The sequence below is a fragment of the Hyaena hyaena genome, unplaced genomic scaffold (genome assembly GCF_003009895.1).
Source record: "Hyaena hyaena isolate Hyena2069 unplaced genomic scaffold, ASM300989v1 scaffold_498, whole genome shotgun sequence".
Classification (NCBI taxonomy): Eukaryota; Metazoa; Chordata; class Mammalia; order Carnivora; family Hyaenidae; genus Hyaena; species Hyaena hyaena.
The window spans coordinates 92,811-164,129 of NW_024081131.1; the positions used below are offsets into that span (position 1 = coordinate 92,811).

General features: G+C 37.6%; 1 protein-coding gene across 1 annotated transcript; it reads left to right on the forward strand.

Moving 5' to 3' along the window:
- The first annotated feature begins 26,129 nt into the window (after positions 1–26,129).
- On the forward strand, positions 26,130–60,707 carry RAB18 (RAB18, member RAS oncogene family). The gene is made up of 7 exons (XM_039254763.1): positions 26,130–26,370; positions 30,976–31,031; positions 48,326–48,387; positions 54,188–54,260; positions 54,667–54,785; positions 54,861–54,927; positions 58,727–60,707. Exons 1-7 carry the CDS (start codon positions 26,303–26,305, stop codon positions 58,900–58,902), a joined length of 621 nt encoding a protein of 206 aa, XP_039110694.1. The 5' UTR covers positions 26,130–26,302; the 3' UTR covers positions 58,903–60,707.
- The last annotated feature ends 10,612 nt before the right edge of the window (positions 60,708–71,319 follow it).

The following is a 71,319-nucleotide window of genomic DNA, read 5'->3' on the forward strand; positions in this document are numbered from 1 at the left end:
TTCTCTCGGTCCCAAAAGGTAGCTTTCAATGGTGATGGGAACCAGAAGGGATGTTGGGGGCAACAATTCCAGGGACCCCTATTCTCCCTTTGCCTCAGGTATCAGCTCACTGCTTCTATTTTGTGATCTTTTCACAGTCACGAAAAAATTTTAAGAACATGATATATCTGACAGAAGCTGACAGTGAAATCTTACTGGCACAAATAAAGGTTGGTCTTCATGCAGTTCCTTGAGTCACACACACACACACACACACACACACAGAGACCTCTGATAGTAATGCCAACATACGTTTAACATTTACTCTGTGCTCTCCATGCATCATTAATTCTGAAAACAGTGCTATGATGTAGGCATTACCATTAGCCCCATTTTACAGATGAGGAAATGGGCCTTAGAGATTAAGTAACTTGTCTTCATCTATCCAGCCACCAAAGGGAGCGGCTGGAAACACAATCATGGTTCTCCTAACAGTCATATGGAGAAAATCTCCAAGAGCAACCAGCACAGTCTTCCAGGCTTCTGGGCTCTTGACTAACCCCACATAAGGCATATACCACCTCCTCCTCACCAAGTTGTCAGGAGACCCACCACTTCGCTAGGCCCTTGGGTAGAGAGTAATTAATACCTGTCCTAAATAAGCAATATCCTGGAGGCTTAAGAGTGCTAAAGATATTTAAAGCTAGAAAGACTCAGCCAACGGACACTGTTTACTCACCTGGCAAAATCCGGTCGATGGGAAAAAGGAAAGAACAATAATTATCTAATAAAACTCCCCTTCCTTTTCCTGAAAGTTATTTTGAAAAATGATTCTACTTTTGGTATATAAAAACCTAGAGTCGAAGGGGATCTCTAAAGGCAAAACACAGATCAAGTCTAGCTTCTTTTAATTTTAATATAATTCTTGAACAGGAGTCTTTGTTTTAAAATTTTATGTATTGTGAGGTTTCATAATAACCAAAGATGGCTGGGTTTCAGGTCTCAAGCTTCTCCAGAAGGAAAAGTCTTGTCTTGAAAGCATTGCTAGCTGAAAAGCTTCAGCAAGCTCTGGCAAGTGTTTGGAATCACGAACAACCTTGCTCTTTCTCAAACTGTGCGACTCAAAAGTCATTTCTACTTACTCCTTGCCAAATGGTTGGGCTACCCTGAGCCCTGCTGCCTCCCAGAATTCATCTACAGTCAAATTTGCCTTGTCGCCTCTCCCAGTTAATCTGTTTCTGTGCACCTGAGCGGGAGACCGATCCAGAAGTTGTAATGCACTTAGGCAGTATTTTCCCTTTGGACTGCCAGCCCGAGTCAGGCCCAGGTGGGTGGTGATTCAAGTTGAAAGGATCGTTGGCTCTGTCCAAGCTTTTGGTTTTGGTCTGTAGGAAAACTTCTTTGTAATGTGTGCCAGGGGAATGTAATTTAAAAAAATAATAATACTATGTGGGGAATTGTTATATAAGAGTAAGAGTGCTTTATGGTCCCTTGGCTGGGATGTTTAAAATGCCGTATTGCGGGGTGGTTGGGGGGGGTGGGGAACGTGAAGTGGAAGAATATTGCAACCAAGGTTTTGGTATAAAACATACTCTTGTAAAAAAAAAAAAATTAGAGTTTAAGTGCTCTTTTTAAAGGACTTTAAAAGTCACCCCATTGGCTGCTGCTTGTGTTTTCTCCAGATCTTGAAAGTGTTGGAAGGTGATGAATCACAAAAGCCAGGAAGAAGCTTCTCCTTCCTGTCCTATCACCTGGCATGAGACCATATGACTATATAATAACCTTTAAAAATCATCTACAAAAGGAGATCTCTTGAATTCTAAGACTGATTTGTATTTTAGGTAAATTTTTACTTGGAACAGCATAGGCCCAGGTTGACATCAAAGTCACTTATTTCTTCTTTCCCCTCGTTTGACTAATTTTTATCTATGGAATGAGGTGGATAGTTACAAAAAATTATGTAAGTAACTTTCATAAAAAAAAAAGTTTTAAAACATTGGTAGTTGAAATGATTGCTTTATTTCTCCATTTATTAATGTAATCCAGACATATTATTTATAGGCCCATGATTTATTCTCCAGTTTTTGTTTCTCTGGTGGTTTTTTATTATTAATATTTTAAAGCATATCTAATGCTCATAGGCACTGAGAATATGCATAACAACAATCTGCTTAAACTAAAATCTATTGTAATATATGTCTAAAAATTAGAATTTATCAATAATAAGGCAAAGCAATACTTGAGGTAGAATATTCCCTGTAAAATTATTTCAGCTTTCCTGTAAATACAAAAACTCAAATACTAAAAGTAAAAACAAAAACAAAAACAGACTATACTTACCTGATGGGACCGCTGTAACTTTCCCACTAAAATACCTAAGAAGATTCCCAAAAGGACAAAAACTGGGAATAGCAGGAGAAAGGAAGGGGGAAGGAAAGACTGTTTGCAAAGTTGAAAGACAATTGTGCTATTATATCACTGGGGGTGGGCTAAGCGACACATTCTGGGGCTCTGTGTGCTGTGAATTCTAAACTAAAGCAGCAGGGATAACATCAATAAAGAAAGAAAAAGGCTTTGATTTACCTCCAGTGCCTGCCCAGAACAAGGAGGTCTCTTGGACTAAAACACCAAAGAGGCATTCAGCCATCTCTCTGCTATACACCAGCTCTGCTGTAAGCTGGTCAGTTACAGTCCCCTCTCGACTTACCCCCTCTCCAGCCCCACCACTGCTTTTTTTTTCCCCCTATATCTACTCAGACTCTAACACTCCTGCCACACGGCTGGCAGATAGTGATGTGTTTCAGTATAAAATGATTTTTACAAAAGAACAAATGATTTTTACAAAAGAGGAAAGAACAGAAGAACCCCAAGAACAGTGTCTGTAGAGGAAGAGTTCAGAAATGTCACAAGGGGCTAGAGATGGGGGCCAACTTTTGACCACCGCTGGAGAGCTCATACTGTAGGGGACAGGTGCCCACTACCTGTATCATTTCCATTAGGGCAAAGTATTGGTGACCACAGCTTGGGTATCAAAGCCATGCTTTTATGCTGGGTTGCTCTAAACCCATATATTTACCTTTTTGAGTGCTCTTCATTTTGTCTGCATATTTTCTTCCATCCGGTATAATTTCCCTTCAGCCTAAAAATGTTCTGTTAGCATTTCTTGCAGGGACAGTCTGTTGACAGTGAATTCTCCCAGTTTTAGTGTTTGAAAATGTCTTTACCTTGCCTTCATTTTTGAAGGAAAATTTTGCTGGATATAGAATTTTAGTTTGTTAGTTTCCCCCCTTTTTAGTACTTGAAAGATGTGGTTCTGGTGTTTTCTGGTTTTCATTGTTTCTGGGAGAATTCAGCCATCATTTTCGAATTCAGCCATCATTTTCATCATTATTTCTCTGAAAGTAATTTTTCCCCCTTTGTGAACACTCGTTAAATCTGTTCCTTGTCTTTGTTTTTTTAACAATATGACTCTGATGTGTCCAGGAGCAATTTTCTTTGTGTTTATCCTGCTTGGAGTCCCCTGAGATTTTTGGATCGGTGGATTGGTATCATTAATCCAAGAAATTTCTCAACCATTATTTCTTCAGATTTTCCCCATGTTCTACTCTCTCTTTTCTCCCTGTGGGACTGAGTTACAGGCACAACATTAGGTTATTATTGTTATTGTCCCATAGAACTCGGATTCTCTCTCGTTTTTAACCTCTTTCCACACCTCCTCATCTCTGTTTAGTTTAATTTTAATAATTTCAACGGACTTGCCTACAAGCTCACTGATTTCTTTTCCTTTACTGTGTCTAGTCTGCTGAGTCTCATTTCTATTATGTTTTTATTTCTAACTTTTCTACTTGTTTCTTTTTTATAATTTCCTGCTCTCTGTGGATATTGCCCATCTATTTGTGCATTGCCCATTTTTAATCACCAGATCGTTTTACATATTTATTATAGTTATTTTATTTTAATTTTGAGAGAGAGAGTGTGTGTGAGCAGGGGTAGGGGCAGAGAAATTGGGAGAGAGACAGAATCCCAAGCAGACTGTGTGCTGTCAGTGCAGAGACCAATGTGGGACTCGAACCCATGAAGCATGAGATCATGCTGAAATAAGAGCTGGAAGCTTAACTGACTGAGCTACCCAGGTGCCCCTATTATAGTTATTTTAAAGGCTCTGTCTGATAAAGCCATCTGGGCAGTCTCTACGTTCATTTTTATTGATTGCTTCTTTTTTCAACCATAGCTCACATTTTCTTGCTTCTTTGAATCTGTCATTATTTTAATATTAGATGAGGCAAGTATGTGTAAAAGAACAATAAAAAGGAAAATAATATTTACTCCCAGAAAGTAAATGTAGGGGCCTGAGTTGATCTAATCTTAAAAAAATTTTTAATGTTATTTATTTTTTTTTTTAGAGAGAGAGCGAGATTAAGAGAGCACGAGCAGAGGAGAGGCAGAGAGAGAGGGAGACACAGAATCTGGAGCGGGCTCCAGGCTCTGAGCTGTCAGAACAGAGCCCTAAGCGGGGCTCAAACTCTTGAATGGTGAGATCATGACCTGAGCCAAAGTCAGATGCTCAACCAACTGAGCCACCCAGTTGCCCCGATCTAATCTTTAGTTGAGCTGAGTGTGGACTTTGTTGCAGAATTCAGGTCATCACTAGCTTCAGATGTTTTGAGGGCAGGACCAGCACCTCCCCCTTCAGCAGGGCTTCGGACCCTATAGATGTCTTTATGCTTTATAGTTAAGTCACCGGCTCTCTAAACCATGGAAGATCCCTTTCTACTTTACAGGCCAGCTGCCAACTTTTTGGTTCAGTGGGAAGTTCTTTTTTGATTGTTAATTATGATCCCTACTCTGAGGGCCTCAGGAGATCTCTCTCTGTGTTTTACCCCAGCCTATGCAGCACACTCAGAGAATATCCATGGGGCCCCAGGGTCTTTGTCCCAGCACTCTGACCTTCCCTTAGCTGTAGGAGGCTGCCAGCCAGTGCCTTGTAATGAGTGAAATATTCAGAGAGCTTTTTCTCAGTCCTCCTTACCTGCTACCCGGCTTTGGCTTACCACTTCTCTCAATTCAGTGGAAGCCCATGGGATAGAGTTGACAGGTAGGTGCAGAACTGATCTGTGGATAAGACTCCTTGGGATTCTAAACTGTCGAAACAACTCACATGGGGCTTTAGGGTTATGGAACTCAACTAAAGTCATCTTATAAGGAAATACAGAGCCTTAAAGAATATTAATAGAGAAGAAGAAATGTTGAAAATCAATGAGATAAAAAGAGAGAGGGAGGCATGGGGCGCCTGGGTGGCTTAGTCGGTTAAGCGTCCGACTTTCGCTTGGGTCATGATCTCGCGGTTCGTGGGTTCGGGCCCCGCGTCCGGCTCTGTGCTGACTGCTGGCTCAGAGCCTGGAGCCTGTTTCAGAGTCTGTGTCTCCCTCTCTCTCTGACCCTCCCCTGCTCATGCTGTCTCTCTCTCTCTGCTAGAAATAAATAAAAAAATATTTAAAAAAAAAAAAAAAAGAGAGAGGGAGGCAAACCATAAGAGACTCCTAAATACAGAGAACAAACTGAGGGTTGATGGGGGAGAGCTGGGGAGTGGGTAAAATGGTTGACAGTCATTGAGGAGGGCACTTTTCAGGATGTGCACTGGGTGTCCTATGTAAGGGATGACTCACTGGGTTCTACTCCTGAAGACAAGGCTCCACTGTATGTTAACTAACTTGAAAATAAATTAAAAAGAAAGAAAGAAAAAGAAGAAAATCAATGAGATAAGTTCCCATCTAAAGAAGATAGAAAAAGAACATAAAAATAAACCCAAACAAGAAATAAGGAAATAAAAAAAAATAATGACATGCATAATTAGCAGATCATAAAAAGGACTGAAAAAGACCAAAGTTGAGTCTTTAAAAAGAGTGATAAATTTAATAAATTTGGAGGAACATAATTGACGAAAAAGAAAGGCCTCAATAATCCAGAATGGAAATGAGACACACCTCTGATGTTACAGAAATGAAGTAGATAAAAGAATATTATAAAACAAAACAAAATACTTCACGCCAAAAAAACGGGAAAACTTAAAGGGGATGAATTCATTTTTTTTCTTTTTTTGAGAGAGAGAGAGAGAGAGAGAGCACGCAAGCAAGGGAGAGAGGTATAGGGAGAGAGAACTTGAAGCAGGCTCCACGCTCAGTACAGAGCGTGATGTGGGACTCATTCCCACGATCACAAGATCCTGAGCCGAAATCAAGAGTCAGACTCTCAACTGACTGAACCACCCAGGTGCCCCACGGCGATGAATTCTTTAAAAAGACAAAAACAAACAAAACCTTCAACTAAAAATAAGAAAAAAAGCTTTAATAATTATTAAATAAATAATAAACAAAATTAAAGAAATGTTATCAGTTCAAATAGCTATAAAAACCAAAACTTTAGGCCCATGTGGCTTCACTGGCAAGGTCCCTCAAGCATTAAAGGAAAGAACACTGCTCTTGCATAAAATCTTTTAGAAAATAGGAATAAGAAAGGGGAAGACTTATTTTGGAGACTAGCATAACTAGCAGAGACCCCAGTATAGAGAGGGTGGAGCAAAGGCCCACATATACAACAAAGTTATATGAAATAAACAAGATTAGGGATTCAGGGCAAAAGCACCCCCCAGTTTAGTACTATAGCAGAAAGCTGCTTTCACAGGACTAAATTAGGTAAATAGGTAAGTAGGCTATAGATCACTACAGGGTGAAGTTGCCTGGAGCAGAGATAATTAACAAAAGAAAGGTGCCTTGTTGACCCTGAGGTTATTTGCTCTGTCATTGGTGTCCCCTAGACCTTGTTAGGTAAACAGAGGTGATGCCTCTTGTCTGTTGTAAACGACCGTCCACCTGGCCCCTGGATGCCAGGATTTTGCTTTGCATCAACCTAAAACCCTAGCCCCAAATATCTTCAAAACCCCCTTTTCCCTCACATCCATGAGTTAATGTGCACAATTTCATTGTCTCTTTGTGCACGTCCATCACCATGCTTATAAGCCTTCTGATCCTATTAAAAATGGAGCAAGGACCCTTCATCAGGGCCCTTGCCTTCTCCTAGATATTAGCCGTCTCTCGCAATTTAATCCTGCATCCGCTTTCTTGCTAGACAAGAAAAGACTCTAGACTCAGAGTCTATGACATACCCATAGACACGAAACGGTGCTCAATCTCATTAGTGATCAGGGAACTGTAAATTAAAATTACAAGATACTACTTCAGTGTTGTCAAACTGATGACTTTTCGATTTTACTGTTTATTAGCTTGACTCTTAAATATCTAGACATGTAGTATGTAGAGCTCCACTTGTTGGAAATGTTATCTGTGATTAAGTGATGAGGACTCTTTGATAAATCATCTTATATTTACAGAACAGTTGCAAGAACGGTACCCTCCAAAACGTTGTTTTTCCCTTGAACCATTTGGTTGAAACACGTAAGTTGCTACATGATTGAAAAAATTTTACAGTCTCACAATACCAAGAGTAGGCAAAGATGTGGAACTACAAGAACACACACGTAGAATAAATGACTGTCTAACTTGGTAGAACTACATTGGCAGATGGTTTGACACCATAGGATGATGTTCACGACTCAAGAGATTTCACCCCGAGTTATACCCGGGGCGTATATATAAGATTGTTCACAGCAGTGTTGTTGATGATATTACCCCAAACTGGAAACAGCCCGAAGAGTCATCATTGGAAGAAAGGATAAATAAATTGTGGTATTTTTATAAAGTAGAATCTTATATAACAATGGAATTGGATGAATTATAGCTTCATAGAATATAGATGCAGATTACAAACAAATTAAGAAAATAACCAGGGCAAAACAGAGTATTCCACTTAAGAAATGAAAAAACAGGCAACACTAAACATATTATTGATGGATGTATGCATATATGGTAAAAGTACAAAGGAGAACAGGAAATGATTAGCATAAAAGTCTAATAGGAAGTGACAGTTCGGGTAACAGTTGGGATAAACGGTGCTGGGGTGGGGAGAGCAGGGTTTTTTTAGGAGTAGGAAGGACTTGGGTTCCTTGGGCTGCTGCCTGTGCTAGGAAATTTCTATTATGTGACCTACATGATGGCTGCATGGGCATAAGGTTTTTTAACTACTTGTTAAACTATACATGTACTTTTACATGTCGGTAATATTTCATAATGAAGTGTGTGTGTGTCTGTGTGTGTGTGAGTGTGTGTGTGGGGTGGGGAGAAAGAGAGGGAGAGGGAGGGAGATACTGATTGATTCTTGGTTTGATTTATGTGGTCTCACTAAACTTACTGTTCACTGAAGCAGGCATTTGCCAACAACAATATCATTTTTGCTATCTTAAAGAAATGGATTGAGAATGAGAAAATATCCATTCAGTTACAAGAAGAGAAGTCATCATTATATAGTTCAAAGATAGGGAGGATTGAAATGTTACAGAGCTGGTGAGCTAAAGCAAATTGGCTTCATCCAGTGACATTTTTGCCCCTCTTGATCTGCACTAAGGTTTTGTAAGTTCACAGTGACTCCTAGAATAGCCATCCCTCTGTTTTCTCTTAGCAGTAAATGATATCAGAACAGAGTGGTTTTATTTTGTCTAGCTGAAGCCTCCCGCATTTGGAGGAAGTGATGAATCACATCTACTCATTTGGAGTTTTGCTATATCTTTGAAGTTATGAATTTTCAAATATAGTAGCAAAAAACAATAACAGTATATAACTGAATTGTGTTTGCAGAGGTTAAAAGATATATTTCTTTTTTGAAAAAATTTTAGAGAGAGAGAGGGAGTGTGAGCAAGCAGGTTAAAGGGGCAGAGGGAGAGAAAGAGAGACTCCTGATCAGGTTCCGTGCTCAGTGTGGAGCCCAATGAGGGGCTGGATCCCAAGACCCTGGGATCATGACCTGAGCTGAAGTTAAGAGTCAGATGCTTAACTGACTGAGCCACCCAGGTGCCCCCAAAAGATATATATTCTTAGTTCAGGACCTACATACTGCTGCAGGAACTCTGCATTCTTGGTTTTGTCCTTCATAGTTATAAAGACTAGCCATAATTTTGTAGCTCTATATAAAAAAATTTCTAACTTTAAATAGTACTAAGAATTAGTTGTGAAAATTCCAGCTTCTCTGAAATTTAATAAAATAAAATTGAAACTAGATTTACCTCTAGTTTCAAATAAAATAAAACTAAAATTCAAATAAAAATGAAACTAGAATTACCTCTGTACACACACACACATACACACACTTCCCATTGAAATTACTTCCTATAACTGGAATAAGTGGGACTCCATATTCTCAGAAAGAAAAATGAGATCTGTATGTTCTGTATGTGAACAGTTACATCAAGCATTCAAGTAACAGAAAGTTAAGGGAACTGAAAGATCCTTTCGAGGGAGAATGAATAGTTACAAGAATTAACGCAGGGAATTAGCATATGCATTTAGGTCATGACAGCGCTCATTCTCATTCGGAACAAGCTGTTTTAAAATAATCATCCTGAAGAAAAGCACATTAAATGGTGGTAATATGGTTTAAATTAGAGTGTGGGAGTAAAATTCGGCAAGAACAAAAATTGTTTATTATTTTACTTAAAGACTTGCTTTGAAAAATCCTCCCAGAATGATTGATTGTGGTATGGAAATGACTTTTTAGGGAACAAATGATTTCCCCAAACATGTTTTGTAGGGCTGCTCCTATTTGGGATGGGGAATACCAGCAAGCTCAGATCTCATTCTGCTGAAAGATTTCTGACCCTTTTTTGCAGTCTCCAGGCCCTGCTACGCCAGGTTGTATCCCCAGTTCTCCTTTTCACTCCTGCAACTAGGAAAAGAGAACCAAATCAAGGTTACTGGAAGGCAAGGACTGTAAGGTAGGGTTTCTGTTTTTGTGTACTACGGTATGGTACACAGAACGCTGGGTTAAGAGCTGGAAGATCCTGGATCCCAGGTACTCAATAGTTGAAAGCAAGGCACTCAAACTTTATTGGTCTGGGATTTTTTTGGTCAGGGATACAATTTCTTACCTTGCCTACATTATTGGGTCGTTAAAAAGATCAAATAACGTGGCGTGAAAAATACAAGTGAATTATAGAATCATTATTACAGCGCTCTAGAAAAATTCTGTGCTGCTTGCTTCACCCCTCTGTCCTGGCTCTGACCTTGCTGTTGGACCTCCAGACCCCATCATGGGTGCAGGGGTGGTAACGCAGGGGAGATGAAGCTGAACAGAGGAGTGGTGACAGCTCAGTGGCTCAAGGTTTTTAGCGGCACTTTTTTAACTTATTTATTTTTGTTTTTTAAAATTTTAATGTTTATTTTTGAGAGAGAGAGAGACAGAGCGTGAGTGGGGCGGGGCAGAGACAGAGGGAGACACAAAATCTGAAGCAGGCTTCAGGCTCTGAGGTGTCAGCACAGAGCCCAACACAGGACTCCAACTCCTAACCCTCTAGATCATGACTTGAGCCAAAGCGGGACTTCCAACCGACTGAGCCACCCAGGCGCCCTGGGGTTATCAGCTACGTTCTTTGTGAGAGTCATAGGTGGGAAGAACACTCCTAAAAAGCCTAACGCAATCTCAGAAAAATGTCTGAACCATTGCTTTTTCTAGCTCGGAGTTCTTTCAATCTGATCTCTAAAATTAAGATTTAGGATTGATATGGAGGATTCTTACTCTGAGGCAATCACCTCCAGCAGAAAGCGCTCCATCCACGTTTTTGAATCATGAGGTGAGTTGAGTATGGTGGAATTTGGCTTACTAAGTATTGCTTGTGACAGGCAGGACCGTACGGGTTTCAAAACAGTAACACTTTACAAAATATAGTATACAGGGGTGCCTGGGTGGCTCAGTCAGTTAAGCCTCCGACTCTTGATTTTGGCTCAGGTCGTGATTTCACAGTTTGTAAGTTCAAGGCCTGCATTGGGCTCTGTGCTGACAGCACGGAGCCTGCTTGGGATTCTCTCTCCCTCCCTCTCTTCCCCTCCCTGGCTCATACATGTACTTTCTGTCTCTCTCAAAAAACAAACAAACAAAACATAATACATCTTTTAATGGAGTATGAGGAAAAATATGTAATCACACTGTTTTCTAGACTTTTCTGGGGCAGATCATAAGCTTTGCATTAATATCACAAATAAGTGGGTCATATGCCTGAAAATATAATCATAGGGGTCACTTTAGAAGGGAATTTTCTCATTCTTTATATGTATTCATAGGCTAAGGAAGGAACACTCTAAGGTTAAAGAATGTTAATATGTGCGTAGGCATCAGCAAAGTTGAAACCAAGACTAACCAGAATAACTTGCCTTACCATCAAAATGGGGTTTCTCAACAATGGTGCTATTGACATTTTAAGCTGGATAGTTCTTTGTTATAGGAAGCTGTCTTGTGATTGTGGGATATTTTGCAGTATCCTTGGCCTCTACTCACTAGTTGATAGCACTCTTCAGACATTGCCAAATGACCCGTGGGGGGCAAGATCACCCCAGTTGACAAATCACTACACTAAAACCACTGATTTATTTTACTGCACAAAAATACTGTTTTTGCTTCTGGAAATTTGCTCTTATGAAGGAACACACTTTCAAATAATCATCACATTTTAGTTCTCACTAATTTTACTATTAATGTTTATGTCTTTACAATTTACAAAAATTTCTTAAATTTTTTTAATGTTTATTTTTTTTGAGAGACAGAGCATGAGTGGGGGAGGGGCAGGGAGAAAGGGAGACAGAATCTGAAGCAGGCTCCAGGATCTGAGTTCTCAGCACAGAGCCTGACGTGGGGCTTGAACTCACGAGCTGTGAGATCATGACCTGAGCTAAAATTGGATGTTTAACCAACTGAGCCACCCAGGCACCCCTGGGAGTATTTCTACATGCGATATATTTCCTCCATTTTATAGATGATCAAACAAGCTTAGAGATGATAGGTAGCTTTCCCAAGAAATGTAGCCCATCTTATGATGTCTATATCCCACATCACAGCTGCTACCAAGGCACTGATCTTTTACATTCTAAGGTGAAATAGCAATTATAATCTGTGTGTCAGAATTATAAGATGCCCAATTCATTTTTTTACAATGTTACATTTTTTTGTTCTGAGTTTGAAGGCCCCAAATCTACCATGTATCACTATTAAAAAGAACATTCAGTTCTATGTTTTGCATTGTGCCTGCAATAACCAAATCACTCACACTCTCTATGGGCCAGTTAACTTATGTTACCCAACCATCTGGCTGGTTTGGATTATTATAGGGCAGAATGAACAATTTGAAATTAAGTATTAGACACCTCTTTAAAAAAATTTTTTTTAATGTTTATTTTTGAGAGAGAGAGAGACAGAGAGACAGAGAGGCAGAGAGCATGAGCAGGGGAGGGGCAGAGAGAGGGGGAGACACAGAACCTGAAGCAGGCTCCAGGCTCTGAGCCATCAGTATAGAGCCCAACGCAGGGCTTGAACTCACCAGCGGTGAGGTCACAACCTGAGCTGAAGTCAGTCGCCCAACCAACTGAGCCACCCAGGCGCCCCTGTCCTTCAGCCACTGCATTTCTGGAATGCACTCCATTCTTTCTGGCTACTTTTTGCCCTGGCTTCAATATTCCATCCCACAAACTAATCAGTCTTTTCCCTCAGGTGTCCCCTCTTATTCCGGGACTCTCTAATACCTTCATCTTTATCTCTCCCCTAAATTAGATTCCTTTCACTTACAGGGCAGAACCATTAGCTCTCCACCCCCTCCTCAGGTTGGGGTCCACCTCTGTACATTGGAAATGCATTCATCACTTTGCTAAACAAAAGGCCATCTCCTCAGATGCTCACCCCTGTGCAGCACTGAAGAACTGGCAGGTTTTCCAATTTCTGCCTTTCCTTAGCCCCCACCCAGCCCCCATTTTCCTCCCCCCAAGCTCTATAAGTGGAAGAGTTCAACACTTATTTTCCCATTGATAAGAATTGTCTAGTCAGCCCTCTACATATCTTGAAAAGAAGCAGTAGTCAGTTTTCGATGTTAAAAATACTTTCTATTGGGGCGCCTGGGTGGCTTAGTCGGTTAAGCGTCCGACTTTCACTTAGGTCATGATCTCAAGGTTCGTGGGTTCGAGCCCCGCGTCGGGCTCTGTGCTGACTGCCAGCTCAGAGCCTGGAGCCTGTTTCAGTCTGTGACTCCCTCTCTCTCTGACCCTCCCCTGCTCATGCTGTCTCTCTCTCTCTCCTAGAAATAAATAAAACATTAAATGGGGCGCCTGGATGGCTTAGTCGGTTAAGCATCCGACTTTTGCTTAGGTCATGATCTCACGGTTCATGGGTTTGAGCCCCGCGTCGGGCTTTGTGCTGACTGCCAGCTCAGCAGTTTCAGTTTCAGTCTGTGACTCCCTCTCTCTCTGACTCTCCCCTGCTCACTCTGTCTCTCTCTCTCCTAGAAATAAATAAAACATTAAAAAAATAAATAAATAAAACATTAAAAAAATTAATAAAAAAATACTTTCTATTGAAGAATCCAATACATACTGAAAAGTACACAGTTCCTAAGTGTACATCTCTATTAATTTTTATAAGCTGAACACACCCACGTAACTAGCGTCTAGAGCAAGACGCAGAATATTACAAGCATTCTAGAAGCCTCTTTGTTCCCTCTACCAACCAGTGTAGTCTTTTCTAACAACAGAGTCTGTACATGCTGGCATATGCTCTCTACCCAAGAGCACTGCAGTGAGTAACTGAGTTTTATTACTGTGTTGGCCTACAATCAGAAATTTACCACATGAGGCACAATTGCTTATATTGTTTGTACACAAGTCACTGAACATGTATTGACTGTTTTAACACTGTGGTTTAGGGGCTCAGGAAGGGGGAGAAATTTTCTGCTTCCTGTTCCTGGGATTTCTCAGAAGGGTTCTCTTAGTCACCCAAGAAGCCCCCATTTTCTTTGGGTTCTACGAGTATCTCCTTCTCTGATAAGTGATCACCACTCTCCCAGTGGATTTCACACTCCTGCTTGTGGAATTATTGCTCCCAGAAACACCAACAGCACCACTTTATACTGTAATGTGTCAGCACATAGGAGACTCTGTAAAGGCAGAATTCTCTAGCACCACTGAATCTCATCCTTGGCAACATATTAGAATTATTTGAAGAATTACCAACGCCCCCAAAACCCCAAGCAAACAAAAAATAACCCCATCAATCAACCAAACCCACAAAACCTCCCAATCAACAAAACAAGAGATTACATCAGAATCTTTTGAGGGGTAGGATCCAGCACTGATGCTTTTAAAGTTCTAGGTGTTTCTGAAAGGCTGAAGAGCATTGCAACTTCTCAGCCCCTTCTTGCAGCTACCCTCCTTTGTAATTTTAGGCATATCGGTAACTCTAATTACATTCTCAAGGTGACTGAAAATTTATCCCAGACTTGATTTCCTAACTACCTTTCAATTTTCTTTTCTTTTTCTTTTCTTTTTCTTTTTCTTTTTTTTTTTTCCCCCAGCCAAGGGACTATCCTTAAGTTATCAGAAACTGGCAAAACACCTCCATTATTTCCCAGTTTCCTTCCACTGAGCACAGGGCAGGAATGGTCAGATCCCCTGGGATCCCTGTGATAACGATCTGACCACCAGAGCCCCTTGCCAGGGGAAGAGGAGACTACTCCAGCATGGAAACCAGCCTTTTTCTGGTCGCTTTCAGTTCATGACATGAGGTCTACTTTAACAGAGCCACACAAACAAGTGGCCCCTATGTCTCTGGAGACAGTTTTACTGTCAGCAATCACCAGTGACTCACCAGGGACCTTTTGATGGCTCATGAGCTGCACTTGTGATGTGAGGGGGGGCAGTGAGTTGAGAAGACAATCTAGTGGAAGAGTATCCCAGAAGTTCAGATCAGAAGAGGTCTAGAGAGAGAGGGGTAGGTGTTGACCCGGCCATGGAGGACTTTTCTTTTCCCCTTCCCTTCCCTTCCCTTCCCTACAAAAATTTAAAAATATTTATGTATTTTTGAGAGAAAGAGAGAGAGAGAGAGAGAACACTCAGAAAGGTAGGGCATACAGAGAGGGAGAAAGAGAATCCCAAGCAGATTCCACACCGTCAGTGTGGAGACTGACATGGGGCTTGAACTCACGAATGGTGAGATCATGACCTGAGCTAAAATCAAGAGTCAGATGCTTAACAAACCAAGCCACCCAGACACTGGGATTAACCCTTAAGGTAGGTATAACTCGTCATTTTACAAATGAAGAAATCAGGGCTTAAAAACATGAACGGCTTGCCTCTGGCCACACAGACAGTAAGTGGCTGAATGAAGCTTTGAAACCAGATCTGTCTGACTAGACCCTTCAGCCTTTCATAGACAGCATTGATCTTCCACATTTTCCCCTGTAAGGGAAAGCTGCTAAACTTTCTCGGGTGCCTGGTGCTCTTATGCCAAACCTGAATTCAGAGTTTCCCCCAGTTACAGCCCAGTTCAGGCCCGTTCTCTTCCTTCAAAGTCCCACACGAAGAGAACTGTGTACTTTTCTCCACCTAAAACTCTTTTTTTTTTTTTTTTTAAGAAATAGCTGTCAAAGCAGTAACAGTTCATGTTCTATGCACAATGTCATTAATTCATCTTTGGTTCTTCCTGGAAAATACCATTAGTGTATGAGAGGCTTCCAAAAGCAATGCCTTAACCAAGATTGATGCTGGTAGTTGGGATATTAGACTCCTTGAAGAGAGAGATATAGAGGGGGTACTTTTAGAGGCTTCTTGAATAGGTCAGTTAGGACTCTTTGGTTGGGCAAGTAAGGGAAATGCAAACTCAACCTGGCTTACAGGAAAAGAGGCATACTAGCCAAATATTGGAAACGTCAGAGAGAATGGTGAGAATACATAGTTGTATGGAATTTAGGATACAGCACTTTAAATGAACTATAGCTACATCTCCCAACAAACTTAAATCTCTAAAACAATACCAAATGAAAATGTCAAGTTGCATCAAGTACCTGTGTAACTTGCTAAAATTATAAAGTTTAAAAATCTGTAAAACAGGTTTAAGGATACATGACTAGGAAGTAAAAATACAATGTCATGCATGGGCATGGTAAACACTGAATTTATGACAGTAATTATGTCTGGGGTTGGAGTTAGAATCAGTCAGGGGTACATAGGTTGTTGCAAATCTGCAATATTTAATACTTTACATGGAAAACACCTAATTTATGATGTTTAACATATTTGCTAAAACTGGAAGTTCATCATATTGTTCTCTCTCTGATCTGTGTATTTAAACCAATTCATAATTTTTTTTAAAAAGGGAATCTGCTGGCTCATATAAGAGAAAGATCTGTGAGCATCTGGCTGTGGGTCTGGCTCAATCCTGAGGATCAAGTGGTGGCATTAGGAGTTCTCTGTCCCAATATTGTGGCTCTCCTTTCTTCTCTCTGGGTTCTGTTCAGGTTCTTATTCATGATAGAAGGCTCCCAGTAGCTTCAGGCCCAGGTCCTAACCTTTCAGCATCTCTTGTAAAATGGACTTCTGTCAATTGACAATTTTAGTAAGAGTCCTAGAATTTCATCCTATTGAATCATGTGCCCACCCATGAATTAAATCATTTTGACTAGGGGAGTGAGCTGGGTAGCCAGGCCTCCGTTACGGGCCAATGCCTAGAACTGGTGAGAGAGGCGATCAACTTCTCTCAAATGACATGAAGTAGGAGTTTCCCAAGGAAATTAGGAAAATGTCTAACAAAGCAGAAAAGGAAGTATGTCTGGGGTAAAAAGAAACATATACCACAATAAACCCTTCCACAAAGAATGATTATCTTAGTACTATGCCTACTGTGCCCACCCATCTCTAAGTGAAAGTGACTTACAGGAAAATATATCTCAGTCTCACTGAGGAATATATTTGTATACGCAAACTCATAAATAAAATGCCAGAAAGTATAATTGAACAGTATAGAAAGGAATAATTTGCCAAAAATCAATGAAGATTTATCTTAGCATAGAATAATATAACAAAATTCATTAACATAATACATTGCATTAATAAGTCATGAGAAATAACGAACAATAGGTGAAACTATAGATATTCTTGTTAAAATTAGGAACAAGAAAAAATGTCGCTCCTCGTTATTATTTTTTATGAAATACTAGTCAATGCATTAAGGGAGAAGACTGATATAAAAAGTATCATAAGTAGAAAGTGGGAGAAATATTCTATGTGTAAAAGACCAAAACTAACAAAAGTGGACAGATTCAGTCCAGTTTATCAACAAAAAGAACCTGATCTAAAGGATGAGAGCACAACTTGCTTTGGAATAGGGACAATGGGAGTATTAAATACAGAGCCAGGTCATTCTGGGAATTGTCTCAGAACTAGAGAAAAAGGAAGAACAAGAGCCAGCCCCCAGGAAAGGAGGCTGGAGGGAATGAAGCTGGAAATAGGTATCTGCCAGCTGGCTTGATACTCATAGGGCACTGACACCACTGACACTGTAAGCGCCTAGAATAGGGAAGCTCCGGGTCCTCTAGGTAGAAGAGAGTCACGCAGGGGCCCAGACTTGCCATGTTGTAGTATATCTGTCAACACCCCCTTTTTTTGGGAACTACAGACACAGTTGGTATAAGCGCACTTAGGTGAGAGCAGCAAGGCAAGAGATTTTGAGGTGGTGCTAGGCTGGCTCACCATTGGTGGGCAAGGGCAAGCAGCCTATTCCTAAATGGATACTCCTTTAACAGATGATATAACTGGGCAGAGAATTCTATGGGACAAGCCCTGACAATGCTCTCCATGTGTATCAAGGATTAAGAATGGTATGTCATAAAATAAATTATTATGTTGTAAACACACTAATGAAAGACATCTATGAAAGTTTGAGTTTTTGACATGGTAGATTATCTTTTGTTACTCAACAGATCTAGCCCTCTGAGTAGACTAGAGGACCAGAAATTCCAAAACTCAAAAGGCACTGAGTCAAAGGGTCTGTTTTCAGGAAAGAGGTAGTAAGTATACTTGACCTCTTTTCTCCCACTGAATGAAGCTATAAAACCTGGAAGGAAAAAATGTGTGGAGCAGCTATTTAAGGAATCTGAAAAGTAAATAGCATATGGCTTGGGAAAGAAGAATAGAATTTGAAATAACACTAAACCAGCAGTTTTTACCATTCTTTTTCTTTCTAATCTCCTGGTCTTAGCTCAATGCACTGGACTTGGGCAATGGGGACAGAAAGAGAGTTCTAGGAGAGATCCTCCGGTGGACCAGAGGAGTGGAAAATGCAACTTCTAAGCTCAGAGAGAGTGTGGAAATCTAGTCTCCCTTCCTCTTTCCAGGGGGTAAAAAAAAAAAAAAAAGAGGGGAAATCATGACATACACTGGATACATTAAAAGGATAATAACTCTACTCATGCAAATTCAACAGCTTAGGTGAAACTGACTCATTTAATTCCTCAAAAGACATAAACTACCTGAACAGACTCAAGATGAAATAGATAACCTGAGGGGTGCCGGGGTGGTTCAGATGGTTAAACATCCAACTCTTAATCTCAGTTCAGGTCTTGATCTCAGGGCTGTGAGTTCAAGCCCCATGTTGGGCTCCATGCTGGGTATGGATCCTACTTAAAAAAATAAATAACCTGAATATATAACTATATAACTATATATATACATATGTATGTGTATATACACATACACATACATATATATATAACCATAATGTAATTATTTAAAATAATTAATTCTCAGTTAAAATTGTTTTGAAAATCTCCAACCTCAAGTAGTTTTACTGGTAAATTCTACCAAATAAGTAAAGAAGAAGTAACACTAATTCTACCTAGTTTCTAAATTAATTAAATCAATAATAAATACCCTACCCCCAAATAAAGCACCAGGCCTAGATAGTTTCACTGGTGAATTCTACCAAATATTTAAGGAAGACTTAAGTGTAAAAAAAATTTTTTTTAATGTTTATTCATTTATGAGAAAGTGAAACAGAGTGTGAGTGGGGGAGGGGCACAGAGAAAGGGAGACCCAGAATCCAAAGCAGGCTCCAGGCTCTGAGCTGTCAGTGTAGAGCTGTCAGTGTCAGTGTAGAGCCTGATATGGGGCTCAAACCCATGAACTATGAGATCATGACCTGAGCTGAAGTCGGACACTTAACTGACTTCCAGGTGCCCCAGGAAGACTTAAGGTTAAATTGAATTTAGTTCAATTCTCCACAGTCTCTTTCAGGTAATAGAAGACAGACCATTGTCTAACTTATTTTATGAAGCCAGCAAACTCAAACTTGACAAAGATAGTACAAAGGAAACTATAGACTTCTAGGTATATGTGTACAAGGTTTATCTCTGTTTTAGATTCTCATTAATAATTCACAACTAATTTTATAATAAAAAAACATACTTACCTCTAATGCTATATTTTATTTTGAGGTCCTTTGTTAGCTTAACTCTCCCTAGCTTTTGCTAATTTAACTTGTTGCCTATTGACAACTTGGTCTTCTTATCCTTCACTCTAAATATTAGCTATTCACTTAATATGTCTTCAGGAAAATCTACAGCCTGCCCTGAATTGTTGTCTGTCCACTCCTCTCCATGTTCAAATATCAGAATGCTCACTTGGAATTTTGAGCATTCCAAGTGAAATATCATCATCAATATGAACTATCTAAGACATTTTAGTCTATAGTGAAAATGAGCTTAATGCAAATATTTAAATAGCACAGAACTCATATCCATTTAATCAGTGCTCCCAAAAGTAAATTTCTCTTCCTTTGTGGCTTCTTGGTGGATGAGAGACAAAACTGTAAATAACCAGATGAGTTAGCCTTCTTTTCCTATACCACTGGATACTGGTAGTTGAGGAAATAAAACCTTTCCAGGTTTAGCTAAAGTATACATGCTTATGGTGATGATATGGAGTAATGGAAGTATATCAGGAGATATAATCCTGATTCAATTTTCATCCCCTGGCCTATGACCTAGGGCAAATCACTTCAACTTTGTGACTCAATTTCTTTAACTATAAATTGGGAATAACATTAAGTGCTCACTTCAGTGAATTGGTGAAGAAAGTGGCTGCATAGTCAAGGTCCCAGCAAGGAACAAGATCTAACTCAGGTACCTCAAGAAACTGTCATCAAGGGATCGTTGACAGTAGCATGGCCATGTTAGGACAACGACAAGGGAGGAACCCAGAGATTAATTAGTGGGAAGCCTTTTCCACTCTAGACATTAAGGGGAAGAGAGAGGCTGGAATGTTACTAGAGCCCAGTAAGAGTAGGACCATGGTAGGGGCCACATTAGGGAGAATATGTAAGCTAGACCTGGAAAGTCAGATACCCTCGGTTGAGTATGAATTCTATTAGAAAAGCAGCATCATATGTAGGTTGCAACTTTAAAGTTTTTACTGCACCTTATAGGACAGCATTCCAGCCTCACAGGATATTATCATCACACTGGCTTCTTAACTGAGCTGCTGTAGGCTATTTTGTGGTCTAACAGACCAGCTGCTTCTGGTTGGTGAAGCGTGCTGATAACACCAGTGAAGTCCAAATGAGCTCACTGCCACATTTCTGTTGCTGTAAAATTAATTCCTTGGCAGAAAACGGTATTGTGTGGGTTATAATGGGTCTGGGGTCAAATGGAGAATGGCCACACAAAGGTCCTCTTCAGTCTCAGCTACGCTGTCCCATGGGCCCTGCCTGAGACAGTACTGTTTGTATCAAGCTACAAAGCCCAATATGACTACTCTAGCTCTTGACGCTGACCCTTTTCATCCAAGGGCAGAAATCCCACTCAAGGGTCCAAAAGGGCACCCCAGCTACTTTTTCCAGGGACTTTACTTCTCACCCATCTCTCCCAAGTGCCCAGGGCATTATCAAAACAACCACACAATGAAATGAACTTGGCTACAGACCAAAGCTCTTGTGCATATCAGCGGAAGGAAGGAGATACCTAGAAGGTGGGGTTTATTTTGGAAACTCTGCTCAGCCAGGGGCAAATGGGGCTTGGGGGAGGAGGGAGCGGGAAGGAATGCTGTGTGACTCTCTTCACCAGTAGTACCTGAACTCCAGCCACAAAGGCCTGCTATACTTGGACATCGCAGCCCTATACAAGCCATGAGTCACAAAGCTCATGTTGGTGCCTGTTTAGAGTGTGCAAGCTCTGCATATAGCATTTCCTATTCTCTTCACAGTGATACTGACACCAATAACAAAAAGATGTGGAAAAGTCAATGGCCTGAATGTGATCTTTTTCCTCCTCTGTTGTCCCTTCCTGGGGCCACTGCTATGGGCATGTTGTGCTCAGTACAGACTAAGAAGGCCTTCCCCGTCACCCTGGCAAGTGCTTTCTTCCTTACAACCCCTTCCGCCATACTGAGCTTACTCATAGGTCATCCCAAGCTTCAGGTCTTAAGAATATTGCCTTAGATCGAGCTGATCATAATTTTTGAATATGGCAGAAAGAATGAACACTAGTATATGGAACCATGAAGAAGAGGATAATAAGGTATGTCCGAAGCCTAAGAAGGAAAGATTTTTTTCCAGGGATTTAAGCATAATAGTGTGTATGTGGAGCAGAGCACCCAGGCCAAACCATTGGTTAAGAATGTCATTGACTTGATTATTCTGTTTTGGTGTCTCGTTATCTGCCCTGAGTTTCAGAACCACAACTCTGAAAGAGTTTGGAAAAAGTTTGTGTCCAAGGCCACCTTTTGTAAAATTCAACATGGCTGAAATCTAATTCATTTTACTCTCTCTCCCTGTCAGGAGTTTTCCTTCTTATCAGTGGTACCAAGGCTTAAAACATTAGAAAAATGCTTGATACTTTTCACTCCCTTGTCCTTCACCAATTGCCCCATGCAATTATTCCTTATATCTTTTGGATACATCCTTCCATTTCTAGGTCGCCTGCTACCACCATATTCTTGCCCTTTCCGAATACTTCCTACGCAAAGCCAAATTTATCCATCTAAAGGATTGTATTTTACATATCATCCCAATGCCTTTCTTTATACTGAATTCATTATGCCTAAAGTATTGCTACCTTTCTTGTACTGGTCTAAACTGTACCTTTGTCGAGTCCTGCTTTCCTTGTGAAGCCCTTTCTGGTTGTCCTAAGCCTCAACGACCAGCCCACTCTTGTCTGAATTTCTGGAGCATGTATTGTCTGTATTACTCATTTAGCACACAAAACACCACTTTACACGTGTATCTGTGCACGAATGCTTGCTTTCTTTCTAGCAATACCTGTAATGGTTATGCATTAAGAGTTATTGAAGGTTCTTTCCTCCCGTAATATTCAAGGCAGAGATTCAACATATATATACATATATATATATATATATATATATATATATATATATATGAAGTTGACTTGGGGTTTTCATATTAATAATTTTTTTTGGAGCAACTACTCTTTGTCTCTATGTTAGACATTATACTAGATGTTGGAGACAGAACAAAACAGGACAGCAGTCAGTTCTGCTTTCAAGAAGCACAAATTCTGACAGGGGACAAATAAACACAATTGCAATACTGTGAAGGATACATCACAGTAGATGCATAGGGAGGATCAGAACACATAAGAACATGTAATGCTGACACGGGAGGCCATGGAAGTCGTCCCAGAGAAAGGGATCTCAAAACCTGGAACACGGAGTTTGGGTAGAAGTTGCCCAAACAAAGTATGTGTGAATATAAGCAGGGGTGGGATTGGGGATGGGGAACAGAAGTCCACTCTAGGCAAAAGGAATGCATGTGCAAGGTCTGGAGACAAGAAAACATGGTTCATTCAAAATATGAAAGGAGGTTAGTTTGGCTGGAACACAGAGTGCAAGACATGGGAAAGCAAGAAATGAGGTTGGAGGGGTAATCAGGGCTTGTGATAAGATAGGAAACACTTGTCAGGGCAGTGAGCAGCATATGGGGGACAGGATGACTAAATTAGATGCATTTTAGGAAGGCCACTTTGCCTGCAGGGTAGAGAATAGTCTGAGTGGGGAGGGGAGTGGAGGCAGGGAGGCCAGTTGAGTTGCTGCTATGGTAGGTAATCCAGCATAAAGTTGATGATGACCTAGCCATAGTCGTGGCGGTAGGGATGAAAAAACTGAATAAATGTCAGGGATGCTTAAGGTCGAACTGTGAGGACTAAGTGTTTGGGCGTGGGGAGTGAGAGAGAGTTGAGTAGGTGTTCATGCCATTCCATAAGAAGAAAATCAGGAGGAAAAGCTGGTAGGGAAGAGAAGATAATGTGTTCAGTGTCAGCCTGTTTAGCTTGGGATTCTCCCCCTGGGCATACCCCTGTGGAGATCATGACGGCTGTGTATGTTGGCCTAAACCTCAGGAGAGAAATCTTGGTCAGAGCTGTAACTTTGGGACTACTCCAAGTAAATGCGATAAAGAAGCCATGTAAGTCCAAGAAGACAATGTGTGTGTCGACTAAGTGTAGAATAAGAAGTGTGTGTTAAGTAGGAAGATAAAGCCAGACTAAAATCTGAAAACCCCAAGAACAAAAATGTTTAAAAGAGGAGTAAGAGGATCTCACAAAAAAACAAAAACAAAAACAAAAAAACTGGAAAGTGGCCTAGAGGTAGGGGGATACCTAAGAAACTATGGTGTTGCCTACGTAGGTCAACAATGTTACATACAATATCAATAAATCCGGGCCTATTATTTATAAGGTTTTTTGTTTTTATCTTGGTGTGAATACTACAGTGCAGCAATTCTCAAACTTTTTGGTTGTGCAAATTATTGCATACTCTTACAAATTATTGAGGACTTGAAAGAGCTGATTATGTGGCGATGCCTATTGATATTTACTAGAAATTAAAATGGAAAACTTTAAACATATTAATTCATTACAAATAATAAACCTATTTATTACTAATTAATGTTTACCAAAGTAACTATTTTATTTATTTTTTTATGTTTTATTTATTTCTGAGAGAGAGAGAGAAAGAGAGACAGCATGAGCAGGGGAGGGTCAGAGAGAGAGGGAGATACAGAATCTGAAGCAGGCTCCAGGCTCTGAGCTAGCCATCAGTACAGAGCCTAACACGGGACTCGAACCCACGAACCCTGAGATCATGACCTGAGCCGAAGTTGGACGCTTAACCAATGGAGCCACCCAGGTGCCCCTCAAACTAACTATTTTAAAACAAAAAGCTTAGTGAGGAGAGTGGCATTATTTTACATTTGGCAAATCTCTTTAATATCTGGCTTATAAGAAAACAGCTGGATTCTCATTTCTGGTTCTGCCTTCAGTCTGTTTTGCTGTCACACATTATGCGTAGCCTCTGGAAAATTCCAATGTATTATCATGAAAGAACAAGAGTGAGAAAAGTAGGAAACATCTTGAATAATGATGAAAAGAGTTTGATTTTGCAGACTTCCTGAGAGGGAACCCTAGGGATCTAGGGACTACACTTGTAGAATTAATAATGCCCCAGAGTGAGAGAGCTTGACTATACTGTGAACCTCATAAATAAGCTCTTGACACCATAGTCAAAAGTACGCTGAATAGAGTCAACTCTTATTTTATGAGAGGTTGAGGGCCTGGCTGATACTACCTTCCAAAATTAGGAATGGACTTTAGAATGTTCTTTCGATTAATTCATTCAACATATATTTATTTAGCACATATTCTATGCCAGGAATTGTTTTACAGGCAGAAGATATAACAATAAACAAAGCAGATAAAAAGCCTTGCCTTCATGAAGCCTCCCTTCCACTGGGGAAGATACACAGTGAACAAAATAGTAAAATATATAATATATAGTATATAGGAGCATCATAAGTACTATGCAGGAGAACCATGCAAAGAGGTATAGGGATTATTGGAAGGATTTGCAAATTTCAATACAAGGAACAGAGAGGGACTCATCTGAGCAAAGGCAACATTTGGGCAAAGATCTGAAGGAGGTGAGAGAGCCATTTGGTTATCTGTGGAAGAGCTTTTCTAGGTATTTGAAAAATTAGTTTTTAAAATTTATTCTAAATTTCATGAACACATATTCTTTAATCGGGTGTCTGCTGTATCTGGCAGTAGCTGCAAGTATAAGAAAATACATCTGCCACACACCAGGCACTCTGCTAGGTATTAAATACAAAGTTTGGTACCTTCATTAAGATTTACAGTTTAGTGAAGAAGACAAAGCATGCACGTACCATTTCTGCAGTTGTGGCGTAGCAGTTCCTATGAGGAGCAGTAGTCCGTTTGAAGTTGCACCAGCAGAGGCTTCTATGCACCTGATCTACCTGAAGCTTACATTTCTCACAGTGAACTGACCTGTGAAGGATACTAGTCTTTAATGTAGCAGAACGTAAGTCAGAAAGTTAATAACACCTGATGGCACCTTTTACAGAGCACTTGAGTTTACAGAGTGTGTTCTCTAATTAATCCATTTAATCTTCATAACCATTGTCAGAAGTCGGTGTGGTGTTATTCTTAGAAGCATTATTGCCTTTGACTGTGAGTTGGGAAACAGGCTCAGAAGGCAAGATAATGTAAAGCGGTTAGAGGGTATGTTGCAGGGTCTTTGACTGCACTGGAAACTCTATGGTGCAACTTGATAATATTAAGTAGCACTGGGACAGGGGCTGTGGGCAGAAAGGGCTGTACTTTTGCTGTACAAAGCTGGTGGTTGTATCCTTAGTGCTCAAGGACGAGGAGACATGCAGGGAGTATTAGATCATAAATGTTTTTCTTTGAAAAACTACTTTCACAAGATTTCTCTGGTGATGACCATTCAGTTCCATATTAATAATCGGTAAGATAGGCAGTCATGAAACCCTTTAAGAATGTAGCAACCGGCACATATTTGAACCTTATCAAAACCATGTGGGATATGGGTCAGTCTTGTTGGCTAAAGGTGAACATTTTTCTGCTTCCTTCCCTCATCAGGTAGAGTCTGGACCTAAATTTAAGATAATCTTGCCTTCAAGCACAAAGCTTTCCCTACTGCAATGCAGGTGTTACGAGCAGCTGCTGAAATAAAAGAGCGTTATGCTCTGCAACTCAGTCCTTTCCCAAGCACAGCTTAGTTAGGGCTGGGAAGGAGTAACAGCCTACAAAGCAGCGTGATATCACACATGGCTCTTCCCCTCTGCGCTTGCGCAGAGGAGGAATTAAACTCTCCGGAAAGACGCCTGGGACTCTGAGTTTGCGCAGACGCAGAGCTTCCTCAAGGCGGAACTGGGGCGACCTCGGCTCCTGCAACCTAAACACCCGGGGAGAAAGGAAGGTGGCAGACAAGCAGCGGTGCGCATGCGCGGGCACTTCTCTCCGGTGAAGGGTTGAGAGTCGGACCCGGGCGGTCAGCTGGGCTGAGAGCGGAGGAGGGTCAGGATGGACGAGGACGTGCTGACCACCCTGAAGATCCTCATCATCGGCGAGAGTGGCGTGGGCAAGTCCAGGTGAGGCGAGTCTCCGGGCCGTGACGAGGGCGGCGGGGCTCTTTCTGCCTCCGTGGCCGCTGTCTGCTGGGCCGCGACGGGAACGGTAAAGGCGGCGGCCCGCGCGGGCTGGGCTGGGGCGGACTCCGCTGCTTCTCCCCGGCCTCTCGGCCGCGCGGTCCTGCGGCCCTTGCTCCCCGCCGCGCCCCACGCCCCCCGGCGCCCGCCGGGTTCCCGGCCTGTGCCAGGCCCGACTTGTCTGGATCGCTTCTCCTCCTGTCGCTCCGAATAAACAATTCCGAAGGCCTCGGCTCGGCCGGCCGGTTCGCTGCCGACGAGCCTAGGGCGTGGCGGGCGGGTTTGGGCCCGAGTGAGGCCGAGCGCGAAGCCCGGTCTCGGTCCCCGGGGTCCAGGCTCGCTGTCACCCACCCCGCGAGTTGAGTTGTAACTTTAGTACTCCGGTTTTTGTCAGGCTTTATCTGAATACGTAAGGTTCTGCATAGGAAGTTTCGCGACGCCTTAGGTCACATTCCTGGCCTATTTTGGAGTACCCCGTTGCCACTTCTCTGTTTCTTTATGAGTCAGCTGTGAAAGAACGCCTTGGTCTTCTGACCCCTTGAGTAATTCGTCCTAGTCGAAAATGCTAGTTGAAGCTGCCGACCACCTTTGAGAATAAACTGTTATTGTTACTTCGCGTTCTGCCACATCGTCTGGAGGTAAAAGAACAAAGTAGTATTTTGACTCTGTCTTGAGGGAAAATACTAATTGACAGTAAGTTTGAGTTGAGAGTCAGGTAAGGCTCAGTGGGTGTTGCAAGCGGGGTGTGATTTCATTCAAGCCTTAGAACAAAGTTCTCCGAGTAAGTTATCCTTGCCATCTAATGATTATCATCATAACTGGGTTATATTCTAGGCTGCCTTGACTTTTAAGCAATATTCAAATTCTTGGAGCTGTAAATCCATGTTTTTTTTTAGCTATGCCTCCTGCTAACCTTATCGTTCAAATCACTTCCTAAAGTTTTCCTTTTTAGATGCTTAAGGATTTGAAATTTTATTCTGTAGTATGTTCTGCAATTTTATGTATTTTTAAAGTGTGGCAGTGTATTTTCTAATTTTCCTCATTTAACGTTCACAGTGTATGTTGAAGTGTACATAACAAGGAATAAATTAATAAATCTATGGACTAGCAAAATAGTATGGGGTGTGTGTGTGTATGTATTATTTAAAGGTTTGAATATTTTTCATGATCACCATCTATTTGGGGGTTAAAAAGTTAGTTAATATATTGAACATTGTCTTAAAAGAAATTTTATAGCCTCATGACCTTTTTTTTTTCCTTGAGATGGGACTCTCATTTAGGATAAGGCATATGAAATTGCTGTTTTTGAACTCAAGAATGGTTAAATGTCATTTCGTACAGTTCAACCCAATACAAGTTTGGTTGGCCCTTTTTCTAAATGTATTGAATGGATGACTCTTGAGGCCCTATTAAAAATTTCTGGAAGGTTACTTGGAGTGTTTACATAATTGAGGTTCTTCCTCTAGCATAAAATCTGTTAAATGGATTTACTGGTTTCTTTAGTTCTCTCCCCTCAGACAAACTTGTTTGGATCTAATCTCCAAGCTTTTCTAAGTCCTTAATGGTGAATTCTCACCTGCTTACTGCAAAATTCTAATGCCTTTAACTCCTCTTTTCAAGAAAGGATTGTGTTTAGGGAAAAAGTTGGCATCTGTCTATATATCTATCTAGATGTAGATATACTAGACATGCATTATTGGTGTATGTGATATATGGAAAACACCCTTGAACACTTTCTGGATGAGAATAAATGACTCTGCTAAAATAGAAGCCTATGCTTTTTAAAGTGAGTTAGTTTAAAAACATTTGTCATGGATATAATCTTAAAGGGTTGCTCTGACCAATAAGTTTCTATGATCCAGAATTAGTAGAAGTCCAATATCACTTGTATTGTTGCACGACAAAGGATATCTTTTTTTAAATTTAATTAATTTATTTTTGTTTAAATCCAAATTAGTCAACATAGGTGTAATAATGATTTCAGGGATAGAATTTAGTGATTCATCACTTACTTATAACACCCAGTGTTCATCCCAACAAGTGTCCTCCTTAATGCCCCTTGCCCATTTAGCCCATCCCCCCTCTCACCCAACATCCCTCCAGCAACCCTCAGTTTGTTCTCTCTATTTTAGAGTCTCTTCTGTTTTCATATTATTTATGCTTTCCTTCCCTTATGTTCATCTGTTTTGTAACGACAAAGGCTGTCTTAACTAATTCAAATTAGTGGGTTATTTTTCCAGTTTATTTCAGACTGTTGGAGTGTAATGAGCACGTGTGATAGCAGCCAGGAGATCAGGATTATGAAACTGGTGTTGCCACTTGTGTGACCTTGTGTGTGATACTTGAACACTCTAGGCCTTCATTTCTTCATTTGAAAAATGAGGTTTGAATGGAAATCCGTCAAACCTGAACTAATATTAAATGTATGAGGTTCTTTGATTCTGTGGCTCAAAGTAGCAAAGTGTGGAGACTGGAAGGGATTATAGAGACTTTTATTATCTAAATTGCTGTCTCTTCAATACCCCTTATGTCCCCATCCTTTTTGGCCAATTTCATTTGTAAATTATAAACTTGGTCTCCTCTCAGTGATATGGTCGTAGTTACTCCTTCCATTTATAGCTCTGCATGGAGGGTATTTTGCTCCTTTAACTTTGAAAATATGAAAGCTTAAATATACATCCTGTAGAGCTTTGGTTCTTAATCATTTTCTGCTTGTGGATTCTTTAAAAAAATCTAATAGAGAAATGGACTCTCTGCTTAGAAAAAAGCAAAACATAGAGTTTAGAGTGCATTTCCAACTAACAGTGTACCCCTGGCTAAGCTCTGCTTATATTAAAATGAGTCGCTTTGTAAAATATCAGTTCCCGGTCTTTCCTGACAAAGTACCATTAATGACAAGGGTTTTTTAAGGATTAGCAATTATGTAAGAAGAACTGCTGGCTGAGGTGTGTGGCATATTATTGATGTTCAATAAATAATAGCCAATACCTTTGTTACTATTTGTATTGCTCTGGTATTATGATTACTAGTACAACTCTACAACGTTCTTATGTTTTTGTAATAATATTTTCTATGGTGATTGAGTATGGATACGTACGTTTTCCATTCTAAAATTATGAGTAACTAAATTTCTAGTGAAATCTTAACTTTTATTAATTTAAAATTTAATGTGGAGGAGAGAAGGAAGTTTTTACAAGTGTATTTTTTTAAGATTCTTGTTAGTGCTGTGACCTAACTCATCTTGGAAGTAAGTAAAAAACAGTTACAGTCAAGAGAGTTCAGTGTTAAAGTAGAAAAATCTATAATTTATTTCACTTTTGTGGTGCTGGTTTTATGCTAAACACAAGAGAGCAAAACCAAGAAAGGGAGAGTTAATCCTTTGGATACAATTAATGACACCGGATTTTTGAATACCAAAAGGCCATTATGTGTTCCATTATACTCTGGACCAAAAAAAAAAAAAAAAATCTAGCAGCAATAATTACAACCTATAGAAATATTCGTAATTTTTTTTTTGCAATTCAAACATCTGATGCTATTTTCTTGATTTTATTCATGCATACAGGTGAATAGAACAGTTTAGTCCTATTATAGGAGATAATGTGAGGGAAGATTAATTTTATAAATCTAGGGCTTTAAGAAAAGCTTAGATTTTATTTTTGAAGAGCTTTTAATAACTGGCACTTCACCTTACCTTAAATAAATAATTCTGGGAGATATAAAATCTTAGAGTACTCTTAATGCTGTTTTTTTTTTCTTTCATCTCTTTCCTTCTAGTTTCTTTACTGTTTCCTGGATTTAGTCCTTATCTCTCACCATAACCATGCCAGTTGTCTTCTGTTGATTTTCTTGCCTTTTTTTTTCTGACATTAAATTTTCCCTACCATTTTCAAAATATAGAACATTTCTTGCCATTCTTTTTTTTAAAAAAGCTTTCAATAGCTCCCTGTTGCCTACTTGATTTCATACACCCTACTTAGCATTTGCCAGAATATACCTCCTCTGGCTCTGGTATACCTACCCTCACTTTTTGCTAGATATTTTCTTCCCACTGAGATAGTAGATCCTACAACTTTTTACAAAATGATAGATTTTCTCACCTTTCTGTTTTACTTGAATTCAGAGGAATACACATCAGACTTAAATAAAACATTAATTTGTTGTATTCCAAGAGACATATTTTTCCCCCTTTTGTACACGTCACAGTATAATATGTTGCTGATACTATTTTCTCAGAAGGACATATCAGTACAGTTCAAAACCCAAGCCAAAACACAGTCCAAATCTTTTCACCCTTGGGAATTATGTAGGGAAGCATGGGGAGTATATTAAGTAAACTACTTTGCTCTTGGGATTCTTTTATTGCCTTTTTAATAATTTAATTCCTCTGTATATACCTGCACTGAGGCAGTATTTGTGAGAATAGACCTATAACAGCTATTCTTGTCTGTGTCTTAATTTGTGACAAAATAGAATACTCATAAATATTCAGCAAATGGTTAAGGAGAAAGAGAAATTTCTAATCTGTCTTTTTAACATCTCTTTTAGCCTGCTCTTGAGGTTCACAGATGATACTTTTGATCCAGAACTTGCAGCAACGATAGGTAAGCCTATATTTAAAAATTCAGTAGAAATGCCACATATTTTCTTGCCTTTAGTCTGTTTTATCTAAATCCTTCCACCCTTTATCTCACCACCCCATTGCTTCCATGTCTGTTGAACTCCTCTTTATCTTTCAAGGCTTAACTTGGTTTCGTTAAGTTTCTGGAGCCTTTGTAGGTCTCACCAAGCAAAACTAACTTATTTGTTGGTTCATGGCACTTTGTTAATACTGTGGATATTATGATTATCTGGACACACATTTCTTTCTTGTACTATGGATTGTCTTTTATTTAGCAGCATACAATTACCTAAATATTTATTGTATGCCAGGCATTGTCCTGAGAGGTCGGGTTATAATGATGAATAATGCAGACTTGCTGTCTATGGTCATGGATCTAACAGTATCACCTAATAGTAGAGTGTGTCACCTTGTTAGCATTTGCTACAGTATCCTGCATATATGCTGAATTCAACATGTTTGTTGATATTAGTTGTTAAAGATTCTTAGAAGCAGTAATACCTAAATGCCTTTTAAAAATGGAACTTAGATTGCCTGAAAGTGGTTTGCTACACTAGCTTACAAGAATACATGAGAAGATAGAGCTAAATATTTTAGTGTGTCACCTGTTTAGGGAATAGATGACAATAGAAAAGTATCAAGAGACAGCTTGTAGTATGTGAAACCCGCTGAGTCAGAGCAGGGTAGTAGTTGGCTCTGCCTTGAACCAGTTGTCTAGACCTTGAGGAAGTCTTTTAACTTCAGTATTTTCGGGGAAATAATACAATTTTCTTACAGCTCTAAAATTACATGATCTGATAAATAGAATGTAGTAAATACAATCCTAGTATTATTATTAGGGAAAATAAGAGTTTCTCTTAACTGGCTTTATTTGTTTTCATTTATTGTGTGTGTGGATTTATTTTTGTTTCCTTTTTTTTCAAATGTTAAATAATTTCATACTTAGAGAAAAATTATAAAAATAGTACAAGAATTTTTGCACATCCCCAAACATTAATATTTATGCTTTAAACATATGCTTTATTATTCCTCTACATACACACATCAGTATTGTTTTTTTTTTAATTGAGAATAAATTTGCAGACATGATTAACCTCTAAATACTTTAATGTTTATTTCCTAAATGAACATGGATACAATTCTACTCTATACAGACAGATTTCATTAATGTCTCCCTAATGTCTTATTTAGCAAAAGAAAAAAAAATGGTTTCTGGTCCAGGATCCAGTCCAGGATCACACACAGTTTAGTTGTCATTTTTTTTCTGTGTCTTAATCTGAGCAGTTCTTCAGTCTTTCTTTGTCTTTCATGGCCTTGACATTTTTGGAGTACATACAGGTTAGTTACACTGTAGAATATCTTTCGATTGCATTTGTCCAATGTATCCTCATGGTTAGATTCAGGTTATGTATTTTTGACAGAAATTCTACAAAGTGCTTCTCAGAGTGTGGTGTGTATTTGTACCATTCCGGTGATGGGACTTTGGTTACTTAAGGTGATACATGCCAAATTTCTCTACTATGAAGTGTCATTCTGTCATTCTAATTATGGTGGTTATCAAACGGTAGTTTTTCAAATTCCATCATTCCATCTACATTTCTTAGAATTCTGTAAGGAAGACGTCTCTTTTTTTGTTTCTTACTACCAATATGCACTTATAGTGCCTCTAAATGTTTAGTAAATTACACCAGGCATTACTTAGCTTTTGTGTGGTATATTAACATTTACAGCTTTACTTTTATGTGTGTGAAAAGGAATCATTTAAAACACTAGCAATTTAGGGACACCAGGGTGGCTCAATTTGTTAAGCATCGAACTTCGGATCAGGTCATGATCTCACAATTCATGAGTTTGAGCTCTGCATCAGGCTGTGTGGTGACAGCTCAGCCTGGAGCCTGCTTCGGATTCTGTGTCTCCCTCTCTCTCTGCCCCTCCCTGGGTCATACTCTTGTCTCTCTCTCAAAAATAAAATAAAAACATTAAAAAAATTTTACACACTAGTAATTTAAAATCCATTTTAATTTGGCTTTGATATATTATTTTTTCTTTTAAAAAGTTAGTAGTAAAACTTCATTTCACTCAGAACATGCCTACCAATGGATAGTGAGGAGAAGAGCAGTAACTGGCAGGAAAATACATTTGTCTAAGGTTAAAATTTTACTGAGGGAATGATTGATATATAATATAAAGCCATCTGGCCTCATTTCAAACCCAAATGGAATCTGAGGAGACTGATAAATCATGTCTTGTCCTTATTATTAAAAAGGCTTTGTCTCCTTTAAAACCAAATACCGAGATTGGGGCATACTGATAAGGATATACATAATTTGTTCAAATGGGCCCTGGGTCTTCAAAAGTATCTTTTACAGGGGCGCCTGGGTGGCTTAGTCGGTTGAGCGTCCGACTTTCGCTTAGGTCATGATCTCGCGGTTCGTGGGTTCGAGCCCCGCGTCGGGCTCTGTGCTGACTGCCAGCTCAGAGCCTGGAGCCTGTTTCAGTCTGTGACTCCCTCTCTCTCTGACCCTCCCCTGCTCGCGCTGTCTCTCTCTCTCTTTCCTAGAAATAAATAAAACATTAAAAAAAATTTAAAAAAAAAGTATCTTTTACATTTAGTTATCAGATTATTTTCTGCCTTAGGTTATAACTGATGTACACATGAGGTTTTAAAATAAAAACAGTTGGCTCAGTTGCTGTAATAGCCTTGTAAAAAAGTAGCATTTTGTGGAAAGTCCGTATTTTATCAGTAAAATAGGTAAGGAAAGCATACTTTTATCTTTCAGTAATATGGTGAGACACTCAAGTTTTTGTCTTGTAAAAATAGTTTTTTGACATCCTTGTTGGGTTTTGAGTCTGAGAGTGGTACAATAAAGTTGGCGGTTTCTTTTTTTTCCTTTCTGGCAGTTGGCCACAATAACAACAGGAGGGAAAAACTAAAACACAAACCCTGTATTCCACTAAACTAGAAGAGAGCTAAAATCCCTAGGCCACAAAGTAGGTGGAATGAGTGCCAAAAGCAGTGAGAATAAGCAGGCTGCATGTGGGAAGAAGTAGAGCGCCGATGCCACAGCTCCAGAGCTTGAAACCAGCAAGAGAGGCTTCATGAAACCCAGAGGCCCACCCTGAGATGCAAAACCAAAATCCCTTGTTTGCAAAAGCAACATGGGTTTTTACAGCTAATGGCAGGACTTTCCCTGCCCCTGGTTTGAGTCTAAGAAGTTGGGGAGATGAAGCCTGTCTCTGTAGCAGTGGGGAAGAGAGGTCTTTGCATTCAGAAAACCTCAGGGCTGCCTATATCCAGTGGTTGTTGAGAAGTAAAAAAACAAAACGATTCTCAGATAAAATCCTGAATCAAGACAGAGTTTTGCTGGTCAAGAACAGGAGCCACTATGGCCTTCTGCATTAACCTCTACAGATAACTTGTCCAAAAATACCTCAGCCTCCTTTAAAGATGAATTAACAAAAGGATTTCAGCTGAAGGCCACTCCTACCATTCAAGAATCATAAAGAAAGAAAGTAGCAGAAAAGCAAGGACAGATAAAGAAAACTTAACAGAAAAAATGGAGATGGGAGATGAAAATCATATCCAACCATTTTGTTACAAATTTAAAACACTTTTTGGAAGTTTTTACCACTGAGAGCACGAAGCAGTGATATGAGAGGTCAGGGAAGAGAGAGTGTAGCTGCATGAAAAAATGCAGTGTAAGCTGATTGAGCAGAAAGAAATATAAGGTAAGAAAATAAAACCATCACTGAAATGAGGGTGAAATTAGAAGGATCACAAGGGACAGTAGAGACTGTGGAAAGCAAAATAAAAGACATAGAAGCTAGAAATGGAAAAAGTGGGTGGAATTTACCAAAGTGAATAAAAATGTTAAAACACATTAAAATGATGTGGAAGTCAGAAAAGGAGATTCAGCATATGTATATTTGAATCTTAGAAGAAATAGAATGCGGCAATAGATATAAAGGTATAACCCAAGGTAATTATTTCTGACATAAAAATAAATATACACACACATAAAATTGTAAGACTATTTTGAACAGGTTTTTTGTTTGCTACATGGGGGTATTGGGGAAAAAAGGCATAAAGATTCTTTTTCTGCTATAGCAAGGCCATACGATAGTACTTAATTGGCTGCATAAATAGAACTGATTGAAATTTAAGCATGGAGACTAGATCCTTGTAGAAATTAGTTATACTAATTTTATATAATTTGATTAAATGGGCAAAATTTGCTTCATGTTAAAGTTTTATTTTTAGATTTAATTTTTTAAGTTTTTGTTTTTTAATTTACTCTTGTTTTAGGTAACTTACCTTTGAGTAGAAAAAGTGCTTTATGTAAAACTTTTTATAAAATAAAAAATATTAGAAAATTTAAAATGAATTTTCTACTTAATACAGCTCACAAACTGTTCCTTAATCTGATTATAAGGCGTAATTGCTAAAATATGTGAAAATGGTTTGAGGGTTGATACATTTCAATTTAGACAAATTTTGGTTGTTACTGGTTGACTTAGGTCAGTGATTCTTATTACTTCCCTTGGTAAGCTTTTAAAAATATTAATGAGCATGCTTTCATATGACCTATGTTTGGCTTCTAAGCAGAAGAGGCCAAGTCTGTTCCATCCACAAGTTACTTTATAGTTTGGGCTCACTTAACAAAATGACAATTTATTTAAAATAGTGACTTCATACATCTTGTTTAATGCCATAACACAAACTTGTTAAATTATTTGGAAATACTAGGTTGTTGGAAGAAAAATGTAACTATTCTGTTTCATGTCATTTCATTCAATTAGACATTTTATTTGTAATAAAGCAATAAAAATGGCTCTAGCGTTTCTGTATTTAGAATCATGACAGGTGGTCTTCATCATATGTAAATAATTTTTCTTCTCTTTTACTTGGGAGAGATTATGACTTTTTCATATGCCTTTTCAGCTTTCATTAATGGTTAATAGACTTTTTAATACTGAGGGGTCCTTGCTTTCCTAGATAGGTCTTCACTCATATTGTTTGACATATGTCTGGATTCTGTTGACTAATAGTTTATGATTTTTACGTCTGTTTTTATACACAAGATAGTCTTTTATTTCTTTTTAAATGTTTTTATTTCTGAGAGAGAGAGCGAGCAAGAGAGAGAGCGAGAGACAGAGCTTGAGAAGGGGAGGGTCAGAGAGAGGGAGAGAATCTGAAGCAGGCTCCAGGCTCTGAGCTAGCTGTCAGCACAGAGCCCGACGTGGGGCTCGAACCCATGAACCTTGAGATCATGACCTGAGCCGAAGTCAGATGCTAGATGCTCAACTGACTGAGCCACCCAGGTGCCCTGATAGTCTTTGTATCTTTATTTTTTTTTTTTAACAGGATTTTATATTAAAGTTCTGGTTTATAAAATGAAGAAGTTTTCTGTCTTTTAAAAAAGTCTTTATTAGCTTCTGTCTTTTAAAAAAAGGAACTATCTTTTCTGTAGAGGTTACATTTTACCTGTGAGTCAATCTGATCCTTCTTTTAGGATTCTAACCTCTTCCAGTTTTCTGTTTCTTAGGACAGCCTGGGGAGTGGAACTGAGAAAGCCTCCCAGCATATCTCTTAAGTTGATTGTTTATGCTTCTCCTTCATTTCTAAACTTGTATGTTTTTGTAGTCTGTCTTTTCTTAAGGAATATATTTATTTAATTGTTTGAGAAATTTCTTCATTTTTTTCCTTCTTCCTACTTTTCTTTTGGTTTATTTTGTTTCTTTTTTTTAATGTTTTTAAAAATTTTTTATTTCTGAGAGAGAGAGAGCGAGAGAGACAGCGACAGCGACAGCAACAGCATGAGCAGGGGAGGGCCAGAGAGAGAGGGAGATACGGAATCTGAAACAGGCTCCGGGCTCTGAGCTGGCTGTCAGCACAGAGCCCGACGCGGGGCTCAAACCCACCAACCGCAAGATCATGACCTGAGCTGAAGTTGGACGCTTAACCAACTGAGCCACCCAGATGCCCCTATTTTGTTAGTTTCTTAAGATGAGTATTAAGTTCTCTTCTTTTTAGTCCTTATTTAATAAAGATAACCTTAGGGGCGCCTGGGTGGCTTAGTCGGTTAAGCGTCCAACTTTCGCTTAGGTCATGATCTCGCGGTTCGTGGGTTTGAGCCCCGTGTCGGGCTCTAGGCTGACTGCCAGCTCAGAGCCCGGAGCCTGTTTCAGAGTCTGTGACTCCCTCTCTGTCTGACCCTCCCCTGCTCATGCTGTCTCTCTCTCTCTCTCCTAGAAATAAATAAAACATTAAAAAAAAAAAATAACCTTAAAGAACAAGTTTGCTGTGTCCCATAGGTTTTAGTAGGGTGTGTTACTTTTTCATTGCCCTCTAGATAGTTTTGATTTTTCAGTTTAGCTTTCTTTGAACATTTGAAGATTTTTTTATTTTTACTTTTTAAGTAGGCCTCATGCCCAGTACAGAGCCTAATGTGTGGTTTGAACTCACCACCCTGAGATCAGGACCTGAGCTAAGATCAAGAGTCGGATGCTTAACTGATTGAGCCACCCAGGTGCCCCAAACATTGGAATTCTTGATTTAGGGATGTGTTTCCTAATTTCCAGGCTCTTTTGTTGTCATTTTATTTCTTATTTATTGGATAATGATACTCCTTTGGAGTAAGATCATCCAACCTTCAGCCAGCCTCATGTCCATCAGCAGGAGTCAAGTTGGGGTCTCGGAATTCAGCCTGTTTCTCTGATAAGACTTCCTCTATCTCCCTCCCCACCAAGTTTAAAAAACTTGCTATTGCTTTTTGCCATAAAACCATTATATTGTTTCTCCCTCTCTAAGGAGTCATCACAAAAAGCCCTGGCCTCCCAGGTTATTCTTCATCTCCCAGACTTTAATCTTCATGTGGTTTTGTCCATAATCATTTCTCATCCTTAGCTTCCACTCTTAACACATATTTACTCTATCTTCTGAGTAGCAGAACACTTATTTCATTGTTGATACTTTTAAAGTTGTTTGTAAACTCAAATTTAGAGATCTAGGGCCTCATAATCTTGTTCTCCATTGGATCCTTAAAGCTCTTATAGTATTCTCTTGATACAGGCTTCCCAAGATGTTCTCCACCCTCCCTCCCACCAAAAACCTAAAAGCCAGTTAAAGCAGGAAGTTGTATATTCCTTGTTGAGAAGGGAGAAGTTGACTTAAAGAGGTTTACCTCCTCCCTATCTAGACTTCACCTTCTAGACCTCAGCAAGAGAGCTGAGACTAAACTCAGCCTTCTAACTTGGTAATCTTTTAATCACAGCATAGTAATACAGAAATAAAAAGGACCAAACACAGATTTGAGCAGAAAGCCAAAAATGTTAAGCGTAAGAAGGAAGCAACAGAATTAAAATACATCAGTTAATTAAATGTGAATAGGTCCAGTCCTCCTAATAATTCATGTTGTCAGATGCAGTTGAAGAATACTTAAATAATGAAAGGTTGAAGATAAAGGGATGTGTCAGGCAAATGTAAACAGTATAAAAGCAGAGGTGGTAATATAACGTAATTTAAAATAGAATTTAAGGTTAATGCACTGGACATAATGAAATAGGACAGTTATAATAATGAAAGGCCCAATCAATTAACAGCGTAGTTGTAATAGTCATAAACAAGTAGGAACCAAACACAGATGATATATATATACTTATATATATAAAACCAAAATCTATTCAAAACGTAAGAGAAGAATTTGCTGAGAATACAGTTGTATTAGGAGATTTTTATATCTTTTTCATAAATTCAAAAGACAAATGCCATAGGGATTTAGGCCATAGGGAAATAGAATAACACATGAACAGAAATTTTTTTTTAAGATTTTATTTTAAGTAATCTCTGCAGGCAACATGAGGCTTGAACTTGCAACCCCAGGATCAAGAGTTGTGTGCTCTACTGACAGTCCTCCAAGCACTGCTTAGTTGACAAATCTTTGAGTGAAGAACTCATTACTTTAAAAGCCCATGGAAAAGTTTTTACAAAATCAGTCTCGGACTTAGCAGCAAAGTAAATCTTAAATAGGAAAGAAGCAGAAATAATGCATGTTCTCTAATAATTTATTCTTTCAGAAAATATTTTTGATATATGTTCTGTTCCTAGCATTTGAGTGTTTTTTTAAAAAAGTTATTATACAGTAGTAGTGACTTTTTGGGGGATACAGTTTTTTTTTTTTTTTAATTTTAACGTGTATTATACAAATGTGTATAGTCATTTAACTATTACCACAGTCAGGATATTAAGCAGTCATCATCCCCCAAAAAACTACCTACTACATTTTCAGTCTTATTTTTTCCTTGTGTCTAGCCCTGTCAACCACTATAGTTTTATCTTTTTGAGAGTATCATATAAATGGAATATATAATACAAACTTTTTAGACTTAACATAATACCTTTGAATTGTATCCAAGTTGTTGCATGTCAGTCATTTGTTTTTATTTATTGCTGGGTTGTATTCCATTGCATGGATGTTACAGAGTTGATTTATCCATCCACTTATGATAGGACATTGGATTGTTTCTAGTTTTGGGTGGTTATGAATAGACCTACTGTAAACATTCAATACAGGATTTTATGTGAATATTAATTTTTATTTCTTTAGAGTAAGTACCCAGTAATAGGATTGCTGGATCATATGGTAAATACATGTTTAACTCTCATCCATTTTTTAATAAAGTGATTGTATCATTATATATTCCCACTAGTAGTATATGAAGGTTCCTGTTCTCTGCGTCCTCCCCTGTTATACTTAGCACAAACAGCTTTTAAAATTTTAGCCATTCTAATATGTGTGGCTTAGTAATCTCATTAATTAGATTGTCTAATGATGTCATTAATTTACATTGTCTAATGATGAATGATGTTGGGTATCTTTAAAGTTCATACTTGCTGTCTATCTGTATTTTGAGTGTGTGTGTATAAGTCTTTTGTTCATTTTTAATTTTTTTCTTATAGTTGTTTTAAGAGTTCTTTATTCTGCATGTAAGCCCCTTATTACATGATACATGCTTTGCAGATATTTTCTTGGTCTGTGGCTCCTCTTGTCATTCTCTTAACAGAATTCTAAAAGCAGAAATTTGTTATTTTGATCAGATTCAGTTTATCAACTTTTTATCATCAATGGTGGTTTCAGGGATGCCTGGGTGGCTCAGTCAGTTAAATGTCCCACTCTTGATTTTGGCTCAGGTCATGATCCCATGGTCATGAGATCGAGCCCCATGAGTTCGAGCCCTGTGTTTGGCTCTGTGCGGGGCATGAAGCCTGCTTTAGATTCATTCTCCTTCTCTCTCTGCCCCATGTATGCGTACTTGTGCGCCACCCCCCACCCCCCCACCCCCACAAAAAAATTATGGCTTCAGTGTTGTATCTTTTGCTTAACAGAGTCTTGGAATGATTTTCTCCCTATGTTTTACTCTAGATGTTTTATAGTTTTATGTGTTACATTAGGTCTGTGATTCATTTTGATTTAATTTTTGGGTACACTATAAAGCATATATGAATCAAAGTTATTTTTCCTCCTCTCCTCTTCCCTCCTCTCTTCTTTCCCCTCCCCTCCCCTCCCCTCTCTCATACATGTTCTAAAACCATTTGTTGAAAAGACTGTCCTTTCTGTACTGCATAGCTTTTGCATCTTTGTAAAAAGATCAGTTGTTTATATATGTGTAAGTCTATTTCTGGATCCTATTCTGGCTCATTAATCTGTCTTTATATCAGTGCCTTACTGTTGATTTTTATAGCTGTACAATAGGTTTAGAAGTCATATATTGTTGGTCTGCCAATTTTGTATGTTTTTAAAAATTATTTTGGTTATTTTAGTTTCTTTGCATTTCCCAGTGAATTTTAGACTTAGTTAGTTGATTTAAAAACAAAAGCTTGCCAGGATTTTTGTAGGGATTGGCATTGAATCTATATAGATCAATTTGGGGAGAATTAACCTTTTAACAATATTGAGTCTTATGATCACAGAACAAGTTATATGTCTCTGTTCATTTAGGCGTTTTAAAATTTCAGAGTGGTTACATGTTTTTTACATCTTTTGTCAGGTTTAGCTCTAAAAATTTAATAGACTTATTTGAAAATGGCATTAAAATTGAAGTTAAAAAACATCCTTTGTTAATTGCTAATATATAGAAATACATTTTTAAAATGTTTAGTTTGTATCCTCCAACCTTGCTACACTTGCTAATTAGTTCTAGGAACATCTTTTTTTTTAATTCCATATCTTCAGTTGAATTTTTACTTTTTTATCTTTCCCATCTGGATGACTTATTTTTGTCTTATTGTTCTGGCTTAAAAAATAAAAGTTGAAAGAAGTGATGAGGGCTGATATCCTTTTATTCCTGATATAAAGAGGAAAACATTAAGTCTTTTACTATTAAGTGAGATGTTAGGTGTATTTTTTCATAGATGCCCTCTATCAGGTAGAGAGATTTCCCTTCTCTTTCTAGTCTGCTGAGAGGTTTTATCAGGAATGCATGTTGAATTTTGTTAAGTATATTTTCTGCAATTGTTGAGAAAATCATATGAAGTTTCTTTTTTTAGTTTAATGTAGTAAAGTCCACATTGCTTTTTTCAGTGTTAAATTAACCTTTTATTCCTAAAATAACCCACTTGGTTTTGTGATGTGTTGTCCTTTTAGACATATTTGTATTATGATAAAGTTTTATTTAGGATTTTCATCTGTAGTCATGAGGGATAGTAATTGATAGTTTTTAATTACATATATGTCATATATTTTTATTTGAGAGAGAGAGAGAGAGAATGCATGAGTGGAGGAAAGGGGCAGTGGGAGAGAGAATCTTAAGCAGGCTCCATGCTCAGCACAGAGCCCAACATGGGATTCTGTCCCATGACCCTGGGATCCTGAGCTGAGTCGAAATCAAGAGTTGGACACTCAACCTACTTGAGCCACCCAGGTGCCCCTATAGTTTTTAAATTTTAATGTCTTTGGTTTTGTTATCAGGCTAAGGCACAACTCATGGAGGGACTAAGAAAGTATTCACTCTTCTTCAGATTCCTGGAGGAGTTTGTTTAGAATGGATTATTTGAATGTTCAGTAGAATTTACTCTGGCCCTGGTATTTTTTTCGTGGAAAGGTTTTTAAACTATAGATTCGACTTCTTTAATAGATTCAGGGCACTTCAAGTTATCTATTTATTTTTCATTGTGGTAAACTACATACATAGCACAAAATTAACGATTTTTAACCATTTTTAAGTTTACAGTTCAGTGGCATTAAGTATATTTGTATTTGCAACCATCACAACTATCCATTTTCTGAACTTTTTCATCACTTCAAACACTAGGAACTCTTTACCAGTTAAACAATAGCTCTCTACTTCCCCCTCAGTCTGTGGTAGGTAACCTTTATTCTACCTTCTGTCTTTATGAATTTGCCTATTCTAAGCCCCTCATGTCAGTAGAATCATACAATATCTGCCGTTTTGTGAGTAGCTTATTTCACATCGCATAATGTGTGTAAAGTTAATCCATTTTGTAGTATATATAAGCATTTCATTCCATTTTATGACTGAATAATGTTCCATGGTATGTATAAACCACATTTTGTTGATCTGTTAATCTGTTCCTGGACACTGGAGTTGCTTCAGCCTTCTGTTGTGAATAATACTGCTGTAAATATCGTTGTGCAAGTATCTGAGTTCCTCCTGTCAGGAACTTAGTTCTTTTGGGTCTATACCTAACAGTGGAAGTGCTGCATGATATGGTAATTCTGTTTTTAGCTTTAGGAGGAAACAATCAGATTGTTTTTCACAGTGACTGTACCATTTTACATTCCACTACTTATTCATGTCTTTAATTTCTTCCAGTAGTGTGTTGTAGTTTTCAGTGTATAAGTCTTCAAACTCTTTGGTTAAATTTATTCCTAAGTATTTTCTTTTTGATGCTATTGTAAATGGAATGGTTTAAAAATTTTTTTTTGATTCCTCATTGCTAGTATATAGAAATGCAACTAATTTTTGCATGTTGATTTTGTATCCTGCAACCTTGCTGAATTCATTTATTCTAACAGATTTTTTTGTTTCTTATGTGTGTAGAGGATTAGGATTTTCTACATGTAAGATCATGTCATCTGTGAACAAGTAATTTTATTTCTTCCAATATGGGTGCCTTTTTTTTCCTTTTCTTGCCTAATTACTCTGGCTAGGACTTCCAAAACTGTGTAGAATAGAAGTGGTGGGAGTAGGTGTCCTTGTCTTGCTCTGATCTGAGTGGAAAAGCTTTCAGTCTTTCACCCATGAGTATAATGTTAGCTGTGAATTTTTTTAAAGTTTATTTATTTATTTGGAGAGAGAGAGTGCACGCACCAGTGGGGCGAGGTGGGGGTAGAGAGAGAATATCTCAAGCTGACTCTACACAATCATCATAGAGCCTGATGTGGAACACAAACTCACAAACCTCAATGTCATGACTTGAGCTGAAGTTAGACACTTAACTGATTGAGCCACCCTGGCGCCACACCTATGAGTTTTATATGGCCTCTGTCATGTTAGGGAAATTTTCTTCTGTTTCTAGTTTGTTAGTGCTTTTATCGTAAAAGGATGTTAAGTTTTGTAAAAATCCTTTTTTGTCACAAATTGAGATGATCATGTGTTTTTCCCCCTTCATTTTGTTAATGGGATATATTACTTTGATTTACTTATAGTCTACCAATCTTGTATTATGGAAATAAAACTCACTTTATCCTGGTGAGTTTGCTAGTATTGTGCTGAGAATTTCTGCATCAGTCAGTATTCCTCTGGGATACTGGTCTGTAGTTTTCTTTACTTGCAGCATCTTTGTCTGGCTTTGGTATCAGAATAATGCTAGCCTCATGGAAGGAGTTTGGAAGTGTTCCTTTCTCTTCAGTTTTTGGAAAAGTGAGGAGAATTGGTATTAACTCTTTACATGTTTTGTGGAATTTATCAGTGAAGCCATCTGGTCCTGGCCTTTGTTGTTGTTGTTGGAAAGTTTTTGATTACTGATTCTATCTCCATTAGTTATGGGTCTCTTCAGATTTTCTTTACAAGTCAGTTTTGTCAGTTGTGTGTTTTCTGGAATTTGTTCATTTCATCTAGGTTGTATCTAATTTGTGGTATATAATTGTACATAGTATTCTTTTAGTAGCCTTTTTTCCCCTGTAAAAGTAGTAGTAATGTCTCCACTTTCATATCTGAGTTGTGTAATTGGAATCTTTTGTTTTTTCTTAGTGAGTCTAATTAAAAGCTTCTCTGTTTTGTTGATCTTTTTTAAAAAAACCAACACTTGGTCATTGATTTTTCTCTCTTGTATATCAATTTCCCGTATCATTTATCTTGGTCCTGATCTTCATTGTTTCCTTCTTTCTGTGGTTTACTCTTCTTTTCTAGTTGTTCAAGGTATAAAAATTAGGTTATTGATTTGAGAGAATTCTTTTTTTATAATGTATGTGTTTATAGCTATAAATTTCCCTCTTAGTGCTGCTTTTGCTACATATCATAAGTTTTGGTGTATTGTATTTTCATTTGTATAAAGGTATTCTATAATTTTCTTTATGATTTCTTCTTTGATCTTTTGGTTGTTGTTTAAAGGGTGTTATTTAATTTGTGTATGTGTGTGAATTTTCTAGTTTTCTTTCTATTACTAATTTCTAGTTTCCATTGTGATAAAAATACTTTATACGATTTTAGTCTTTTACAATGTATTAATAATACTTGTAGATATATAGTCTGTCCTGGATGGTGTTTCATGTGTACTTGAGAAAGTTGTTTATTCTTTTATTTTTTTAAATATTTATTTATTTTGAGAGAGAGAGAGATAAGAGTAGGGGAGGGGTAGAGAGAGGAGAGAGAGAATCCCAAACAAACTCTGTACTGTCAGCAGAGAGCCCGACGTGGAGTTTGATCTCACAAACCGTGAGATCATGACCTGAGTTGAAATCAAGAATTAGACTCTTAACTGAGTGAACCACCCACACACCCCCAAAACTGTTTCTTCTAATGTTGTTGGGTAGAATGTTCTCTTGGTTCTTACTGGTTTGTATTGTCTTTCTTTTATTTTTTTTATTCTTATCTTTAAAAAAATTTTTTTAATGTTTTATTTCAGAGAGAGAGAGAGACAGCGTGAGCAGAGGAGGGTCAGAGAGAGGGGGAGACACAGAATCCGAAACAGGCTCCAGACTCTGAGCTAGCTGTCAGCACAGAGCATGACGCGGGGCTCGAACCTGTGAACCTTCAGATCATGACCTGAGGGGAGGTCAGAGGTTTGATCAGAGGCTTAACCAACTAAGCCATCCAGGCGCCCCATGAATTGTGTTTCAAATGCTCTACTTCCGATTGGTCATCTATCTGATTGTTGTATCCATTATTGAAAGTGGTGTATTAAAATCTCCAAGTAAGGGTGCCTGAGTGGCTCAGTCAGTTAAGCGGAAGAGTTTGGCTCAGGTCATGATCTCGCAGTTTGTGGGTTTGAGCCCCGTGTGGGCTTTGTGCTGACAGCTCAGACTCTGGAGCCTGCTTCAGATTCTTTGTCTCCCTCCCTCTCTGACCCTCCCCAACTCATGCTCTGTCTCTTTCAAAAATAAATTACATTAAAACATTTAAAAAAAAGCCCTCCAACTACTGCTGTATTTCTTCCTTCAATTATGTGAATGCTTGCTTTATATGTATTGGGATCTTTTCTTTGATGCATATATTTATAATTGTTACATCTTGAGGAATTGACCTTTTCATCAATATATTTTGTCTTTTGTCTTTTGTAATAGTTTTGACTTAAAGTCTTTGTTGCCTGATGTTATTAAAGTAAAGCCACTCCTTTCTTGGTTTCTGTTTGCATGCAATATCATTTTCTTTCCTTTTACTTTCAACTTATATGTGTCTCTAGCTTGAAAGTGAGTCTCTTGTAGACAGCATATAGTTGGATCTTACCATGTATTTAGATATTATATTTGTATATATACATTTTGATAATCTCTTCCTTTAACATAATTACCAATAAGGAGGGATTTACTACTGACATTTTGCCATTTGTTTTCTATGTGTCTTATATTTTGTCCCTTATTTCCTCCCATTACTGCCTTCTTTTGGGTTTAGTTGATTTTTTATAGTGATATTTTTAGGTGTTTTGTTTACGATCTATTTCTTTTTGAGTCGATTCTGGTAGTTTTTAGTCTTTCAAGGAAATTGACATTTCATCTGAATTGTCAGGTTTATTGACATAAGCTTGTTTATAACATTCCTTCAGTATCCTATTGACCTTGGTACAACCTGTAGTGATGAAATCTCATTCTTTTCAATGGTAATTTTTGTCTTTGTTTCTCCTGATCATTTTGGCCTAGACTTTATTGATTTTTTCCTTATAAAAACAGCTTTTGGTTTCATTGATTTAAAATCTTAATTTATTTTTGAGAGAGAGAGAGAGCGCGAGAGCACGCGCGCGCGCCCAAAAGAGCAGGGGAGGGGCAGAGAGAGAGAGAGGAAGACACAGCATCCCAAGCAGGCGGAGCCGTCAGCACAGAGTCCTATGTGGAGCTTGAACTGATAAACTGAGTTCATGACCTGAGCCAAAGTCAGATGCTTAACTGAGCCACCCAGGCACCCCTTGTTACATTTATTTAAAAAAAAATTTTTTTTCAGGTTTGATTTTATCAGTTTCTGATTTGAACTTTATTATTTCCATTCTTCTGCTTATTTTCTATTTTATTTGATTTTTAAATTGCCTTAATTTGGAAGCTGAGGTCACTCATGTGAAATAATTTTTTCCTTTCTCATATAGTAATTTAGTGCTAATAAATTTTCCTGTAAGTATGCCTTTGGTGACATCCCACACATTTTGATACATGTATTTCTTTTCCCTCAAAATGTTAGTTTGAATTGCTTTCTAATTTTCATTTGAGCAGTTTGTTATGATGTCCCTTAGTACCAATTTTCATCATATTTCTGTGGTTGGGGTTCATTGGGCTTTTTTTGATCTGTGGGTTTATACTTTTTATTAATTGTGAAAAACTTAGGGTCATTATTTTTTCAGATCTATCTTTTGACTTTCTCCTTTCTTATTTGTCCACTCTAGTCACGTGCATATTGAAATTGTTTCACAGAACACTGATGCCTTCTCATTTTCTTTGAATTGTCTTCTCTCCATGTTTCATTTTGGATGTCTTCATATTCACTTATGTTTTCTTCTTCCAGAAAGAGCTGGTATAATGCACATTTTGAAGGGATTTTTATTATTTAATTTGTGTTTGTAGTGGATCACCAGAAATCATCCAGGAATTACTAATATAGCTCTATATTGGTGACAGGTGTTCTAGTAAGTAGTATATGAGGGTGCTATTCATCGTAGTTGTGCTGTTCTGAATTAATTGTGACAAGCTAATAGCATCTTTTGAAAGTTTCTTTCCAAGTTTCTTGAGCTAATGCTTTCCCTCTGGCCAGTGGGGTAGACTACACATTAATTTTGATACTCTTTAAAGATACGTGGGCAGTTACTGTTCATTTAAGCCAGATGGTATGTGTCAGCTCCTTTTCCTAGAAAGGGAGAGGTTTTTGGGGGGTGGCTGCTGTAGTAAATCCTTATGTGTCTTCTTATGGAGCTCTTCTCTTTACGTAAATTAGTACTTACAGAAGATTGTCATAGCACTTTGAGCACTCCTCTTTGACTTAGGAAGATTCTTAGCGGATTGGGCCAGATGTTTTTATGTGTAAACTCTCCTTTTGCAGTTGTGCAGTAGCAAGTGATCATCGATAAAGTTACATAGAATAAATACTGTTTTTTAGAATAAAAACAAAGAACTCCTAAGACCAGGAATAAGGGGACCTTTTATTATGCTTTTACCAAGGCACCACAGTCAGAATCTGAGTTAGGGGATTGGCTAGCTGTGGATAACACTCTTGATAATGCAGTGTAGATGCTTTCGGAGCCCCTTAGAAAATTGCCCTGATTCAGAGTCAGCCCTAGGTATAGTCTTCTCTACATTAGTACCATGAATTCCAGCACTTGGCTTTTAATATACATCGTTAATCACCACATTGCATTGAATTTTATTTTTTCATTAAAATTTTAATTTTTCTCAAGCAAGTACAAGTAGGTGAGTGTTTGAATTCTGCAAGCATTTAGCATTTCGTTTTCATTTATCCTGATTAAATCCTAAGCTGCTGACCTTGAGTGATACTTTTAAAAAATTTTTCACATCCTTAAATCTAAGAATTAAGAGTTTTCAGTTTTCTGGTTTTCTTGGTAGTTGGTTTTAAAAGTATTATTTTACTGGGATTCTTATTAATATTTTCATTTTTTTCAAGGTGTTGACTTTAAGGTGAAAACAATTTCAGTGGATGGAAATAAGGCTAAACTTGCAATTTGGGTAAGAGTTTTAAAAATGTTTTTAAGTATTCAACTTGTACTTTTTAAAAAAGCAGACATTGATGTGTGTAGAGTTTTAGAGGTTAAATGAACAATTTATGTTAATTATCTTTTGTGAAATTTGATGTTGATTAAGGGATAAACAATACATAGTATGTCTTAAAATTGGATATGAGATAGAGACTTGTTTTACTTAAAAATTTAAAATATATAATCCCTTACTATTTAAAAGCAGGATAAAGTATAGAAAAATCATGTTGTCTGCCAGAGATAATTATTGTTATTGAATGTGTTTCTTTAAAGTTTTAAGAAAACAATATAGACTCAGCTAACACTGAGGCAATTATTTGGCAGAAAGAGATGAAGTGATACTTAGGAAAAAATATTTTTCATGTTTGTTAGTATAAATATTTATAAAATTTGAGCTTTCCGACTTTGGATTCACTTTTTAATACTGATTCCTAGTCTTTGTTTTACTTACTGGCTTCTTTTTATCTGTCCATGAATATAAACATTCTAATACCTATTGCTTTCCTAACTAGATCTTTTCGTGATAGTGCTGACCAAATAAAGTTGAATTAACTGTCAAAAACATCAAGATGCTCAGTGTCTATGTCTGCCCATCTTTCCCTCTCCTATCCACCTACCTACCTACCTACGTATGTGTTTATCTAAGTGATTGCTAATATATATTTAATATATTAAACATATTATGTGTATAATTTGTAAAACTATACTCTTATGTATCTGATTCCCACATATATTATGATAAATATAGAAATCCATTTTTATTACACGTGATGACATTAGAACTGTTGAGCAGTCTTCACATGAGGTGTACTCCAACATGGTGATTAAATAGTAAATGGGCATCAACTACAAACTGAAACAACAAATTTTCATGCATTGTAGGATCTGATTCTCTGAATGGCATATTATTTCTAATACACATTTTATCCTAAATAACAGCTAACTCTGTGTGTCTCATGTTTTTCTGTTAAATTTTTTCTAACATAGAATACTTTACATGATTGATAGCCTATTTACTCCTCTCCCTGAAATATAATTATGGTATCAATCAGAATAGTAATATCTAACAGAAAACAATTTGGCAAATGTTGGACTAGTCTAGAGTAAAATATATTGAACAGTTTAATTAAGAATGCTGACTTCTTTCTGTACAGAAGTGGCTTCTTTCTGCCCTTGCTACTGCTTTGTGAGACATGCATATTAGAGTAGGATCTAAGGCTTCATGGTTTCCATGAGATCTTTCTTTATGCAAGAAGTTTTTCAGTTTAGTTTTTGAGAGAGAGAGAGAGTGCACAAGCCGGTGCATGGGTGCACGTGAAAGTGGGGGAGGGGCAGAGAGCAAGAATCTCAAGCAGGCTCAATGCCCAGTGGGGAATCTGTGCAGGCCTCAGTCTCATGACCATGAGATCATGACCTGAGCCAAAATCAAGAGTTGGACGTTTAACTGACTGAGCCACCCAGGCACCCCAATGCAGAAAACTTTTTGTTTATTTTTAATTTACTTTTTAGTTTTTGTGTAATAAAAAGATTGGCAGTTATTATTGAGGAGACATCTTTATCGTAGATATTTGTTAAATAAGAGAGACTACCTCACTGTAAAGATTATACAGGCTTAGGGAATCTGTGTGGCTCAGTTGGTTGAGTGTCTGACTCTTGATTTTGGCTTCGGTCATGATCTCACAGTTGTGGGATCCAGCCCTGTGTCAGGTTTTGTGTTGCGCGTGGAGCCTGTTTGGGATTCTCTCTCTCTCTCTCTCTCTCTTTCTTTCTTTCTCTCTCTCTCTCTCTCTCTCTCTCTGCCCTTCCCCCACTAGAGTGCGCTCTCGCTCTCAAAGTAAACAAACATTTAAAAAAAAGGCTTATAATGCAGGCTTATTCTAAAAAGGGTAATTGAAATAATAAGTAAATAGAGAAGGAAATTAATCTTTAGTCAATGTCAACATTCTAGTGAACGTCCTTTAAGATATCTAGGCACATATATACTGTTACACATATATATATGTAGTTTTCCAAAAGAAAGGATTATCTCTTATGGGTTTTTTTTGGGTTTTTTTTTTGCCTATTTGGCTTCTTAATCCCCACCTCTATGTACAATTTTTTGTGTCAGTGAGTATAGAGGTACATTAGTTTAAATGGCCACCTGTCTTTCATTTTATGGCTGTACCTTAATTTAGTCAGCCCTTAGTGAAAAATGTTTACATTGTTAATCATTTTTCACCAAAGATTAGCAGTGCAGCAGTGCTCTGATGAGCCTCCTAAAGTATATATCTATTTGTACTTTTCTAGTTACTTTGAATATATACCTGGAAGTAGAATTATTGGCCCAATGAATGTAGATATTTAACACTGATATATATGAAAAAGGTCTTCTGTACTATATGTTGCCAATGTTTCTTGTTTTTGCCTCTCTGAGTAGTAATTTTCATTTATATTTGCATTTGTATTGATTAGTGAGGTTTTTTCTTACATATTTATTGATTGCATTTTTAACGAATTGTCTTTTTATATACTATTGCCCATTTTATATTAGCATTCATCTTTTTCATGATTAAAATCCTTATAGAATAAAAATGTAGCCAGTAAGTAAAGACTGGACATTAGTATTAAAAAATAAATCCAAAGTTGGCAAACTCAAGTTTTAAAAGTATTTATACTAACAAACATGTCACATTTTTTCACTCTGTCATTTGTCTTTAAATCTTATTTAAGATGAATAAATATTAATGTTCTTATGTGTGTTTGTGTAGTACTAACTCTGTCATGTTACAAATATTTTTTTCCAGTTTGTAATTTACCTTCAGGTCTTGTTTAGGATGATTGTGTGTGGGTGGTGTGGGCGATGAGGGGAGAGATGTTCTTGCTGGGCCAATTATTTTTCTTCAGGAACCTGAGTGCCGTGTTATATTTAGGAAGGCCTACTCACTCATTAAAAGAAATACACGAATCCGTTGTTTGCTCTAATTCATCTGTTGTTTTATTTATATACATAAAATCAGTTCCCCTCCCACTTGGATGGCCCTCCCGGGATTAGCCCTGTCCTCCCTGCTCCTGAAAGTGCCACACACACTTCATGGCCTACTTGGCACCTCTAATGCTATTTTCTTTCTATCCTGCTCTTGCTGCCACTCCCCTATTCTAATACTTAGCTTTTCCAGATCCTTCCTAACTCTTTATTTATCCATTTCTATCTTTAATAATCTGTCTTCTCTCACATCAGAGAAGAAAACCACAGATAATAAGCTCTGCTTTTCTCATCTTAAAAAGATGTTATTACAGTTCTTGCAGATTCCTCTTTTGAAAACAAACACAAGCAAAAACCTTAATTTCTGACTATTTAAGTATATACATTCTATAGTTGTTATAACTCCTGATCCAACACTATGGCACAGGGGTATTGCCCAAATTATCATACCTACTTAGCTATTTTTAGAATTGAATCTAAAAAAATTAAGACTCTAAACATTTGGACTAACTTAAATATTTGTGTACAAGTATCAAAATCATGTGCAGTATTTTAACATCAAAACTTTTTTTTTTTTTTTGCTTTTGCAGTTCTGATTTTTATGTTGTGTTTCATTAAGGCAGTTATTGAACTTGATTTCAGTGAAGACCAAGGGGAACAAAACTTTCTACTAGTTCTGGAAATTAATTTATTGCAGTGTGCATATGGTTTTGTTATGCAAATAAAATTTTTCTCGAATAACAAAAAGTCTTGGGACTAAAATATTTCTTGCTTGGTCCTTGCCCTAACCTATATCAAATTATCCAAATTATAATCTGCTTTAGATAGCAAGTACACTTCACTGTAATCTTTATATTATTTTTTTATTATGAATTATTTATTTTTTTATTATTTTATTACGTTTATATTTTTGTTTTGAAAAGTTGAGTCAATCTGCAGGTTGAATAATTTTAAATATCAGAGAAGTTTTGTAAGAAACTTTGAAGCAAAGGGAGTTTCTGTAAAGAGATCATTTTTAGCTCAAATTTATCTGTTTAGAAAGTTTAATTTTGTTACCTTTTTCACTTAAACATGGCAGCGGTGGGGGCAGTTTCTGTAGTGGTAAGAATTTAGAGGTAAGAACATTGTACGTTTATGTAAGCTCATCTGCTGGGGCAGAGTAGTGGAGGTGTAAAGTGGTTTACTTTGAAAGTTATTTTCCTCTTAAGTGTCTCTTCTGGGGCTATAAATTACTCATACACTCTAGCTATTGCTCTTGTCTTAAAGCAGTCTGTATTTTGACCAGGCAAAGAAAACAATTGCTAGAGCCTGTCACTGCTGGTTTAAAATTCCTCTCCAATCTTATAAACCTCTTAGAGGTTATTAACATGTTTTATATCTGAAGGAGCTCCTGCTTGCCCCATAGCTAAACTCAAATTTACAACCATGGGAATGGCAGCTAAGTTGATGTTTGATATATGTCTTCACTTTTCTTCAGGTTATTTTATAGTAGCAGACTGGAAACTGTTTCTTAAAGGCCAGATAGTAAATATTTAGTCCAATCTAAGGCAGGCATGTGGCAGTGCATACACAAATGGGCCTGGCTGGGTTCCAATAAAACTTTATTTAATAAGCAGGTGGTGGGCTGAGGGAGCCATTGTCAGCTGCTGTTTTGAATAATCTTAGGTTCCTTGAAGCCACAGTCCAAGGATAGTAGAAAGAAGACCGAAGGAACCAGGCCCAGAAGTAGACTTGTTAATTAGTTGTTTTTTTTTTCTTTTTTTTTTTTTTCCAACAAAAGTTGAGCAACTCTCCTGTGGCAAGAATTGCTCTAGGCACAGGGGTTAAACTGGTGATTAAGCAGCCAAGACCTCCTTCGTCATGAAGCTTAAAATTACTAGCTAGTGTACATCTTGTTTATCACCCCTGAGATGCATCAGAAACATATGATAATAAGTGGTTTGTTTATCTGTTTAGAAAGTTTAATTTTGTTACCTTTTTCACTTCAGCATGGCAGGGGTGGGGGCAGTTTCTGTAGTGGTAAGAATTTGGAAGTAAGGACATTGATAACTGGAAGTGGTAACAAGTGATTTGGTTTTATGCATTTTCCTAAAAGAAGATACATAGAAAACACTTTCAAAGTTCAACCTAAAAATTGCTTACCTAAAATAAGACACTCCTATAATTCTCTTTTTAATTGATTCTCTGTTAGAATCATCTGGGAAGATTTTAAAAACTTCAGAACCATTGGGGATTGGACCCAGGCATCAGTGTTTTCCATTTTTCAGGAAATTTCATTGTGCATCTAGAATGGAGAGAACCATGGCTTTCAATGAAATGGGTTTCATGTGTGATAAAAAATTTTTCTTTAAACATTTTTTTTATGTTTTTATATTTGAGAAAGAGACAAAGGGTGAGTGAGGGAGGGTCAGAGAGAGAGGGAGACCCAGAATCTGAAGCAGGCTCCAGGTTCTGAGCTGTCTTCACAGAGCCCGTTACAGGACTTGAACTCACAGACCGCAAGATCATGACCTGAGCTGGAGTCAGATGCTTAACTGACTGAGCCACCCAGGCGTCCCTCATGTGCGTTAAAAATCTTTAAAACAAACTTCTCTCCTAAGATGCATTTTTCTAGAGATGAGTCAGTATTAATTTTATTTTATGTAACACTTGTCAGTAAGAGAATACATCTTATTTAAATTTCAAGTTTTAAATGAGCTTGTGCATGGATATTATTTTTAATAATACTATTTGACTTTCTACTCTTAATACATTAAAGATCTATTATTTATATTTTGTTTTATTTAATAATGATTGATGTCACTTTTAGGATACTGCTGGTCAAGAGAGGTTCAGAACATTAACTCCCAGCTATTACAGAGGTGCACAGGGTGTTATATTAGGTAAGGTTTTACTTTAAGATAAAGTATTGTTGTTTTGGTATTTTGCCACAGATTTGAATCTGAATGTTTTTTGATTTTTGGATAAACCTCTTTTATTGTTATGAATGGGAACAGCTGTTATTTTGCTGAAATTAATTTTTAGTTATCACACAGGATACAATTTCATTTTTCTCAGTGTGTGTTAATAGAATTGAAGTGTGTGTATGTATATGTATTATTGTTGTTGTTTAATACACTTGTTTCTTCCATCTGGGTCCGTAGGTACTATATGATGGTTAAACATTGAAGACTTAAAAACAGACATGCCCTTACAGCAATATAGTAATATTGCTCTTAGTCCCATATCAGAAATATAATGTTGTTACTTCTTATTTTAATGCTTAATAAGTGACCCTTTTTATTTCAGTTTATGATGTTACAAGAAGAGACACCTTTGTTAAATTGGATAATTGGTTAAATGAATTGGAAACATACTGCACGAGAAATGACATAGTAAACATGCTAGTTGGAAATAAAATTGATAAGGTAAGAAGAAGTCAGATACTTGGCATTTTGACTGTATTTTAGTAGCTTGTCTTAATCTTTGCATTTTGATTTTAGGAAAATCGTGAAGTCGATAGAAATGAAGGCCTGAAATTTGCCCGAAAGCATTCCATGTTATTTATAGGTAGGTGTGTGAACGTTTATCCTTTCATTATTAATGAAGAATTTTAAAATGAAGTTTCTGCTAAACTTTTCTCCTTATGAACTGTAAAATGTATGTACTTAGTTCATCATTTTCTTGTGCTGTAAAGTCTAACTACAGAGCCAGGTTCATTTTTCCTTCTGTAAAAAAGATAGGATCACATTATGTGAAGTCACTTAGGACACAGATTGTTTGTCTCTGGGTATAACGGCATCTGGTAAAGCCGGGCACCCAGTGCCATGGTTGTACCTGCTGGTTCTTCTGTTGGTGGCAGTGGCATCACCTGGGAGTGTGTTAGAAAGGCTTCATTTCAGGCCCAGCCCAGCTTCTCTGAATCAGAATCCGCATTTTAACAAGATTTTTGTGTGATTTGTATGCACATTAATATTTGAAAAGCTTGAAGAGATGGGGGTTGACACACTACAGCATGGGCAAAATCTGGCCCCTCATTTGTATTGGAACACAGCCATACCTACCAGTCATCTACATGCTGTCCTTGGCTCTGTTTGTGCTTCGAGGCAGAGTTCAGTAGTTACAACAGAAACCATATGGCATTCAAAGCCTAAAATATTTACATCTGGCCCTTTACAGAAAAAGTTTGTTGGCCCTTGTCTAGAAAAGTGGATTGGCTATATCACTGTTGGAGATCTTAACATTTTAGGTTTCCTGGGCCTTGTCACACATCTGAAACTGGGCCTGAAAGACCGTTAATAAAGGCACCCTAGTTGATTCTGTGTGAAGCTAGCTTTAGGAATTACTGATTTAACTATTCCACTGTGTTAGCACCTTTTAGGAATTAGGAATGGAAATGAAAGAATATCATATATAGATAGAAGCAGGGTCGTATAAGTGGAAGGTAATAGGGAAACTTAGAAAGGAATTGAATACTACTTCTGCTTACTTGCTAGGTGTCCTTCATTTTGATTTATTTATTAGTTCAATAAACATTTATTGAATGCATACATAACAAACAAAATGGACAACTCCCTGCCCTCATGAAGCTTACATTCTAGTAGAGGAAACAGACTTAAGTAAGTAAGCAGCACTGTGAAGGAGATAAACATTGTAAAGGGAAGGGAGTATGATGGGGGTGGGAAGAAATTAGGGAAAAATTTTTGAGATAGTGCCATTTGAGCACGATCCATCATATGAAGACCTAGAGGGAGAACATCTGAGGCTGAGAGAACAGCTCATATTTCCTGAGGTAGGAACCGGTTTAGGTGTTTAAGGGACAGGAGGAAAGCTTGTGGGCTGAAGGACTAGTATATGTTGGGGGAAAGGATGGTGGCAAAGGGAGATGAGATGTAAGAGGTCATGTTGGGCATTACGGGATATGGTATGGAAATGGATTTTATTCCAAGTGTGGAAAGCAGGGGAGTTGTGCTGTGATCTGATATTCTTTAAAAAGATGTATTTGTATAGAAAATGTCCCATGAGAAGTAGAAGCAAGAGACTCATTCTCTCACAGCGGCCCAGATGAGTAATGCTGTTGGCTTTACATATGGGAGCAGTTGTGGGTCGTGAAAAGTTGGCAGATCCAGGGGATATTTTGATGGTAAAGGTGGCAGGCTATGCTGATAGATGGGGTCTGGAGAAGGTAAGGAAAGAGAGCTGTCAAGGATGACTCCCGAGTCTTTGGCATGAGCAAATAGGTGGATTGTGCTGCCATTAACTGTGTGAAAGACTGAGATAACAGGTTTGGGACAGGGAATAGGGAATCAAGAATTCTGCTTAGCATAAGAATGGCCCATTTTTCAGATAACTAGTGGACATGCTGGTCATTGGCATGTAGGTGGTGTTTAAAGTCATGGAATTGGAGCACCTGGGTGGCTCAGTCAGTTAAGCATCTGACTCCTGAATTCATCTCAGGTCATGATCTCACAGCTTATGAGTTTGAGCCCTGCATTGTGCTTCACCTCCTTGGGAATTCTGTCTCCCTTTCTCTCTGCCCCTCCCCTGCTTGTGCTCTCTCTCCCTCTCTCTCCCTCTCTCTCTCTCTCTCAAAATAAATTAAGAAATTTAAAAACTTAAGAAAAGAATAAAGTCATGGGATTGTAGTGATCACAGGAACAACTGGATAGAAACGGCTGAAACTTGAAGCCTGGGATATTCCCAGCAGTTAGAGGTCAGCAGAAAGAGGAAGTGTCTGCAAATGGGCTGTGAATGATGTACCCTTGAGAGGAGGAGTGTGAGCAGTGTTCAGTGTCCTCGAAGTCAAAAGTGAACAAAGTATTTAGTAAGGAAGAAAGTGATCAGCTGTATCAAATTCGGCAAGATATCAAATAAGATGAGGACAGTGGATTTGATAAGATTGAGTGTTGGTGTTTTTTAAAAGAAAAGTATCAATGGAATGGTGATAACAAAAGCCAAAATAGAGTACAGTTGACCCTTGAACAGCGTGGGGTTAGGGGTGCCACCCCCCCCACACACAGTTGTAACTCTGTATATAACTTTTGACTCCCCCTGAACTGACCTGCTAATAGCCTGCTAATAGCCTACAGTTGACCTGAATGAAGCCTTACTGGTCAACAGTCAGTTAACACATAGTTTGTATGTTATGTGTGTTACACACCAGATTCTTACAACAAGTAAGCTAGAGAAAAAATGTTGCTAAGGTAATTGTAAGAGAAAATACCTTTACAGTACTGTGCTGTATTTATGAAATAAAATCCATGTATAAGTGGAGCATACAGTTCAAATTTGTGTTGTTCAAGAGTTGACTGTAGTTTGAAGAAAAACTGTGAGTTAAGAAAGTGGATTATATAGATAACTCTGGATGACGGTTTTGCTGTGAAGTAGAGACCTGGGTGGCTACGGGAAGGCTTTGTAGGCTGGAGGACACTGGGATTGGTTGCTTGGGCAGCAGTAAGGTGGACAGTAACTTTGGCAGGCTTTTTAGCTGACTGATGTGATCCAGTAGTGGGGGTACGTGATTTTTCAGTGAACGAGAAAGGATGGGATCCGAGGAGCTAGAAAAGGGGGTGCTCCTAGATGGCAGTCCCTACATTTCATGCACCGTTACAAGACTGAAGGCAGAGCGTAAGGTTACAAATGCAGGCAGGTTCGTAAACCCCTTAGTGGGATGATCAGTAGCTCCTGTCAGGTTGTTTTTATTTTTTTTAACATAAAGTTAGGTCATGAGCTGAGATAGAAGCATTTTATGATGAAGGAATAAGAGAGTCTTCTCAGACAGTGAAAAAGGTAATTACTAGGGAAAAGTAAGATAGGGGAGAGGGGCTAAATGTGCACATGAGTTTCATGAGCATAAATGTAGAAGGAGACCAGCGTCCATGTTTGTATGTCATTTATCCAACCGCCTGTAGCTGCTTGGTTACAGGCACAGAACAACCAGATTGTTCAACTTGGAGCCTAAATTTCCTTATTTTGAAATGGGAATAATATCTGCTTTGGGGCTGATTTTAAGAGCTAACTGAAAAATTAAGGAGGAACTTTGGCATACTGTATGAGTAGGTTTTACAGTGCACAATGCTGTCACAAAATCTTGGGCTTATATACTACTGTTGTTGTGGATAGAATTCAAATAGCTCAACTTGGAGAGTTGGTGGGAAATTCATGAATATCAAACCTGGAGGGAGAAGTTGCTCATTTGTCTCTATATATTGCGGCTGATATTAATGATATCATAATAATAATATTTTCCCAGAAGATATTTTATTATTATAAAATATATAATAATAAATATAAAATAATAAATTTCCCAGAAAAACCTAGGAATATGAACAGAAAAGAATATTCTATGACATTTTTTCTTGGATTTCAGAGGCAAGTGCAAAAACCTGTGATGGTGTTCAGTGTGCCTTTGAGGAACTTGTTGAAAAGATCATTCAGACGCCTGGACTGTGGGAAAGTGAGAACCAGAATAAAGGAGTCAAACTGATGCACAGGGAAGAAGGCCCTGGAGGAGGAGCCTGTGGTGGTTACTGTTCTATGTTATAAACTCTGGGAAACTCCATCTCTTGCATATTTGATCAGATAGTGACATCTTTCTGTATATAAACTCTTTAACTGCTCTTTTAGGGACCTTGCAGTTTGCACATATTTGTTTTGTATCATGGCAGTAAATATTTGCAAGAAATCCCACTCATCGGCTTTCCCAGGTAAAATGTTATGGTAAGCATGCACAATTTGCAGTCTGCAGTTTTTTATGTAACATAAAATAGGTGTGCTTTTTTAAGTACATTTGATTTTATGATTTACATTTATCATGTGATAAAAAAAATCCACCTATCTAGTATATGTTGATACAAGGTCTACTTTTGGTCTCCTCTTTGCATAAATACTCCTATCAATTACTGAATTAATTGGTATGTAGAACTCCTAGAACTACTGGGAGATATTCAGGTATCATCAAACCTGGCAAATTTTCCTTTCAGGAATAACACAGAGCATGATTCCACAGCTTTTGTAGGATATTTGCTGACAGATTCTCTTTTAGTACTAAGCAAAATTCTCTTTACAGGACGCAGTCCAGGCCGATTTATAATTAAATCTCTGTTCTGATGATGCTTCTGAAATAGCATTGATATGTTAAGAAGTTTAGTCTTACTTTTACATTTTCTTCAATGAGTAGCTCAGTTGCTTAACTGGAGTTTTAATTCTGTGATACGTACATTGGATTCTGACCCTTTGTGCAGCCTTTTTAGTTCTGTGGTGTTTGGCAGAATGGAAATAAGATTTTCCCTCATTTTGGCTTCAGGAGGATGAGGATAGTATGTTTATGTAATTCATGTAGTACTTAACACTTTTAAAACCAACACTTTTCCCCATAAATGTTGATGGTGTTTGTTCAGGTACCTCAATTGTAGCTCGTGTAATATTTATGAACATCTGTATCTTATGACTTCCGTAAATGGCTAGTTGATATTCAGAAACCTATTTCTGTGTGTTGAGGGTTGGGAGAAAAAAAAGAACACTAAATGACCATTTGAGAAAGACGTATTGCTTCCAGATTTTGATGTGTGTGGGAAAATACTGTTGCAATGAAAATCTTGGTAATTTACTGTAACAAGTAGCCAATAGTTTATCAAAACCAACTTGTACAGACTAATAAATCTTTTCCACAGTCTTCAGTTTTCTAACCTCTTGCTATTATATATTGCATATTTTTTCTCTCATCTGTTATTTAATTTACATTGATATCTGCTATTTTAAACCCCCAAATAAGTTATTTGTCCTTTCAGGCAGGTTATCATAATATCCCTCAGTAAGATTTCTGATACTAATTTCTGGGTAGAAATACTAATTTGTTCAGAGTTGCAAAGTGATAGACTTTTTTTGGGTCACCTTTGCAATACTTGTGATAGTGGATTTACTTCAAGTTGGGTTCTTTCTAAAATGTTCACCTTCATATAAGAGACCCTTACGTTCTACTTGGTTCACACTTCTTAGACTATATTACGTGTGATTAAAGGTTATATACATTATATATGTATTTACTAAATATAAAACATTTACTCCTTTACTGTTGGAGAAAGGTAGCTAACTCGTACTTAAGGATTTGTTTGTGTTACATTAAAGCTGTAGATCTGTATATTTATGTACTGTCTGTATTGACAAGACATTTATTCTTTGTGGCTTTTTGTTCCTCGAGCTTTATAATCTTTTTGTGCATTAGATTCTCCTGTTGATTTGGTCAAAATTTGAATACATATGAGTCAATTACTTTTAAACACTAATTTTGTTTGAAGATTTATATTGTAACCTTTTATAGTTTTTGAAATAAATACAGCCTGCTTTCCCTAGATGCATTTGTGCAGGAAGTATTCTACATTTCTGTTACTTTCATCGGCTGAGGAACATCCGAATATAGTGTGACTCAGATTCTATTCTATCATATGGCTCTCACTTTACTATTTTCTTGCAAGCTTATTGTTTCATAGTGGAGGTATTTTTTGCCCCCAATGTTGATTTATTTAGAGAGCGAGAGTGAGCATGAGCGGGGAGGGGCTGAGAGAGGGAGAGAGAGAATCCCAAGCAGGCTCTGTGCTGTCAGTGCAGAGTCTGATGCAGGGCTTGATCTCACGAGCCATGAGATCATGAGCTGAACCCAAGAGTCAAATGCTTAACCGACTGAGCCACCTAGGTGCCCCAACTGTGGACGTTTGGTAAGTGAAGTAGTTATAACATCTAAAATTGGTCACTTAAATAGCTGAAAATTTTGTCATTTTCTTCATTTCCAAATCATTTGGAGTAGTTTAAAAGTGCCTTTTGCAGATGGTGCAAATCAGAACAGTTGGAATATAGTGTTTGGGATTCTAGGAGTGCTGATATAGATCTAAGTAAATAAATATTTAATTTATATTTAGAGTAATAGCATTTATTGAAAGCTTTCTTGGTGCCAGGTCCTGTTCTAAGTGCTGGATTATTTCATTAAACCTCACAGCAACCTTAAGAGATTGGTTGGTACACCTATTATGACCATTTTAAAAATGAGGATAATGAAACCTAGATATGTTAACCTAGATATGTTAGGTAACTCCCCAAAGATCACATAGCTTAATGAGTGATGGAGCTGGATTTCATTGAAGGCATTTTTTTTATAAGTCTGTGCTCCTAACCACTGTTTCTTTTGCTGTGGCTGTTTACTAGCTTTTTGTTTTAACACAACAGGGTTAAGGAGTTCCCCTGTTTTTTTTTCTTTAAATCATTCTTCTGCTATTTACTTTATAACCAAGAAATCTGAACTACTTCTGTTAAGTAAATTCCATTGATAAAAACTAACCAGGTAAGTCATTTGATGTAAAAGTTAAAGTAGTAGAGTGGGTGGTCTTTCAGTTCTCAGCCTTCTCAGGATGGAATGAAAATCCCTGGCTTAGGAAAGATACAAAGTCAGGGGACGTATGGGACCTTAACTTCTTAATTGGCCTGAAAAAAGAAATTAAATCTGCGAACAGTCTTTTGCTTAAAATTGAAATATGGGGGAATGTTTTCATTTCAAGTACTTAGTTGCCACATCTACAGATTCACACTTGGTGTTGACTTTCTAGTTGAATGCAGTGGAATTGAGCTTGATTTTGATTGATTGTACTTTGCATACTCAAGAAATATATGTGATTCTGTTCAAGTGTGGGACTGGCCCCATAGCTCATAAAAGAATCCTTATATCATTACTTTTTCTATCTGTGAGATGGCATGGAACTACTTCATATCCATAATATCCTTAAAGATTCTTTTTAATGTTTGTTTTTTTTTTTAAATTTTGAATGAGAGAGAGGGAGGGAGAGTGCATGCACGAGTGGGGGAAGGGCAGAGAGAATCCCAAGCAGGCTCTGTGCTGTCAGTGCAGAGCCCAGTGCGGGGCTTGATGTCACAAATTGTGAGATCACGATCTCAGCTGAAATCAAGAGTGTCGAATGTTACCCAACTGAGCCACCCAGGTGCACCCCCTCATAATATCTTTAAACACAGTTTAGTGTATGGTTTTTCTGATTTTCAAATCAGAAAACTGGGATAATCCTCTAGGTCCTTTAGATTGTAAGTCTTCATATTCATACTCAATATTCAGTATTCATATATTATCCTTCTGTATCTTGTAGGTCTTCATATTCATACTCAATATTCAGTATTCATATATTATCCTTCTGTATCTTGTGTTCCATTTCACTAGTCATACTTTGGAAGTTTTCTGTCTGTTTAGATAGAGAGATAAAAGTATTTAATGTTTCCAGAAGACATTATTCTAGTTCTGACCCCAGCCATACCTTGGGTTATTAACTAGAGACTCCATCCTGGGTTTTGTCTAAGAATGTTGAAAGAAGTGAATAAAAAGAAACAAGTAGGCTAAATCAAGACTTGGAGCTAAGGAATATAAATCCAGATTTACAGATTTTATTGGATATTTGTATTTTCTTTAATTTCTTGCTCATGTATGCTGATCCTGCATTCACTTCCATGTCTTCTTTGGATAACCACCTTCCTCCCATCATGCATGTGGTTTAGATGGGATTGTCACACCCCCAGCTCTAGCTAGAGTGGATCTGGTTATCTTCAACCAGTGCTACTTTCTCTTTTCCCCATCCCTCAAAATAAATGGTTCAGGGATAGATACTCAGGCTTCTTAGATACAAGATGTTTGCTGAGGCTTCCTTAGGAACTGCTGAAAGAAGATACCTTCTTAGAGATAGTGTGGTGCGAAGATTCATGTTCTGAACTTGCTGCAGCTAATTTTTTTAACTACAAAGGAGCCTCAGGGCTGTACCAAAAAAATGAGAGGGAGTCTGAATTGGAGCCCTGATGCAGTCTGGCACCTCTGGATCAAGTTGGACCTGAAATCAGATTTACTTCTGGACTTTTTACTTATGTGAGCCAATAAATTCCTTTTGTGTTTTAAGCCACTTTGAGTTGGATTTTCTTTTTTCTTGGAGCCAAATGTATGCTACCTGAGTGTATGTGTTCTTATTTGTATGTTGATATTTATTTGCATAGAGAAGAAAAAAGTAAAACTATCACTTGAAAAGCCATTACTCTTAAATACCTTAATATTTTAGTGAGGTTACTTTCTCATTTCTTCATAGATAAATATTGTTATATTCATACATGTGATTTTAAGGACCTCTTGTTTTATAAGGCTTCCTGTTTTTTGGTTTAGTTTTCTCTGTCACATAAATACTCACATGAATAATTCTTACCTCTCTCCTCCCTGAGTTCATCAGTGTTACAACCTGGCATGTATATACCCTTTTTGCATTTCTCCATGCCTCCATGCTCCCCTCCAATGCAAATATGTGTATACACATTGTTACACAAAAATGGTATCATTTGTATTTTTCCCCTATTTTCTTTCTTACCTAACAATAGATTGTGAAAATCCCTTCAAACAAATTTATGTGCATCTAACCTCTATTTTAGTGATTGTGCAATATTAATATTTGATGGTATGGATTCCCACAATTTAACCATTCCTGTAGTAATGGGCATTTATATAGTTTCCACTTTTTTTGCCCTTGCAGATGTATTGCAATAAATACCCTGTACATAGATCTTGTTGTTTCTGTGGGATATGTACCTAAGAGTTGGATCCATGGGTCAAACAAAATGTGTATATTTTAGGTTTGATATATTTTATAGATGCCTTTCCAAAAATTTGTAACAATGAACATTTCTTCTAGCATTTCCCATCAGCAGCAGGAAGTAGTCTCAAGTTTTAATTGTTGTTACTTTATATTTGCAAGGTGTAACTTATTTTAGTGTGCATTCTCTGTAGAGCATTTTCTCATGCCTGTGGGCCATTTGGAGTTGCTCTCTTTTGAAATGATTATTCATGTTCTTTGCCAGTTTTCCTGTTCAGTTTTTGTGGTTTTATATGAGTTTTTTTATATAGTACAGATTTTAACCCCTATGTGTATGTTTTAAGCATTTTTTCTGACCTGTTTGCTTTTTCACTTTGATGATGTTATGGTTTTTATTACAAGTTAGTTTTTTACATTTTATACTTTCTGGGTCCCCCAACTCTCAGGTGGTACATGATGTCTCCTTAGCCTCTTCTGAGATTGTTTTCTTTTGAACCAATAATAACTTGGAATTACTTTTGCTTATGGCACAAGATAGGGAGCCATTTTACTCTTCTCCATATGGATAGCCAGTGTGCCTGCCCTACACATTAAATAAATTTTATTTTCCCTACTGAGCTGAAATGCCACTTTTGTCCTAGATGAAATTCCTGTAAGTAGTGGAATCTACTTTGGCCTTCTATTTTGGAGGTCTCTTAACCTTGGAAAGTTATATATCTTACTGTAATTGTTTTTCTTTAATCCTGTGTGTATCATTTTATACTTTAAAAAACATTCTTAGAAGGGCTGTGCAGGTCTCATCAGACTGTCTCAGGGGCCTGAGTTTTGATGTCAGTGACTCTATAATATGTTTTCGGCTGTAAGGTGAGTCCTTTCTCGCCTTTTTGCTGTTTGTTTTTTACATATGAGTTTTTAACTTCACTTTATCCTTTGCCCATTTTTTTGTGGATCCTTTTTTTTTTTAAATAAAGTTTTTTCTGAAGTGTGATGTGGCTACTGATCCTTTTCCATTAATATATATTGCTGAAGTCTTCTCCCAATTAGTGATTTCTCTTTTGAATTTGTTTGAAATATTGTATGATTAAAACATTTAAGCCAAAAATTTAGTCATTTTCATCATTTTTTAAAAACTGGGACTTTAATTGGACTCACATATTTCTATATTAATTGTGAGAAAACTGATTAATGGTAAGACTTGCCGTTAGGAAACATGAGCTATCTTTCTATCTATTCAGGTTTTTTACTGTTTTAAAATTTTACAGTTTTCTTTGCATATGTCCTGAACCTTCTTAAAAATTGTTCTCAGAATTTTTTTTCCATTAGTGTGAATGGAATTGTTTTTCTTATTTCAGAATCTATGTGGATGCTTTTTCTGTCTGTCCAGGTGCCTAATCAGTTTGATACTTTGGTTTAAACTAGAGTTTCTTGGGGCGCCTGGGTGGCTTAGTCGGTTAAGCGGCCGACTTTCACTTAGATCATGACCTCGCGGTTCGTGGGTTCGAGCCCCGCGTCGGGCTCTGTGCTGACTGCCAGCTCGGAGCCTGGAGCCTCTTTCAGTCTGTGACTCCCTCTCTCTCTGACCCTCCCCTGCTCACGCTGTCTCCCTCTCTCTCTCCTAGAAATAAATTTAAAAAACATAAAAAAAAAATTTAAACTAGAGTTTCTTTGATTTCTTAGGTAAAATAACAAGAATATAATTTATTTTAACATATATACCATTAATTAAAGGAAATTACAGGCATCTTGCTTTATTTTGATATTTTGGATGTGCGCCTTGACAAACTGTTTAGAGGAAACCTCCCATTTCACACCGGCTGTTAAGGCTTGCACACCCCAGCATTTGTAGAAGCCACTCATGCGTAGCTCCTTGGCCAGCAGTGCCCACCCACATCTTCCAACTGTCCCCAAGCCATCGCTCTTCTTGGATTTCCATGCACCAAGCTCTCCCTGGGACCCACCAGATTCTGACTCTTTTTCTAATGTACTGGGCTACTGTGTCTGTTGTTGATGACTTCATATATTGTGAGATTCATAAAATTGTGAAGATTGTATCTTATTTCTATACACTGAAATATTTAATTTTAAAAAGGGAGATTGCCTGTTAAGTGTAGGTTTCCTAAAAATCACTATAGCATAATGGTTAGGAATTTGACATCAGAGTAGGCTCTTTATTCCAGCTGAGTTCTTTTATTACTGTATGATCTTGGGCCAGTACTTAATCTTTTTGGGTCTCAGTTTCTTCATATTGAAAATGGGATACTCTTCACAGCTTCATAGGGTTGTGAGCTAGGGAGCTAAGGAGTATAGAGCTTGACACTGTGTGCCTCAAGAAGTGTTAGCTGTTATTAGTAGCATATCCTGGTTATTAGCCACCTCAGTTTTTCTGTTGTTCTTTAATCAGTTTTTATAACTCAGAAAACAATACATTTTTTTGAGATTTAATGATTTTTCTGAAACAATAGGAATACTCAATAAATTTTTTTTGTAACATTATAGTTTCTCATTTATGTGTGTATATGTGTGTTTTTCTTTTTTCTTTTAAAAGCACTTTGTGGGTTCTTAAACAGGGAAACAGTAGTCTAGAACAGTGAGCTAGAAATAAATGATACAAAGATTTTTAGGTAGGTAAATTTCTACCTAGGTAGATAGATTTCTAGGTAGGTAAATGCAGCTAAGATACCTGTTGAGAAAACTTCCAAGTTCTTTTATTGCAAAGGGTATTGACAGCAGGCCTCACCTCAGACTTCACAACATCCCACGTGCCTTGGCACTCTGGTCTCCACGTGCCACAGGAGCTACGAGCCTTCAGCTTACCCTGTCAGCAAATAGTGTAGGCTCTTGCCACAAGATATATGTTCTTTTTAGGTCCATGTTCCTTTAGCCATATTTTCTTCACTAGGAATTTTAAGCTAGTTAAATATTCCCACATGTCACACTTACACCACCTATGTAGGTTAAACACAACCGACATCCAAGTTTTCTGTAAAGCAACACTAATAAATCTTGTAGTGCTAGATAGATGTACATTTATAAACTGGTCTGTTTACACTTACCTCTCACACAGCTCACCTAATAGAAATATGATTAAATCACTCTTAGAAAATGATTGGAGTTATAATACCAATAGAACTACTAATCTCAAACCTACTAAAGACTGTAAAGCTTCATTTACATTCTTTTTGTCCTTGGGTGTTATTTCTCTATAGATGTAAAATCGAGTATTCAGATTCTTTGAATACTTTATGGTTTTGTTATCTATTTGATAGAAGTTCCTCTGTTCCTATTTTATTCAATTTTAGGGCTTTTTTCCATCTGTGTTTAAGGGCTTACTTTTTTCATTCCTTTTTTTTATTTGATATTTTCCCCATTCCTATTGATGCCATCCTGATCTCACACCCTCCCCATATGTAGTCAGTATCACTAAGTTCTGGTTTCTTCCCCCTGTTTCTTTTTACAAAAATTATACAGTATTCTTTTTTCCATTTCCTACACAAAAGATAGCATATTATATACATTCTTGAATCTTTTTTACTTAATGTAATCTTAAGAAATCACTCCATATATCATCAGTCTGTGGGGCTCTTTCTCTCTCTTTTTTTTTTAAATAGTTGCAAGTCTGTTGCTGATTGCAGTTTATTCAATCAGTGTCCCATGGATGGATGGTGAATAACTGTGTTTCATTTCTCTGGTGATAAGTTCGTAAGTCAATTTAAAAAATATTAAAATATATTTTATATAATATGTAAAGCACCCATTTTGGGAATCGCGTTTTGATGGGTTTTAATAGATATATATACACTTGCATAATCACTGTCACAATGAAGAGAAGGAACATGCCTATCACCTAAAGGGTCCCTTGCTTGTAATATTTGGTTACCTTCTTCCTCCCACTTCCACTTTATCTGATGTCCCGTGGGGCTTCCTCTGTGGACTCCCAGCAGATTGACCTCTAACAGTCTTCACCTGTGTTTTCTAGACTTCCTTTTTTTTTTTTTAATTTTTAAAAATGTTTATTTTTGAGAGGCAGGGGGTGGGGGGTGTCGTGGGGAAGGACAGAGCCTGTTGCAGGGCTCAAACCCACAAACTGAAGATCATGATCTTTTAAGGGCACCATCTTTTCTCCATTTTGCATAAATGCAGAAATAGAATAATCTGCTTCAGTGTCTTTACTATTAAGATTTGTTCTTCAATTCCTTTATTTTTAAAATGTTAGGAGTGCATAGAAACAAACATGTGCTTGGGTGTATCTCCTAAGCTAAACCAGTCACTGGTCTTTTAACTAGTGAGGTCAACAAGAAATTGTTTATAGGAAAAAAAGGTAGAATCAAGGGATGAGTGTTCATAAATGAGGCCAATATTCTGGAGTGTATATACCAAAGTGAGTAAGTGGGAAAGCTGGGCAATGTCCGAGAGATGCTTGACTTAGAGATTTTGGGAGTAAATCAAGATTATAACCATGTTGGGCTACCTGAGGAAGTGGAAGAATAGGTAGTTGGAAGTGATGAGGGCAAGATGCTAGATGGGTCATGGATGTTGTTTTCAATCAGTAGATACACAGTGAATCTATTTCCAGATTCTATTCTGTTCTGACAGTGTAGTGCTATGCCAGAATCAACTGTTTGGGTTTACAGAGTATTTATAAATCAAGCTCTTCCCCTCACTACTTTTTTTAACAACTTATTTTGCCAATCATTTTATCTAATTACAAAATAAAATCCTTTGGAATTCTGGCAGAATCGACTTTAAATATATATATTAATTTATAAACTGACACTTAAAAAAGGCTTCCTATCCAGATACATGGCATATCTTTCCATTTATTCGGTTCTTATTTTAAATCCTTGAGTAAAAGTTTAGAATCTCTTTCATATATATCCCTAGCTACATTTGTTGATGCATTTCTAGGCATTATATCATTTTTATATTCCTACAGTGTATCAAGGGATTTAAATATTTTTTTATTTCTCATTATTTTCAGTAATAAAAATTAGTGCATATATATCTTATAAAGAGCATCTTACCGTGGTGCCTGGGTGGCTCAGTCAGTTGGGCATCCGATTTCAGCTCAGGTCATGATCTTGCCATTCGTGGGTTTGGGCCCTGCATCAGCTCTGCTGACAGCTCAGAGCCTGGAGCCTGCTTTGGATTTTGTGTCTCCCTCTCTTTCTGCCCCTCTCTGACTTGCACTCTCTCTCTCTCCCAAAAATAAATACAACATTCAAAAAAATTTTTTAAAAAGAGCACCTTACCAGATCTGTTATTAATACTAATCTCTTTAGTACTTTTTATTTCCAAGGTTCATAATTATGTGTCAGGATAACTTTGTTCCTGATTCTATGACAGTCATTTTGCTCTTTGCCTTTTAATGTACTATTTCCTTTTTTAAAATTTTAAGATCTAGTCTTTCTGTTTCAGGATGTTGATGTGACTTCATTCTTTTAATATTTTACTTCAATCTTATTCAGAATGGCAGCTGAATTTTTCAAATTCATTTTTTTTCACCTCCTATTGATAGCAGTAAATTGTTGCTTGGTTTAATATAATGGATTATGTTGAAGAGTTCCTGTTGAAAAATTATCCTTACAGTTTTGGAATATACTTTACTTGTCTGAACTATACTGTTAAAAAATATCCTTCTGGATCCAGCTTATATGTTTGTTTATAGCTTTCACATCTGTAAGCTATATGGACCATGGCTTGTGAATTTGTCTTTAGCAACTTGAAATGGGCAAATCGTACATACAATTGTGGTTCTCCCCTCCACCATGTAGACTTCTAGGTGTTCCATTGTGTTTTATAGGAAGGGATTCAGTGAACATAAACTCTGTGGCCAAGCAGGGAGACCCTCTAATAGCAAAGTAACTCATAGTAGATCAGTTTAGCCTAAATTTTCCAATTTATTGCTATTGAATTGTAAGATCTCTTAATTTCTTCTGTAGTTGGGGGTGTACCTTATTTATTATTCCTAATTGTATATTTTATTTACTCGCCCCTCCCCTTGGTCAGACTTAGGTATTTAATCTATTTTATTTCTACTTTCTATTTCAAAATTTCATTTTTTGGCTTTTTACACTTTTTGTTTTGGAATAGTTACAGATTTGCAAATTGTTGCAAAGATAGTACAGATAGGTCCCATGTGCCCTTTACCTGGTTTCCACCCAACAGTTCTATCTCACATAACTATAGTACAATATCAAAACCAAGAGATCTACAGTGGTGCAATGCATATGTAGATATTTCTATGCTACATTATGGGTGAATTGGTGTAACCACTATATTCAAGATATGGACAGTTCCATCACTGCAAAGATCCCTTGTTCTATCCCTTTATATCACCATTGCTCCCTTTCCCCCTGCCATTCCTGATGCCTGGCAACCAGTGATTTGTTCTCCAACTGTATAATTTTGTTATTTCAAGAATGTTATATAAATGGACTCCTACAGTATGTGACCTTTTAGGATTAGCTTTTTTTCACTCTGCATATGCCCTTCATCTACCTAAATTGTGCATTATCAGCAGTTCTTTAATTTTTCTTGCTAGGTAGTGACAGCATGTATGCTCCAAAGTAGTTTGTGTACTCATTAACCTATGGTAGGCCATTTAAATTGTTTTCAGTTTAGGGCTATGCTGCTATGAACAGTTGTGTACACTGTGTGGATGGAAGTGTCCAGGAGTGTGGGTACGCTGTCATTGTCCTTGATTCTTAATTTTCTGTGACTCAGTTTTGATTTATTATATTTTTTAAAATGTTCTTTAATTGCATACTTATTTTATAGGCAATCTTATTTTTTTTTGTTATTTATTTATTTATTTATTTAAAAGTTACTCAGTGCTCATCATGATAAGTGTACTCTCAATTCCCTTCACCTATTTCACCCATACCTCCACTTATTTTTTTTTTTTTTACAAATAGTTTATTGTCAAATTAGTTTCCACATAACACTCAGTGCTCATCCCCACAAGTGTCCTCCTCCATGCCCATCCCCCCTCCCCCCTACATCCATCAGTCCTCAGTTTTTGTCAGCATTCAAGAGTCTCTCATGCCTCTCTCCCTTTCCCCCACCATTTCCCCCCTTCTCCCCCACAGTCCTCTGTTAAGTTCCTCCTAATCCTCCTATACGTGCAAACATATGATATTTGTCCTTCTCTGCCTGACTTACTTCGCTCAGCATAACACCCTCAAGGTCCATCCATGTTGCTACACATGGCCAGATTTCATTCTTTCTCATTGCCATGTAGTATTCCATGGTATAGATAAACCACATCTTCTTGATCCATTCATCTGTTGATGGACACTTAGGCTCTTTCCATGTTTTAGCTATTGTGGAGAGTGCTGCTATGAAC

Excerpts from the sequence above, each read along its gene's own strand:
- RAB18 (XM_039254763.1), top strand. The coding sequence starts at position 26,303 with ATGGACGAGGACGTGCTGACCACCCTGAAGATCCTCATCATCGGCGAG. Across the intron at positions 31,032-48,325 it reads AGAACTTGCAGCAACGATAG|GTGTTGACTTTAAGGTGAAA; the intron begins GTAAGCCTATAT and ends ATTTTTTTCAAG. Across the intron at positions 54,786-54,860 it reads TTGGAAATAAAATTGATAAG|GAAAATCGTGAAGTCGATAG; the intron begins GTAAGAAGAAGT and ends TTTTGATTTTAG.